The sequence below is a fragment of the Quercus robur genome, chromosome 5 (assembly GCF_932294415.1).
Source record: "Quercus robur chromosome 5, dhQueRobu3.1, whole genome shotgun sequence".
NCBI lineage: Eukaryota > Viridiplantae > Streptophyta > Magnoliopsida > Fagales > Fagaceae > Quercus > Quercus robur.
The window spans coordinates 74,094,648-74,166,736 of record NC_065538.1 but is presented as its reverse complement, the minus strand read 5'-3'; the positions used below and the strand labels follow the sequence as shown (position 1 = coordinate 74,166,736).

General features: G+C 32.5%; 4 protein-coding genes across 8 annotated transcripts in view; all 4 read right to left on the bottom strand.

Annotated features, from left to right (window-relative positions):
- The window catches only part of LOC126729175 (subtilisin-like protease SBT2.4), a 5,631-nt gene extending 385 nt beyond the window's left edge, over nt 1-5,246 (bottom strand). Inside the window, exons 1-10 of the mRNA XM_050434863.1 lie at nt 5,130-5,246; nt 3,563-3,716; nt 3,043-3,437; nt 2,525-2,620; nt 2,202-2,271; nt 1,598-1,880; nt 1,166-1,506; nt 619-886; nt 197-463; nt 1-112 (exon numbers count right to left, since the gene is read on the bottom strand). The exon at nt 1-112 is cut by the window's left edge and continues 385 nt beyond it. Coding sequence (XP_050290820.1) covers nt 1-112; nt 197-463; nt 619-886; nt 1,166-1,506; nt 1,598-1,880; nt 2,202-2,271; nt 2,525-2,620; nt 3,043-3,437; nt 3,563-3,716; nt 5,130-5,236 — 2,093 coding nt within the window. The 5' untranslated portion in view covers nt 5,237-5,246. The remainder of the gene's footprint in view (nt 113-196; nt 464-618; nt 887-1,165; nt 1,507-1,597; nt 1,881-2,201; nt 2,272-2,524; nt 2,621-3,042; nt 3,438-3,562; nt 3,717-5,129) is intronic.
- A 1,208-nt stretch (nt 5,247-6,454) lies between these two features.
- LOC126727031 (chromatin remodeling protein EBS-like) lies at nt 6,455-11,834 on the bottom strand. Its single transcript, XM_050432489.1, has 5 exons — nt 11,494-11,834; nt 11,023-11,365; nt 10,802-10,870; nt 9,569-9,707; nt 6,455-6,767 (listed from the first exon to the last, which is right to left on the bottom strand). The coding sequence occupies exons 1-5, from the start codon at nt 11,564-11,566 to the stop codon at nt 6,741-6,743; spliced, it is 651 nt and encodes a 216-aa protein (XP_050288446.1). The 5' UTR covers nt 11,567-11,834; the 3' UTR covers nt 6,455-6,740.
- A 3,114-nt stretch (nt 11,835-14,948) lies between these two features.
- On the bottom strand, nt 14,949-41,041 carry LOC126727029 (uncharacterized). Of its 2 annotated transcripts, none has more exons than XM_050432488.1 (9): nt 40,945-41,041; nt 18,578-18,742; nt 18,425-18,459; nt 18,112-18,238; nt 17,409-17,557; nt 16,815-16,922; nt 16,605-16,724; nt 16,003-16,176; nt 14,949-15,323 (listed from the first exon to the last, which is right to left on the bottom strand). In XM_050432488.1, exons 2-9 carry the CDS (start codon nt 18,684-18,686, stop codon nt 15,222-15,224), a joined length of 924 nt encoding a protein of 307 aa, XP_050288445.1. In that variant the 5' UTR covers nt 18,687-18,742; nt 40,945-41,041; the 3' UTR covers nt 14,949-15,221. The 2 variants fall into 2 exon arrangements, with proteins under 2 accessions (XP_050288445.1, XP_050288444.1); XM_050432487.1 differs by lacking the exon at nt 40,945-41,041 and adding an exon at nt 19,361-19,561.
- Nucleotides 38,245-55,510, bottom strand: LOC126727028 (homeobox protein SBH1). 4 transcript variants are annotated; one of them, XM_050432485.1, is made up of 4 exons: nt 54,174-55,479; nt 53,554-53,815; nt 50,241-50,404; nt 49,511-49,894 (listed from the first exon to the last, which is right to left on the bottom strand). In XM_050432485.1, exons 1-4 carry the CDS (start codon nt 54,561-54,563, stop codon nt 49,691-49,693), a joined length of 1,020 nt encoding a protein of 339 aa, XP_050288442.1. In that variant the 5' UTR covers nt 54,564-55,479; the 3' UTR covers nt 49,511-49,690. The 4 variants fall into 4 exon arrangements, with proteins under 4 accessions (XP_050288443.1, XP_050288442.1, XP_050288440.1 ...); XM_050432483.1 differs by having other exon boundaries at nt 50,241-50,485; nt 54,174-55,471; XM_050432484.1 differs by having other exon boundaries at nt 50,241-50,485; nt 53,554-53,800; nt 54,174-55,461.
- Nucleotides 55,511-72,089: the final 16,579 nt, after the last annotated feature.

The window sequence follows — 72,089 nt, the reverse complement described above, 5'->3', positions numbered from 1 at the left end:
AGGTTAGCTGGGTGGCTAAGAGAGTGATTGCACAACTCTCCAGTAGAGTTTTTGACTAAAGCTGGATCCATATTGGGTAGAGAGCACAAAAAACTGATGTAGTCATCATATCCTGCTTAAGGATTAAATTATAAGATATGGAAGAGGAAGAATCATCAAACAAGTTTTTTGGTGTAGTATATGGTAAATTTTTTACCTGAGGATAAGACTAGACCAGGATCCAATGCACGGGTAGGATTGACATGGCCAGCACCAAAATCAAAAGGAGTGGAGGGATACAAGTTATCTGATCCTTCTGCCATTATATGTTCTCCATTAATGTCATACTTGTTGGCTGTGGTTGAAATTGCAGAAGCTATCATTGATGGAGTCCACAAAGGATTATATTGCTTGATGAGTGCAGCTATTCCTGCAATATGAGGTGTTGCCATGCTGGTGCCAGACAGTAGTGCAAAATTGTATCCTACATTAGCAGTTAAATTTGATCAGTTCTTAATTGTAATAACATAGAAAGCAAGCATCAACATGCAACATTGTTGCTGCTTAATTAAGTAATTAACAAATAAGATACAATGAAAATAACATAAACATTAAATGTTAGCATTTATATATACTTACCCTCTAATGTGGGTTCTAAGGCACTAATGGGGCTCCAAGCTGCCCAAACTTGGTGCCCTGGAGCAAGAATATCAGGCTTAAGTATATCAGCAGGATTTTTGTCTTTGTCAATGAAATCTGGTCCCCTTGCAGAGAATCTACTAACTATAGGTGCCTGCCCCTTGAAAGAAGAAACCCTTCCATCTCCTATAGCCGCTCTAGCACCAAATTTGGTCACAAATCCTCTCCCATCCCTTTCTATTTGCTGCTTATAGTATTGTGATATAACCTACATAAAAACAATGATGTATCCCTAAGCATGATTTATTGTTCTTAAGGTAAATTTAGGTACAGTTCTTTAGGTGTTGTATCTTAAGTTCCTCAATTAAATTCAACAATGTGATTGTATTGACTAATAAGTCACATGGTTGAATTTAATTGTCATTACAAGAAAATGTGTTGCATTGATTAATATAGCAACATGTTTTCATTTTATTGGAGAATCTAAACTACAACACTTAAAGAACCGTACCTAAGTTTTGTCCTTTTTCTTAATACTAGTTAGTACCTTGGCATCAGCAACAGAGGGTATCATAATGCCAGGAACAGCGAAGGGAATGGGTTCTGCGATAAAATCACCATAGGTTGGGTTTGCAACTAGAATAAAACCCTTGATTCCTAAAGTTCTTGCAGTGTCCACGATGGCAGTGAGAGTGGAGATCCCATTGTAGAAGCCATCTGAGAAGGTGCAGATGATAACACTACCTAGCACTACATTACGGTCCAATGCTTCTGGAAATTGGCACTCTTCAATATACTGTGGAGTTCTTGGAAATGTCCCATTTATCTTAACTGCATCCTTAGCTAAAACCAGCTTATATAGAAATAACCCGTCTCCCAAAGTTGGTCCTAAGGAAATACATTAGCAATTCCATGAATTGATTTGGTTTGAGTATGAACTATATTAATTTTGCATATTTTGGAAACTGGAAATTAGTACCTGATAATCCCACACCACCAACTTTTTGTCCATTTCCCAGGAGAAGAGAACCAGGGTAGGTCCTGTCTGTGCCAGAAGCAGCTACACCAACAGCCCAAGGGCTATAAGACAGCACAGTAGAAGGCCCTGGGCCATGATTACCTGCTGCTTGCACCACAAAAACTCCAGCTCTTTGTGCAGACAACATGACAATATCAAACACATTTAAGAAGGTGAATTTATCTTCTGGTGGTTCATCTGGTCCAACAGAGAGTGTAATGATATCCACTCCATCTTTAGTTGCCTGATATAATATTATGATCAAGATTCAAGAGGACCTTTAAATTATATTCATTAATGAGAGAATGGTGTGTATATATGCTCCAAATTTTGAAACTTGATCAATAGTTGTATGCATGCATGCATGAATTTTATTCATCCACACTAGTTGCAGAAAATTTGTTGTACATATAATATATACAAATCCAATCATCATATTGGTGCATTAGTTGGTTTCTCCATAAGTGATATGATTAAGAAACCATCAAAACTAGCAATTTATTTCATTAAAAGAATGTATGGTATAATCTTTTCAGACTAAATTTTAGGTGGGAATTACTCTTACTTGATCAATTGCTGATACCACATCTGCTAAAGTTCCCACGGTTGGATAGACAGCTTTATAAACGGCAATTCTGTGGTTTAAAAAAAAAAAAAAAAATTTAAAACATAAAAATGTCAACACATACAAATTTGTCTTTCACTGCTTATTCAAAAGATTTGGTTATTATGACATACTACAACAATAATCAAGCTTTAGTTCAAAATTTTGGGCTCGGCTAGGAATCCTTAATTTTGATGTACTAATCTAAAAATAAGACAAGGATTAGGATTAGCATTATTCCCATCCTTATAAAAATCCTGCATAATACAGTAGAGATAACATACTGTGCGCGTGGTGCCATTCCACTAGCCCGTCCATACAAAAAGCCATTCACCAAAACGGAAACTCCCGTATTTCCAGCTGCTGTTGATGCCACATGACTAAAAAAGGCAAAAAGAAAAGAGTCATAAGAAAAGCATTTCATCACCCTTATAGTTCAATAGCATCTTGAACATCCTACAAGATGGAATTAATTAATGGAGCCACATGCACCGCAAGAAATGAGTTTGCTTTGTCAACACGCAATATCTCTAGCCCAAATGATTTAAGATCATAGTAATAGATAAAAGTTTAAGAAAATATTAAAATTACAAAGGATTTTGAACTAAAATGACAATAAATATGATTAGTGTTAGGTAAAACAGATAATAAATAAATTTTTGAAGTACTATTTTGTAATGTATTAGTTGACTGGTCAATTTGTAAAATTTATACGGTAAAAAGTTTGAATAACTCATTACTCACACATTCATTTATGGAAACTACGAACCTTATATCCATATAAGCATGGTGGTGACTTTACCTGCCATGTCCAACAGCATCAAAGGGTGAGAGAAAGTCCACTGATGTATTAAGAGTTACAGCCGCTTGAGCCCCAGCTGAGAAGAACCTTGCTGAAACTATCTTTCCATTGCAAGAACCAGCCGGGAATTGAGGACCAGTCTCACAAGCTCCCGAAAAGTGAGAAATATTTGAGGTGAAAAGCTTCATGGGATCATAAGCAAAGCTTGGGTGGCAAGGAATGATGCCTGTGTCTACGAAACCAATCACAATCCCTTCACCTGCACTTTTCTCTCCTCCTTCCTGTGTCCATACTTCTGGTAAGTCAAGGAATTGAGGAGTGTATGTTGTCATCAATTTGGCCCCTCTATCTCTCTCTACCAACCTCACTCCTGAAGCATCTTTGAGTCTTCTAGCCTGAAATTTTCATGGCCAACAACTTTCAAGAACCTTCTTTCTTTCGAGCTAGGAAGATATATGGGTTTGAAGTTGGAAACTAATTCACACATACAGAGACATGGATAGTTAAACAAGGAGAGGACCTGGGAAGGGGTGGTGTGGACTGCAAAGCCATTTACAATGTGTTTGAAGCTATAGAGCTTCTTGTAACTTCCACTCTCTAAAGTGTTCTGCAGAAGTTGGTCATGAGAATCCACCAAGTGCTTTGCATGAGCCTCGGAAACTTCACTGTTTATCCATGCACATGTAAAGAACTTTATGGTTCGGTTATTAATTATTGAGCTAATATTGTTCACCACAAAATAAGGTGCAAACTAGAAAGAAAGAAAGAAAAAAAAAAAAAAAAAAAGAGAATTAGACTGCTTAATTATATGACTCCATCACCTTTTTGCACGCTCTTATTTCTCTAGTCTCTACCATATAGAAAACGTTGGAACCGTCGTTATATTCACAGATCATGTTGGAGTATTTAGAAGTGGGTGTTCAAGATACTTCAACATATACCAATCAAATAAACTGAATAAATAAAAAAAACGTTGTAACAGTTGGGTTTATATGAATCAGTGTATTGAAACACGATGAACTACTATACATCTACTACTTTCTTTTCTGAGTGGAAGGCATAACTGGTGCTGAGGATTGTATATCTATGCAGTTTAGTGAAAACTAGGGAAAAAAGGGAGACACAACACAGATAACCATTGTAAAGGTAATTTACCTGATTCGCCGGCCAGTATGTCTATATCCACAAGAATAAGTGGCTAATATTTCAATATCACAAAGAGAATAGGGTTTACTAGTGATTCATAAAGTCTCATGAGATCCAAACTTTAGCTACAGTTCTAAAATACATTAAGTTCTTCAATTAAATTTAAACATATAATTACATTAAATTTTATTATTTTTGAAAAAGATATTAATATTGTTTATGCATCAATACAACTATATGTTTGGTCATAAAATATATATAACCATATGTTTAAATTTAATTGAAAACCTAAAGAACTGTAATTAAGTTTTACCTCTATATATACTAGCTTATAACCTTATGCATATACATAAATACACTTAAAAATAAACAATAAGATATAGAATATAATTCATATATATATATAATTTAAATACTATTGATAGTCATTTTTATATTTTGTTAACTCTTTAAAAATTTTGTAAGGATGTTATTAGGTATAAAATGTAAATTGTCCATATATAAAATAAAAAATAAAAAAAAAATTTGTGAAGCACTTTTTTTTTTTTTTAGGATTCATTTATTTTAGACTCTTTGATTTTGTACTTAATAACTCACACAGATGAATATTTATGATGTAATCTCACATTTGATTCTAAAATTAAAAAATACAACTTTTTAAGAACAAATAATTTAAGACATATGGCATAAAATTGAAACTCTAATTTGAAATTCTAATTTGAGTTTTTTTCAACTTCATCTATTATTATATATATAGATTTATTGCCGTAGGTAAGACCCTCCAACATATATTTACTTGCCTAGTTAAAACCCTAAGCCAACCTCTAGAGATCAGTGTCATTTTCCAACAAACAACTGGGTACTAGGCAGTGCCATTTACTAGGAAACAAGTTTTTAATCCAAACCTGTTCAGCTCAAGTCTTCTTCCATTCTCACCAGGTGAAGAACCTCTATGGAAAGCAACCGGGTCTCCTTCCATTAAAACCAAGTATATTGCTCGCTCTTCTGCAATACAAGCCGCGAAATTCACGTAAAACAGAAGCAACATGAACTGTAAAGAAGCTATTATATCAAACCCTCCTCCCATGCTTCACAGTTTTAGATATTGTTCAATTCAAAATGGTGGTGAAGAAGAGAAGCTCTTAACCCTTATAAAGGCAAGCAGAAAGCCAAATCAATGATGAACCACACTGTTAACGTGACTAAAAGCGTTTTGAGCTTTATCATAACAAAAAGATGAAACCCATTTTGCACCAACCGTTACCATTCTCTTCTGTCTAGATTCAAAGTAGGGCGGGAATGAGGATTGGTCTCTAAAGTCTAAGCGTACATTCATGCATGCCTTGCAATCTCACGCCAAACAACCTTGACTAAGTCATTTATTTATTTATTAATTAGCAAAAGAAGTTATTTAATTATTTATTTTAAGGGGTAGAAATGAATAGGGCTTAAAAAAAATTGGTTAGGATTGCTTTTATGAAATTACAATTCACTCTGACTTGTCTAAGCCTTAGACCACAATTTGTAATGGCTTTATCAAGTACTGAAATTGCCCTTAAAATATAGTATCAAAAAAGATTTTGTTACAGATTTATCCTATAACTTAACAATCTCCAGCGTGAGATGAGAATTGAGAGAGCATAAACTGCCACAGAGGATTGGCTTCATGAATCATGACATACACCGATGAGTCAGCTACGCTACCAACTAACCACCTCATGTCACCGTCAACATTGTCTAGGCGTTTTCATGCAACAGGTTGTATTGAGCTAGATAAAGCCAATAGGAAGCAATCAAATGCTATATTTGACCAGCTGCTTTCCATGTGATTGTGATTATAGCAGTCATTTGTAGCAAGATTTCCCATGGATAGAAAGCTAGGAATTATCACATTTTCAAACATTGTCCAGTGGCTACCAGACTGGAAAGCATTGCAGAAGGCATTTAGACAAAAAATCATCCCTTAGATGGTTGAAAGATATGAGGCTTCCAGAAGGCCCAGGTGTATCTCTGTGCCAACAAGGATGGTAATAGAAGCTATTGTTTTTTTCAGTAAGACAGAAACTTGACTTGCAAAACTGCCACCTTGTTCATCCCCCTCCATTCCCAAGTGCTTGTTTGGAAAAAGAAAAATGGGAAAAACACATTCTACATGTTAACAATATACAGTAGATGTGCAGGTGCATAACATGGTGATTTAAAGATGAATTGGTGAATCTAGATTATAGAAAAATTACCCAACATAACAGACGATGAGGAGGAGGTATAATGGAAATCACCAATTACTACTACTAGAAAATCAGAATCCACAGTTTCTTTTTCACTTAAGGTTTTCAGTTCAATGTGATCTTAAAAAATCACAATTTGAACTGAAATCTCTTTATGGACAAAAACAAAAACCGAAGACTAATATTCTAACCCTAGCAGAGATACATATATTAGTCAAATACTTAATAACAGTCTCCAGTCTAAGCTGTACATTCCACATAACAATAATCAAAGAGCCAAATCTGCAGCAAGAGTTGTCTCCTCACAGAAGCTCCAAATTGTGGTCATCGCTTTCTTCGCTTAGGCTCCACCTGAGAGATCAAAAACTTCATTTACAAATCATATATTACAAAAGAGAGAAGCAGAGAAAACATGCAATTGAGAACAGCTGTATAAAATCTCTACATATTCCCACTGCCCAAAATTATTTCAGCAAAACTCTCTCTGCATAGATATGAATAATTTAAAACAACAAAGGGACTACTAATAAGTTTCTAGTACATCCTGGAAGTTACAATTATTTTTATTTAACAAAAGGACTAATTATTGCTTGGCCATTCAAATCCATCAGAAGTTCATGCCAAATTTTAATCAAAGGGTAATAACTTTTTATCTGAGTGGATCATACACCATGTCATATGTTTGACTAGAAGTCTTAGCAGATACATCAATGAGTAAGATTTGTTTATAGCTGAGTTTTTTAACACCACAGAAAATTTAGATTTAATGTTTTTAAAGGTTCATGCCTCTAGATAAAATCAATTGCAGAGTATTTTTTAAGTTAATAGCTCTAAGAGCAAACTAATCAACTATGTATACTACGAGATGTTGATTTAGTTGCCATATAAACTGAATACACATATCCACTACAACTAGGAGTAGACCAACCAATATAAACATGGCAATAATACAGAATATTTTCTGGATAATCCATCAAGATTGAGCCTTTTCTTACATACACACCATTTTACTATATCAGCACACATATGGTAGATAAATCAACTAATGAAGATCTAACAAGAGAGAAAGAAACATAATGGCAGACATGAGAATAAATTTTAGGATTTTTTCCAAAAATTAAGAAGAAAGATGATAGAATATAAAAAAAGAATCTGCATCTAGCAGCTGCAATCCATAGCTCAAGTTAATCTACCATAAAAGGCACAGAAAGATGACGAAAATGACTATCACAACCTTATGAATTATATATGATAGTGTCAGAAGAAGATTAAATAAGGTTTTTCATATGAGCACTTCAACATGTAATATATGATACAGAAACTTTTACACAAGGATATTCTAGCTTGACCTATAGCACCATAAAGAACATAAAAAATTAAAATTAAAAATAAATAAAACACATATTACAAGTGCATGTGTATCATAGCCAGACTACTCAAAGACTAAAAGGAGATCAGCATTGTAAGATTAAAGGGAAAACGAAAAGAAAAAAAAAAAACCCTTCAAACAAAAAATTACTTCGAAATGATAATATGATTACAATAGGCCAAAAGTTTAGTAAAGTAAAAGAAAATTTCAAGTTTCAGGCAGGAACAGGAGAGAACAGGAAAGATTTAATTTACTGTAAATACAACCACCATTGACCTCTATAACACTGCTTTAGCAGTAGTATTTAAATCACTAAATCGGATATTCTTGTGTCTCCAACATAAACGTTGTGTTATGTAGATCCAAAATGAAATGTAGTAATAGGATGATAAAGATAAGGGAAGGATAAAAATCAAAATTGGGGATTGCCAGATGGAAGTTCTATAGAGCAGAGTGCATCAAGGGTAGCTTAATAGCATTCTGTCAATCATTTCAAATATGTACGTTGTTGCCATAGTAAAAACTTTCCTCCTAAACACTTAGTAGTTCTTACTAAATTGTATATACTAGGACAAGGTTCAAAATGAAAAGGGAATAAAAAACTCAAGACTAAACTACTCCAAAGTCCCTTCAAGTTCAAAGTTTTGCATGTTTCAACATTCTCATAATAAAATGAACAGGAGCTTTTGTCAACAAGAACCACATGATGATTGGGGAACTGTACAAAGAAAAGATGCATCTCCTATGGAAGTGGCCTAGAACAAAATTGCTAACCAACAGCTTAAACCCAGCAAGTTACAATTTTTGACAACAAAATTGAAACAAACGTATGTGTGAACAAGCAAGCATACCATCATAATGCATAACCATAAACAGAAGCAGGATAAAGTATCAATTACAGTTGACTGTCATTTAGCTCAAGCAATTTTCATATACAAAGAGAAGAAGCAAGTACTCCAATATATATCCACAAAGTGATAAAAATCACAAATTCATCTTCAGTAGTGAGAATGAGATATGAATATCTACCATGCAAAAGGAAAGCTCCCTAGGAACATAGGAAAAACAACTACACCCAACTTAGATGAGCATTAGCAGCAATCCCACTACCATCAGACAATTCAATCTAAATAGGCATTTAACCAAAAGAAATACACTAAAAGCAACATTTTAGACTAGGATTGATTGTCAACACTAGAGAAGCCAGAATTCTGAGAATTTTCATATGCATGGATAAACTGCATATCACGACAAGTTTAACTTCTATTATGGATATAATCTGTAGCCAAGCATATCCATTTAAACCTTTAAATATTCACCAATTTATCAGCAAATAAGTTAGAAGTACTTATTAACATTATAGCTCATGTGATCAGATTTTCTCATATATCTTCTTCAGGAAAATGGTGATTCTCACTATAGAGGAAACATCATATATTTTCCCTTCCTAAACAAGAAAATTCTACCACAGGATCCACTACACCAACAACAACGATATACCACAGAATGAGTTTAAGATGATATACCTCCTTCCCACCAATTTATTAAAAAAAAAAAAAAAAAAAAAAAAAAAAAAAGCCCGGTTTCATTAAAATAAAATTTCTCAAATTTTCTATGGTTTCCTTTAACCTCCATTTATGCAAACCCAGAGCCCACTATTAGCCCAAAAATAGGCACATTAGGCATCAAGCACAAGCTGAGACAAGAAAATGAACTAATGCAAACAAAGACACCAGACATGGAACTATAATTATGTGGAACTGAGAAAAAAATTTAGTCACACCTTGCCGTCGGCTGCCGGAGATGCTGAAAATGCAGTCAGGGGTTTTTTCACATCGTCATCGGATGAACATTCAGAACATACAAAGCGATCCAATTTTTTAGCTTCTTCAATAGTCATGCCCACACAAGCAGGATGATACCTTTAAAACGAAAGAGTAAGATTTACAATAAGCATTTAAGCAAGTTACAAGAAATTCAAACTCAGTATATCATGGATTTCAAGGTGCACCTAAAGCAGCATAGTCAAATGCAATAATAACATCAACAGTAATGAGTTTTCCATTTTTCTACAGAAAGAGTTATCACACACCAATACAACATGGATTTCACAAACCAATATGTTGCAATTAATAAGAAGTTACACATGAAACTAGTGGGTCTCAAAACCAACAATCTTACCCTCCACCTTGCTCTGGCAAGGAGAGAAGGTGCCATTTGAGCTAGAGCTCATTGGCAATTTGACAAACCAATATCCATGCATTGATGTTAATGGGTGAACATCTAAGCAATTAACACTGGGAAATTAAGCCTCCATACGATGCAATTTACATCAGTTAACTGAAATTACAACAAGAAGTGATAGAAAACCAGAATTATGGCACACTGCCAAAATAAGACAGAGGGACATATGCCAATCTAGCAAATTTGGTATCTAGATAGAACCTATTAATACTCAGACTTCAATTAGTAGTAATTCACCAACTTCACATGCCAAAAGATGATAAGCTCTTTTCCTTTTTTTTGCTTAATTATCTACTAATTGGCAGTATAGTAGATTGCTTCTCCCATCAATGTGCACTTCATTTATAGAGTATCGCATATATTTTTTTCTCATCAAAATTAACAGACCCTAAAGCTCTTTCCTTTTCAACAATCTCTCTTTTTGAGGCAAGGTGGACAACAGATGGATGGATTTTCCCTCTTCACTTCACCACATTAATTTTGGATTCGTTTTTCCTTTTCTTTCAAATCCAAGCTTTGACCTTTTAAGTTTTTAACACACTTAAAGCAGACTATGCAATTAGTAATCCAAGCTTTCAAACCTCTATATTAAATATAAAAACAAATAAACAATTCACATTCAACATAGAGAGAACTTTAACATTAAAAAAAAAAAAAAAAAAAAAAAAAAAAAAAAAAAACACAAACAAACTTAAAACTAGTCTTACCCGCAAACCAAGTTTCAACACACTCAAAAACAAAACAAAAAGAAGAACCCAGATCAATTTTTTACCAGTCCTTGCACCCCTCACACTGCACCATGAGGTCGTCCGGGTTGTAAGGCATCTCACATTTGCAGTACCTTCAACAACAAAAATCCCACCGAAAAGAAGAAGAAAAAAAATCAAAACCCATCAATGTACCAATCCGAAACTCAACAAAACCAATGAAAGAACACATTTTTATCAAAACCCACAAGCCAAAACCAAAATAAAAGACTAAATAAACACTCACACAGCCACACGGTCTGGTGTAAACCCCCCAGTAGCAGCCTTATACTCGAATCTACAATAGTAATCCTCAGCCCCAACATTCTCAAGCTTAGTATAGTTCTTGAAAGTGTGAACCGTGCACTTCCCTTCTATAGTGTGAGCACTCTGAACATCAAAGTGGTCAGAAAGGAACAGCTCTTTAGCTCCATGGAACTGTCTCCTCCCTCCGATCGATTCCTCAGGTCTATAGTACCACCTCACTCGAACTTTGATGTTGTTCCTATTGTCTGACTCGATCTTCTCGATGCGTGCCACGTATGGAGGCTTACCTGTGTCCGATGGTCGCATGAGCACACAATCCCCAGCTGCCCAAAACCACAAAAAACCAAAATAAAAAACAAAAACAAATTACATTTTTTTTTTTTTTTTGAAAACCCAGATGAAAAAAGACATTTTTATGAGATGGGATTGTGTTAGTTGAAAAGTTCGTTACCTCTAACAACCTTGGTAGTGCCTCTGATGGTGTAGGCATCCAAGTCCTTTTTCCCAGGTCTAGGTTTGGCCATGAGCAAAGACAGAGATTAAGGATGTTTGAAAATAAAAAATGTAGGAGTTTTTAACAAAATGAGAGAGGTTTTTGTTTTTGTTTTTGTTTTTTTTGGGTTTTGGAAGTTTCAAATTTTGAGAGAAGAAGAGAAAGGAAACCCAAGAGTCCTCTCCTTCATGGAGGTGGAAGGAGGTGGAAGGAGGAGACAGAGAGAGAGAGAGAGACAGAGAGAGAGTGACTGTGACGCTTGACTGAGTTACAGTGACTTTATTGGTACAAGAGAGAAGCGTCGTCGTTTCAACTCCCCATGTGTTAGTGTTACATAAAAAGTCGTTTACCTTCTTACTCTATAGATTTCAAATTTTATCAAACGGAGCAATTTTTTGTCCGTCTATTTTTCACTCTATAAACATTTTACTGCTTCTCTTTCTAATAACCGTTATTAACGATGTGTTAATAACTAATAGTAATGGTTAACTTACTTGGGTTATCTATGGTTTACTCTCGATCCATCCTTTTTTGAACTCTATTACAACAACATTTAACTTAGAAGAAAGGGTACTATTAAGGTGGATTAATAAATGGTCAATTTATGAGCTATAAACTATAATGCACATTTTTCAAGGAAAATATTTTCGGAGTACAAAAAGATGATGCTCTCTCTTTTCACATTCATAGTGGACCTCACCATGAATTTAATGAGTAGACTCCATCATGAATGTGAGAGGAGAGAACATCACCATCTCTTCCAAAGTAATTAAGAATTACTCATTTTTCAAATAAGAAAATTTACTTGTTAATGACTTATTGACTCATATGTACAAATTTATTGTCATTGTGTGTGTAGTTTGACTTTTTTTTTTCCAAAATGTATTAAAAATTATTTAATAAAGTATTAAACGCATCTTAATCATTGTTTTTAGAACATTTGTTGATAAAAGTAAAAAATAAAAATAAAAATTAAGCGATATTTAGATAAATTTTGTATTTGTAATTATTAAAATAAAAATAAAAATATTTATTTTAATGTGGTTGAGTTTTTTTTTTTAGAGAAATGTTGTTGAATCAATTAGTATCAACATAATATGTATATATGAATAACAAAGTTCTGAAATTTGTTATTGAATTTTCACAAGATGAAAATTCTTGTCAATACCTTACTGGATGTGGCTTTTGTTATGAAATTTAATTTATTATAGACTTTATCTAGTGTCACACTTAGTTGCCCACTTAATCTTACCTCAAATTTTTTTTACCTTGTAATGGCACTAGATTGGATAAGTTTGACAACTCTTTTTGAAAAAGTGGCAATTTTACTAATTGCTGAACAAAAATGGACGTCATGAAAAGTTTTAGAGGATTTAGCAAAAGTTGTAAGAAAGTGCAGTTTCAATAATCATAATATTTGGCTAACAAACTAGAACTTATTAAAACTTTTGTTTGAGGTTTAAATTACCAAAAGTGACAATATATATATAAAAGGAAGTCTTTTATACTTGTGGCTTTACCTTCTCAATAATAATAATAATAATAATAATAATTCTTCTAAAAAAAAAACATATATTATGACTTATTATAATAATAACAATAATAATGTTATTTAAGTTTTTTTAATTAAGGAAAGATTGTAAAAAAAAAATTATTATTATTATTATTAATGATAAAAGTAAGGGTAATTTAAGGATAAGATCCAAATTCTCAACGGACATATTTAAAGCAAATTGGTCTCTTTATTGTGTCTTCAAAATTGCAGCTTCTAGATGCCATTTGGAAAACGCGCTTAGTAAGCTAATAATTGTACTTTGGAAAACTTACCAAACATACTAGATAAGCGTTTAAATTACGTCATTGTGATTTTTGGCCCAAATATTCTTAAATAACACTAACCAAATGGGCACTTAATCTCAGCCAACACCCAACACTCACACATACTTAGAACACTCAAATAATTTATGTGAATCAAATAAACACAACCCACAATTCAAGTACATAGTAAATACGAATAAGCACACAGCTTATTGCTTTATATCAAAGTACAAAGGAAACACTAGACTTCACATCACCAAAATCTGCCCTAGTCTAAACACAACAAAAGTCAAGTTTTGGTGGGAATGGTCATAATGCATTTTGGATTTTTTTTTTTTTTTCCATGAAATTGTTACTCTCATTCCGAGCTGAATTCCTACTTCCTCATCTTGTCTCTTGTTCAATGGGAGTAAACTACAGTCTTTTCATTTATTTTAGGGGATTAGACAAGGAGACTTGCTTTCCACTAGTTTATTTTGTGCGTGGAGTTCCTTGGAGCTTTCATGACGAAGAGGTGTGGACTGGTGAGATGTAGTGGACTATACTCTAAGCCTTTTGAATGGGCCTGAGGTTTTCTTGAATCTTTATTGATGATCTAATATTATTTTCCAAAGCCAACTCAATAAATAAATATAAATAATGGTGGACCTATTGCCGAAGTGCTTGATTCCTTTAAGGGGAGATATCAGAAGGTACCTCTCTCTCTCTCTCTCTCTCTCTCTACATATACAATTTTTCTTTTTCTTTTTCTTTTTTAACTTGAGATTGCAAATTTATGATTAATGAAACACCTCTCTTACATAATCCACCTCTTACACTATTTTCATAATACACAAATGACAATATACCAACTCGATATTCTGCAAAGAGTTATAAAAAGTTTTGTATAGCCAGACCTATTATTGAATATACCAATCACAAATTTATTTATGATTAATGATTAATGAAACATTACTCTTACATAGTCCGCCACATGCATGCTATATTCATATTATACACAAATCACCAAATACCAACTCAATATTGTGCAAAAGTTTTGTACCGCATAACTTATTGAATTTAAATGGAATACTGTCGAATTTCCAAAAGTCAGAGATACCATATCACCTATGGCCACAGAAAATTACAAAGGTATTTCTGGAAAAAGGGATGTGTTTTCATTGAATGCAACGAACTCACAGGACGTGGGCCCCACAGGCCATGAGTGTCTGGCTGCATGCATCCAAAAACACAGGATACCCACCTCGTATTTCAAACCGTTCAGACTTAAAAGACCATTTCAGACAAGTTTGAATATGAAATCATTCACCACGCGGTGTAGGTGTGACATCAAAACAATGTTTTCTCACACTGAAGGCTGATGACAAAGCTATTAACATTTATTTATCATATAAACTGACCTAAAAGTCTAAAACATAACATCATGATAAAAGAAAAAAAAAGCCTTAGGTTTTATCAGCCATTGTAAAAGACGACCATTGTCTAGTAATTGTCAATACTAATTGGATATGTTTCAAAAAGCACAGGATACACTGAACCTTAAGAACTTCAGCACACCAAATTCTTTGTAATGTGAGTTAGTTGCACATCAAGAAGAAAGTAACTAGCCACTGTATAGAAACCACGTTTCCCGGCCATTCTAATTGAAACTAGCCAAAATTCAACAAAAAGGATTATAGTTAAAGATAAAAGATCAAAACAAAATAAATAAAAATAAAAATAAATCAACATGTCCAGACATGCATCTGCATATTTGGGCAGGAAAAAGCATACAATTATTGTTTGGGCTTTTCCTTTTTCTTCTACAAAGAGATTTGATACCTATTCTCAGCTAAAATTGGAGTAGAATTTATGGAATGGATGATGCTTTAACGGTTAATTGGAGTGTGCATCCTCTCAACAATTTTGTTTACAGCATTACGGGACATCACCAAAGTGTCATGGAGCAGGATACTATAGACATTCAAGCCCTGCAAAACATGACCAACAAGTGTCAGCTGTGATATGCAAGTTGGATTAGGATCCGGTGCCATACCCTGGGTGCAATTCACCTCATTTGTCTCACAAATTTTTTTTAATTTTTACTTTTCATAAAGTTTTTAACTTTTTTTAATCAATGGTTGAGATTGAAAGTTATTTTTTTCAACTATCAATCTCAGCCATTAAAAGCAATTGCATCAAGTGCAATAATACCCTAGGTATTGCACTTGATCTCAATCCCTTTGCTAATGATGAACACAGTGAAATTTTTGGTTTTTTTAAGAAACTGTTTAATACCAAAAACCATTCAGTCAATTATTTGAGAGAGAGAGAGAGAGAGATCTAGAGTCATGAGGATATAAAATTCAGATACAAGTAGTATGATTTTTCATGTATGATACTCTTTCTTTTTTTGCAAATTTACTCATGAACCCAGGGTGAATTGAATCCCCAAACCACACTGACCACCCCATATGGGGAGGATGATAATCTAACATTTCTGGGAATCTGAGAATTTTCATCAACCTGTTGTAATCCTGATTTCATTGGCCAAAGAAAATGAATCCTATTACTTCTAGGAACACGTTTGACCTTATCTTGACTTAGACCTACAAATTAATTAATTTGCTTCCAACTGATAAACAGCAAGGATCAGAAGAAACAACTTACAATAGATGGCAGTACATTGACATAATGTAGATTTTGTGTGGCCAACTTCAGCTTTTCATTTATGGAGTCACCATCCACCAGAAGAAGTTTTTTTGCGTTCTCCATTTGCGTGACATAGTTCACAATATTCTTTGTTTTATGGTTAGGAACCTCCAAATCATCAAAAACCAAAAGCTGTACATTTGACCAACTTTCTCTAGTTAAGTTTCATAAATCAGATAGGAGAAAAAATCAGTGTTCAATACATGAAAGCAAATGTAAAAAAATGTGATAGCAGGCACTATAGCCAACTAAATTAGAATACAAAAAGAGTGTTCATAGGTGCAAAGAAGAATTCATGATTGATATTCTAGAATAATCATGATATGCTAATTTAGTTAAACAGGGGACATCCCGAGAAACCCAAATAGAGCAATATAAGGCTTCTTGGTTGTACATTCACAACAATGATGATGAAAATGCAAAAAAAAAAAAGGCTCAGAAGAACTCCCCTAAAATAACAATAAAAGAAATTTTGCATTACATCATATTGCATGAATAAATTCTCAACAACCCTAATCAGTGTAAACCACAAATGGAAAATATGGGGGAGAGAGACTTGCCTTTCCTTCAGCTGCACGAGCTGTCAAAGCAATCTTCAGGCCTAGACGCCGAACCTTCTTGTTAAGCTTGATAGCATGACTTCTTGGCTTAGGGCCATGCATAACACAACCGCCCCTAAACTATAACACATTCCATTGATTAAAGTCAACCAAGCATCTTAATGTTAGAGCAACACTGAGAACCTTAAAATACATAAGAAGAGTAATTACCTGGGGCCCACGCAATGTTCCATGCCTTGCTCGACCAGTACCCTTCTGTCGCCATGGCTTTTTCCCAGTGCCACTAACCTCACTAATGGTTTTTGTAGAATGTGTTCCCTGCAGACCACTCAATCAGCAATAAGTCTTACAGACATCCAAATCTAATACATCCCCAAGAGTCACATTAGAGAATTAATAACCCTTTTATTTTCCCTTTTTGGCTATTTAGGCAGACTAACCATATATAATATGAAGGTTGAAAAAACTTTAATGGACCTGAACATTCTAAATAAAAAATGACAGGTAGCCATGCAGAAACAAAACAAAATGATCAGTAAACTTCCTTTAATGCAAGAACCCAAAGGCTTGATATCAATTAAGAACAGATTTGCCCTCCCTCACCATCCTAATCCTAGCAAAATGAAAGAACCTATGACACTTCAAAAAATGAGCTACTAATTGGAAGTGACAGATTGCAGCCACACTCCCAGCACTATACATAAGTGTATTAAATTATTAATTATAGGATATTAATACCATTATTGGCATTATAGCCACATATGCTTTAGGCACCAAAACTTAAAAATACTGATCAATAACTACCTGTTGTCGTTTTGCAAGCTGCCATAGTACAACACGATGCACAATATCCTTTCTAATAGGCACATCAAAAACATCACCAGCTAAAACCATGAAGCCCTTGTCTTCATTGTGAAAATTTGTCACTGGAATTATCAAGTCCTGACAAAGTCCTTCACCACAATACTTTACATCATTATATATACAAAGTTTGAAAATAGTAGCAACAGTTAAATTACTCTGCAAATTTCATCATAGGCAACAGGATAAAATTTAGGAAAATAGAAAAATGAGAGAAAGAAGTCAAAATTGAAAATGAATAAGAAGTATATAAATATGAAACATTTGCTAAACTGTCACATAAGATTGATAAAAAATATACCTACCAAGAAAAACAATAAGGTTGATCTATAAAACATAAAGTCAATTTCAACAATCTCTGGAACTTCCAAAGAGAACATAGTTATTAGTATATTTATTAAAGGTGAGCATTCACGCGCGCGCGCGCGTGCGCACACACACACACACACTCTCAATAACTATTATATTTCTCCCAAGCAGCAAGATACCTGTAAATTTAAGCATTAAATGTTTTTACTTTTTCCCCATACCTATACAAAGGTGAGCACACAGGCACACACACACATTCTCAACAACTACTATACTTCACCCAAACAACATGATAATTGTAAATTCATGATGAAATGTTTTTAGTTTTTTCCCATACCTATACTACGTTCTGCTGTTACCATAGGCTTGGTGGATAATAAATCTGTGGGAAATGCTCCTTCCCCTGAATCAGGAGTTAGAATGGAAGTTGACAGCCATCGATTAGCAAGGACAGATGGCCCGCCCTACAATAATACATACAATATAGGCTTGTAACTGAAACTCCAAATGTATAGAGAGCAAACAAGTTGGTTTACTGAAAATGATTGTTCTATAAATTTCCTTAAAAATTCTAATAGTATATCTTTTGACATCCCTTTAAAAAAATCATACTTTAGAAATGGAGGGAAGAAAATATAATGAGAATGTACCTTGAAAAGACCTGAATATCCCAATGTGGACAAATCTGTTATAAGCAAGATAAATAAAGATTTAGAAAAGTCACAAAAGCAACCAAGTTTGCACTCTAGAGCAATAATTATTGATCTCCAATGAAAAAAAAATTAGATACAAATACCCCTTACCATGAGAACCATGAAACGATTGACACGTAATACTTGGAGAATCACAGCGGCCGAACGTATATAAGGAACCAAAGGAACGTAAAAGCCTTCTGGACATCGACGCCGCCATACTCTCCCCCGAATTTTATTTTATATAAATTAAGGCAAAAGAGACACAAATTTTCCCTGTTCATATACACTCCAAATATTAGTTTCCTCAAACCTTGGTAGAAAACACACATCTTTAAACCTTGACAAACAGATAACAACAAAGCCTTAGTCCCAAAACTACAGGAATTTATATAGATTCATTCATGAAAAGTGACTAAATTTTACGCGGGCCATCAACCTATTGCAGCCATCCTGCTTTGCTCGGGCTTAAAAACATGAATTCATAAAGATCCACAAACTCAAAAGCTATAAAGTGTGTGCCCAAGTTATATTCACATTTTCAAATACTGTGTTTTAAGGCAAACTGATTGGAATTACAAAATGTTATCATTTGGTGTTAATTAGGGAACTAAAAATTATATTTTTCTGCTAAACTTGAGCATTAAGAAGCAGTATACAGCTCTTTACCAATGACAATGTGAGTGTCTACTAAGTGTTCGACAAAATTCCCATACCCAAAAAAAAAAAAGTATAAAACAAAAATAGCGGAGAAGCTATTTGGATTGCAAAGAAAGAGATATGATACAGTTTCAGTTTATCTAAATTTCTTAAGCGGTTTCGATAAGAAAGTAATAAAATGAAAATCGTGGCTGGCAACCAAACGAAGCAGAAGCTAGAGAGTAAAAGTGGTACCGTAGTCAACGTTGGAGTTACAATCTGGCCATCGAAATGAGTCCGGAGATTGATCGCCGTTGATGCTGTAGCCGCCGGAGATTGTGTTTGGTTGGAGGAGGTGGAGGCAGCTGAGAGAGTGAGGGGTTTTGAAAATGAAAACCAGTGAACGAGATACGGGTTTTTGGTGAGGCAACAAAACGCAGAGTTTTGTTGAAGGACAAAGTGGAATGTGCAAAAAATGGCATGTGCTGCACATGATTAAGTTAAAACAACAAGTCCTAATTAATGGCACTTTGCGATGCAATTTACCTAATACCATAACTACATTGTACTTTATTTTTGCGGTCACATATGTAGTGCAATTTAGAGTTCAGCTAAAATCATAACCACACCACACCTCATTTTTAGGGACATATGTGCAATGCGGTGTATAAGATACGGTTTGAACGGCTTGAAATTGGTATATTTTTCAAATTTTGGGATTTTCCAACCCAGCCCTAAAACTAAATTTTCCCTTTATTTTGGGCCAAGTTTTAAACTATTGAGCTAATTGTTTTTTGGGCTAGCTTTCTTAGTTAACACTTAATAGGGTTATCAAACTATTATTTTTTATTTTTTTGAAAACTAGGGCTATTGAACTATTAATAATATATTAAATATTAAAAATAAATAAATATATTAATATATAGAGAGGATGCGGTGCAATGTGATGTGGTTTTCTTATTATAAAATCGCAAACTGCACCATGTGATGCGGTGCACTATTACTTGCTGTGCGGTGCGGTGCAGTTATGCCATTTTGCGGGCAGTTTTGATGCGATTTTTGCGATTTGTGAGGTTTGATGAACACCCCTACATACACATGCCATTTTTTACTTAAGTAATTATGCGCAGTGCAACTGCCACTTTTTACACATGTCACTTTGTTTATTAGAGCAATTTGTAACCTTAAGTTATAACTGGTTTTGTAACTAAATTTTGTTCTTTAATGAACTAGGGTTTTTTTTTTTTTTTTTTCCTCTACTAAGTCTCCATCAGGGGTGTGCAATAAATCCACCAAAGACCACCAAACTCAACCCAATGTCTTTAGTTGATTTTTGTGGATTGGTAAGCTGGGTTGGAATTTTCAACCAATCTAATGATATGCTTGAATCATGTTAGGGGCGAATTAATAGTTTTTTCAATTCATTTGAATTTGATTTTCTATGAATTAAAAATTTTGATTTTTGCTTCCTAAGGTACCAAAGGCAATAACTGAATTTCAATTTTTAAATTTTAATTTTTAACTATTAAATTATTCACCAGACGCTTTCTTAGCAACCAAGGTTTGGGTTATTAACTAGGGCTTGAGGATAATCACATATTCCCATCCAACATAGTAGTGAATGGCCTGTCTCATAAAGATTTTGGTCATGTATTGGGCTTTGATCTTTATTTTTAAGTCACTTGAACCTTAAACCTTATCCTTTAATCTTCACAACATTTTATTTATCTATTTTATTCTTATTAATTATGGCCTTTTAAGTACTTCAATTGAGGAGAAGTTTCTTGTTGTTGAATAAGAGAACATACAATAAATAGCAATCATCATGAAACAAATCAAAACTCTATAATATCAATCTCATACTATCATGTCTATCTCAATTATATGCCAATGCCAGCTTCCTAAATACCAAAAAAAAAAAAAAATGTCAATTTGGGAATAGCTTAATTAGCTGAAATTGAAAACTTTTTTTTTAAATTAAAAAAAAAAAAAAAAAAAAAAAAAAGAGTTAAAAGCTAGCTTAATAGTATAATAAGACTCATGAATAGTATCAAAAAGTGCAATGAGACCTATAAATAGTACTAAAATGAAGTTAAAAATTCAAATAAACTGAAACTTACATCACATTCCAAACAAGCTCTAAAGTTCAAGGCAAGCTCATTTTTACTTAAAAGTCCCTCATCAAGTAGTTGAGTATATGCTAGAAAATTTGACTATTCTACCAACACATTGGAAATCCCCCATATATTTTACATCATTGTTTACCATATCCGAAAGGATCATTACTGGGTTGAGATAGACCATTTTAGAACACTTGGGAGTGTTACTTGCTATTGACAACTTGCAATAAAATGTTTATTGACAGGATTCAATTGAATTGTGGAACCCAAATTCTGATCCATTTCATTGCCAACTCTCTCACAGTTTTCCACCATATTTCTCTTCACCCTCATTTTCACAAACATCGGGTAAAACTATAATCCATATTCCATCATTTTTCTTCCTTCTTTTTAAATACTGTTTTCAATTCTAAATATTTTGTATTTCTTTCTAAGCTTTAAATGTTTTTTTTTAATGCATAAGCATATCAATGTTTGTGAAAGTTCCCAAATGGTTTTTTCTTATATACATTTTTGTTCTTGGTTCATAATTTCTCTAGAACTTGGATATTTTACCTTTGCTTGGTTATTTAATAGGTTATAATGAATTTTTATTTATTTATTTTTTTATGTGTTTGGATTTAGTTAGCTTCTTGCCACGGTAATAGCTATACTCAGCCATGCTTGGCCAATCCTTGCATTTTTAGGATAATGTCTAGATTCTGTTCTTTTCGTTTCTTTTGTTAGATAAAAGAAGGGTTTAGGCCCTTTAGGGTGACTTGGTCGAATTGGTCCTAATGCATTACTGAAATGTTTTAGGTTCCCACTATTTTTGTTAGGTTCTAAATATTTAGTATTAAATGTATAGTTTCCAAATATTTGTATGTTGGCAAACCAAGAACAAAAACATGTCTAGATTAGGTGTTAGACATTGCTTAAGTTTGTTCAAGTCAAGTTTCAAGAACTGTCATGTTGTAGAAAGAAGAAGCAAGCCTCTATGAAGCTTGACCGATTGAAGGTTAGGTTCGACCGATCGAAAATCGTATTCTGCAGGTTTTATATCAGGCTCAAAGCCTATGAATATGTTTAGGGTTTTAGTGCAACGCTGCCTGGTATAAAAGGAAAACCCTAATCACTTTTTAAAAGCCCATGGAAGTCTTGTGAGTTACTACCGTGAGATTTGTGAGGTTTCTGTACCTTCTAACTCAACAAACATCTACCAGAATGAGATCTACAATCAAGAACTGGAGGAAACAAGCTGCTACATAAAGATCTACTACTGATAGTGATCTGAAATCTTTGAGCGGGATCTCAAAGTCACAAACAAGGAGTTTGTGTTTAGCAAACTCAAGATAGAAGAGTTCGTGGAGTTAGAGGTAGTCGTGTTAGTAAGTTCTATATGAGGTAGCTTTAGATTTAGGATTTAAATCTATTGTAATCTTCAATTCTATCATAGTGGATTTGTCTCATAATTAACCTAAGTAAATACTTGGCTAATTCATTAGGTTAAACTAATTTGTTTTTAAAGGGTCTAAACAAATCTTCCAAAAAAAAAAGGGTCTAAACAAACAAACACTTTTATTCTTCCATATTCTGTGGCAATAGTTGTTGTTAATGATACAAAATGCTTGTTTTGTTTTGTTCTCTAATAGTCTCATTATGTTTTGTTTATGTTTATTTATCTAAGAGTCATCTATATCTAAAATGGAATTTTTTTTTTTTTTTTTTTTTTTTTTTAAGTACATGTTGATGATAGGTGGAGTAGTTACTGGAGTTGCGAAAGGGGACATGGTTACATGGCCAGTAGTATTGGCCTGCTTCTTAAGGCTTGTGGACTCCGTGTTACATCCATCAAAATTGGTCTCTGCTTTTGGATTTTTTTTTTAACATAATCTTCAACAAGTCAGTTATTCTTTTTTTTTTTTTTTTTGGTTAGCTGATTTCTTCTCTTGTATATTTCTTTTTTTCTTGACAAAAGTAGCTCTATATATATCTTTTTCTAGGTCCCTAATAAGTTTTATGGCCACATTATTACCTTTTTGGAATAAGCTCAACCCCTTTCCTCAAAACTCAGATTCTAATTTTTAAGTTTAAGAGAAGAGATAAATTTCTAAATGTATACATATTATTTGTACAAATGTTTATAATAAACTGGGTAAAGTTTCATTTAGTTTTCCTCATTTAATTTTTTTAACTAATCATTTTTTTGTTTTTCTGGGCTTCTCTAATTGAGCAGAAATTGGCAATATCATAGAACTATACATCTGTTTTAAGTTTCAATACTGGGTATCTTTTCTTCTTTAAACTCTTGATATGATTGCCTTGTCTTGTTCTTATTTTCCTCTTTTTCAACCTTTCGACATATGATTTGGCTCCATTTTATCTTTTGTAATTCAAATCCTTACTTGAACACAAATCCTGGAACAATGTCCCTTTTGACTGAAACAGTAACAGATTCTATAGAGAGAATTGAGAGAATCCAAGAAATGGAAAATTGTATAATCAACACTAATGAAAGTTTAGTGATTTAGATATATATACAATGTGTAGCTAACATCCTCTAACTAACCTGGGGGATTTAAGCCAAAACTAACTAACTTCCTAATGAACTAATCACAGCTGTACACATGGCCACTAATCAGAATTAACTCAGCCACTAATGCTATATACTGAGCTACAAGTAGTTTTACAGAACTTATACTAAACTACATGCCGTTTTCTGCTGTTTGTGCTGCTCTTCCTTCTGCTCTGTACCTTCTGCCTTTACATTGACCACAGGGAAGTTTATGTGTTAGGTGATTGCGGTGAGGTATAAAACTTCATTCTCTAATTTCCTTGTTTTGTTAGTTTTATTGTATAAATGTATGTCGATGTTATTTTCCTACTTACTTTAACACACTTTGATGAGGTTTATAAATTCTTGGAAGATTGGTCCCCTTTATGGTCTAAATGGATTCTATGGACTATGATGACAAAAAAGTTGTCAAAATTGCTTAAGAAAACATGTTGGTTGGTGTCGATGCCTTATGGCGGTCGACCACCCATCGTGGGGATGCTCATAGGCGCACCAAAGTGCATGGCTCAAGAGCTTGGGTGCTGTAAAAAAGGATAGACCTCTAGTGTGTGACTTGAAATGAGTCAATTTTAACCTATTATTACCAAAGGTAAGTGAAGTCGTCATCAATCATTAGGTTTTTTCTAAGGTGCGATTGGTCCCTTGACTCTAATTGATTTTATTATTGATCCTAGGTTAAGAAAAATGTCATTTTTCCTAATCTAACATGGAAGGGTAAAAAATCTTGATTCTTGAGTTCGGAAGTCTAGTTACATGCAGGGAAGGTGTTAGGCACCCCTTAACACCTGTCTGGAGACAGTTCTTTTTTGGTAAAATCTTAATTTTTGTACTTTGGCAGTTAAAAGCAAGCTATTGGCGTTTGCTTTTGGGGCTTTAAGAGAATTGGGCTTTGAGGTTTGATTTTGGAGGGGGTGTGATTTTGATCAATACTTTGCTAGCATATTTGGAATTGTTGTCCAATTTCTACGACGAAAATCAGGCAGCATTTTGCCTTTAGTGAATCATAGCACACAAAACACTATTCTCACCAAGCTTTTGCTGTGAGAATACGGCAAACAAAGGTGCCCCATTTTCACAATGAAAATCCGCTAGAGTTTCGCATTTGGTGCGTTATAACGCATCGGCAGGGTTTTGCGCTTGTGTATATTGTGTGCATCAACATGTTGATGCATGTCGCATACACGGAGAAACCAATATCACTAGCTGACATGGATTGAGACAATCATACTACGATGATCATGCATACAATATGACATGAATATGCACCTACAACAGTCGCCTTGAATGCATACCCACACCACAAGGTCAAAAGCACCCACAATTATGAGAGATTTACTCTTCTAACCATGGGAATCCATCATACAAAGTGCACAATCATCCATAAACAAGCGCGCGCACACACACACACACATACATCATGCACAATGCAAACACACAAAGCAGAAAAGCAAAGTAGACATCATTAACGTTGCAAGGGTATAGCCCAGTAAGGTATGGGAAAAGTAAATTAGACATTGCCATATCTAAGAAACGCAACCCAAGCAAGGTACAGGAAAGATAAAGGATACATGCCTACATCTATAGGGTATGGCCTGACAAGGTATAGGAAACGTAAATCAGGCATTGCTATACCTCATGAATGTGGCTTAAAGCTAGACATAAGGAAAAGAAAGCCTAATACATGATCCTAAAGAAGAGGCTAAGAGAAAGAAAGAGATGACCACATGGGGAGGGGGCTAAGCCCCCTAAATTACAAAACATTGCCCTTTTTAGGCTTGCTTCTTCTTGCTTGCATATTGAAAGTTGTGTCCTTGCTCCAAGCGTGTACATGCAACAACAAAAGAAACACAAAGCCATCAAACAAGTCACAAAAAAGACAAAAGAAAACAAAAGAAAGCACACAAAGGTGCAAATGAAGGAAAGCACCCAGAAGGGCAAACAAGCATGTAATAGCACACAAAAGCGACAAACAAGCATATTATCAAACAAACATGTTATCAAACAAAAAAGCAAGAAAAGTTGTCCTAGAAGGACAAATGTGGGTTTGGATTGAGGTCCTTAGTTCCATTATATTGGAGTATGAACGACACTCGTGTGCTATTAAGCAAAGTTTCTAAAAGGGACTCGAGATCTCGTGTACAAAATATAGGTATGAACCCGCCTGAGATTATATGTAGGAACTAAGCTTGATGACACAAACAAGCACACAAAGATACATGAATGAACATGTAGGCAAAGATGCAAGGATGCAAACAAAACAAAGAAAGCCAAACAAGATGGCATAAAGGAAGCAAAACGGACACAAAGGAAGCAAAGCACGTTATCACACAAAGGGGAAGGGTAAACATGTTGTAAGGCAAATAGAGAGTCTAACAAGAGAAACCCTAACATGCAAAGCTAGTAAAGGAGAAAAAGGTAAGCGGCAAGCAAACCAACATCATAAAGATTTACTCTCACAAACATGGTTGCATTCAAACAAACCACCAAAAGGGTATGCATGCAACCAAACAAGCAAATGGCCCAAAGACATACAAGCAACAAACCCACAAAGGGAAAACAAACAAGAAACATGGCAAGGATGCAAGAAATGAGATCTAAGCATACGAGCATGAATCTAAAGCAAAAACACATGGAAAAGCATGGACAAGGGCAAAACAAGCATAAACATGCATAGAGGCAATAATCCAAACCCTTTGTTGTAGGCTTTGGTTTATGGATATAGTCCTAAACTACAAGATCTAGATCCATATCCTACTCACTAGCCAACGCACAAGAAAAAGGCATAGGCAAGAGACATAAAGACATAGCCAAACACTAGGCACAACATCCAAACATGTAGATCTAAACTTAAACATGGAAAAAAAAACACACACACACACACATAGACATGTAGATCTAAGCACAAACAAGAAAAAAGGCATATCCTAACCCAAGACGGCTAGGCCAACATCGTCAAAAAAATAAAACATGTTATAAAACAAGTAGACATGCTAGGAAAGCAATAAAACATGCTAGGAAGTAAGATTAAGCAAGATAAATATTAGGAAAAGCTATAAAGCATGTTAGATACTAGGAAAACTAAATAGGTGTAGATAGTAGCTAAAAAGCTACATCTACACCCTTAAACCTCAAATCCAAGGTTCTAAAACCAAGGAGAGGAAGATGAGAACAAGAACACTACCTCTTGATTGTTGGAAAAAAGCAAAGAATCAAAGGTTTTTGTGTGTTTTTGGAGAGAGAGAGAGAGAGAGAGAGAGAGTCTGCACAGAACAGCTCCAAGAATTGCCCAAATTCCTTTTTTTTTTTGGTCTTGGGGGGTCAGGCGGTATTTATCTTGAAAATTTGACCTTTCAACTATCGACGATCCCAAAGGGTATTTATCTTGAAAATTTGACCTTTCAACTATCGACGATCCCAAAGGGTGCGCCGGGGCTGATACTGACATTAGCAATTGACTTTTTCCTGGTTCAAATTTGGTTGCATATTTGAATGTCTTCTCAAACTCCAACTGAGCTGACCTCGATGTCCCTAGAAAGGTCTAGATGTCTAGTTTCCATAACACTAAAGAAAAGGAAATTCCAATGGTCGGATCAAAAGTTATGGTCTTAGGAAGTGAGCTAACATGCCTGGCACAATTTTCAAGATATGTCAACCGTTTTAACTCCAATTTCAACCAATGAATAGTCATTGAAAATGAAATTAAATAATCTTCACAATGGCACTAGTTTCAACCCGTTCTGACGGTCATATCAAAATTAGGGTTCCTGGAGCCTCTAAAAGTCAACTTTGGATCAAACTTGGTCAAATGTGACAAAAATCTCCAAATAACTCGGGTTTGACATAAAAATATGAAAAAAGTGGTTTTGGAGTGATTGTGACCAATTTTGACTTTCGGTCAATCCAAGGTTGACTAGGAGCATTTTGGTCATTTCGACTTGAAAATGTATTTTGAGGGCTCCGATGCCCGAATGGGTTATGCAACGTCAATTAAAATGTTTTCGCAGTCCCATGGTGAAAATTTAATATCTTTAGAATTTTCAGGGTTCAACATGAAAATCGAGGGCAGATAATATATAGTATGAGCAAGACTTAGGTACAACACTTAAGTGTTGTTTCTTAAGTTCCTCTCTTAAGATTCTACCATGTGGCTTTTTTTTCATGGTAGAAGTGTATTTTTAAAATTAAGTAGCCACATGTTAGAATCTTAAAAATGGAATCTAAGAAACAGCACCTAAGGTATTGTACATAAGTTTTGTCCATACAGTATATACAATTGGCAATTTGGCTGTCTATGTAGATTGGAGTACAACTCATTAGATTAATCTCACGTAGTTTTTTGAGAGAAATACATATTAATTTATCACTATCAAATGTGTACAATATCCTATTTCTTTTGTATAGATAATAATTTAAAGTTTTGGTTAAATATGATATTTGAACATAAATTAATTGAGACTAAATTGTGAAGGCTTTGAAAATTATGGAAGATTGGTCAAGACTAGCAGTAACAGCATGAAAAAAGACCTGTGTTGTGTTCAAAGGTGAACATGGGCTTTGGAAATAATATCACTACTAGAAATATTTAACAAGCAAGTTAATTAAACTACACATCTCCATACCTATATTAAATATTTGCTTCTTGAGATGTTTAATATTATTATACTTCCAACTAAAACCCAATTACTAAAACTATCAGTTATCTTTTTTTCTTGTATGGTAGTCTGATATTGATAAGTAGTGAAAGGGAGATTATCTGGGGAAATTTATGTTGGATATTTTTTGCTTGTTTTCTATGAATAAATCCGTTTTTATTTTCTTGTTTCATTTGTAAACTTGCTATAAATTTACGGTCCCCAAGTTTGTTTATTCTTTGGTGATAAATATATGTTTATGTATATGTATATGTTTATGTTTATGTTTACTGATATGACATCTACCAAAACTCTACATCTCCATCAACACGTTTATCTGAAATATATATAAAATTCAACATTTTCATTTACAACCACTCTCATTTAGGAAATGGATTTTATAGATTACTATAGAAGTATATGTTATGGATTGTTTACAATTATTTCTTTTATTCTTAATAAATATAATGCATACATAATTTCATAAGAAAATATATATAAAATTTAAAATATAGGAGGTTCTTTTACGGATTTTTAGAATTTTAACCTAATTAAAAATTAAACCTAATATATATATATATATGTATGTATATGTATATATATTAGAATAATAATGTTAAAAATTTTGTGACCTCAAATGCTTATGTAGAAAATTTTAATAGATTAACTAATAGTTAAAAACTTCTTCGATTTATTATTTATAATATATATGTATTAGATACTCACTAGAACTTTCTAGTTGGAAGGTCGCATTCTCATATTTTGGTTATCATTATACATTACGACCAACTCTGTTACTATATTTCAATATCATCTATCCTTAGTAATTTCCTTGCGTAGAAAAAGTAAGCCAATGTTATCATTGTGTTTTCCTATGTCTATCGTAAGCAAGCTAAGATTTTTTATTTTAATGTAAAATATCATTTTGAAAAAAACTACAATGTTATTATCTACTATTATATATCTTAATTTGTAAATTAAAACTTTTCAAAAAATCATGGAAAAAATGAAATTATGATTGAATTCATTATCAATATTATGATTTTAGATTAATTAAATCCAATTAATGTGCAAATAAAAAGAATAAATATAACAATATTATAAGATATAGATAAGTATTATGCTCAAAAATAGAGCCTAATAATAATGTAAGCACCCATTATCTTTTCCCTTCTTTCTTTTTACATTTATGTCTTGTTTCATGGTTCACTAACCTTGTTTTTAGACTTAAGAGATCCCTACTCTCCAATAAATTTATCATAGACACTCCGGTTAGTTCTACTTCGACCAGTGTATTTTCATTTATCTCTACTGGCCAATTAAAATGGTCTAGTGGGAATTATTAATTACCTGTCTGCTCCAATTACTCATGTTGTCTCCGATACAAACACTAAACAGAACTTTGAAGCTTTAAGTTCCTTGCTTTTTCATCACATTCAGGAAAAGGATGTAAACAAATGGATAATGCTCAGCAGATTTTTTAAAAGCATCAATACCACAGTTTCCCAGCTCTCTCAAGCCAAGGCAACTTCGGAGCAAGCAGAAAAGCAACTTGTGGATCATAAGGTAAAGCTTGCAGGTCATGATAAGTATTAGTCTCAACTTAATTTTGCTAACTTTAGACTGGGTGAAGCGTCAAAGCTGAAAAACAGAAAGACCAAGTATTGAGAGATCTTCAAAAATAATTTGAGATCACGAGAAAAAAAAAATAGATAAGGGTGATGATTATATTCAACAACTCTTGCTCCAAAAAAAGTGTTAATGATGCTTCTAAGACCTTGTCCAAATCTTAAGTAGAAATTTCAACTCTTTAGGATGAAGTTGCTTCTATTTTATTAAATTAAATGTTTGTTTATGTTTATAGTTACATTTACATTTACATTTATATTGAGATTCATATTTATTTATGTTTATGTTTATATTTATATTTAGATTTAAATTTGTATATTTCTCAATCATATTGTTTCATACTCTTATATATATAACCATACACGGTTATAAACATAAACATGATGGTTTAATTTTTCATACAATAAGTTGATTGCGTCCAACTAGTTGAGGATTTGTCAATTATCAAAAAGTGGGACACTCCTGTCAAATCTACTTTAGCTAGTTTCTCTTCAAGTTTGATATTTGTCTGTGATTTTACGATTTTGCTTAACTCCACATCAATGACCTACCCTCTTCAGTCTTCACCACTTAGAGAGAGCAATTTTTTTTTTGATTGATCAGAGAGACCAAATTAAAATTTTTCTTTTCCATTTACCCCATTTTCCTTACCAAGTTATTGTTTTGTAGTGTACATATCTACCATAAACTGAATGTAAAGTAAGGACACCATGGCCAACCACTTTCTAGTGAGTCAGACTGACCCAAACAAATTGCCCAAGCAATCATGTCGGAAAAAAGTCTTTGTTATTTTTTTATGTATATACATGTTGACATCTCATTTTGCAACCTGCATTTAACCTCACATAGAAGGTAAAATGGTAATTTCACCTTAGAAATAGGCATTTTAATTGTGGCCATTAGATCCTTAATTTCATTTCATCAAAATGATCTTGATGTTGTAATGATCAAATCGATTGGTCATAAACCCTAATCAGACCATCAGATTGAAAGTTATCATAAATCAAGTTTTAATGGCTAAGATGCACTATCACAAATTGAGTCCGACTATATGTGATTATGAACAATTGATTCCAATTGGTTATAATTATAATCAATTTGAAATTAATGATGTGTCATAATTTCATTGGTTAGGACTACATCTTATAATAAGGTTGCATACACTTGATTAATTAGATAATCAAATTAAACATTAATTATTCAATGAGTAATTTGTGTAATTATCTTTTAATTAGGGTAAATTTGGAACTATTTAACTCACCATTTTGTTGATATCTCTCAGAATATTTTGAATCTGTGAATGATTTTTATTTTTCCCAAAAACTCGACATCTAGGATTTCAATTTGAGCACAAGAACAAGACAATTCTGATCAGAATTGAGTAAGATATGATTTTTGGAATTTGGCTCTGCAGACTATTACAGTAGCAACAAGAAAATCGAATTTTGCTTGATAACATATTGGATGATGTGATATGAATGTTGGCCACCATAGTTTAGAAGACCGGTTTCACCAGGCAAGGTGAGTGCATAACACCTTCCCATCTCATAACATAGCCTCCAAGCTTAGATCAAGGGTTGATAGATCAATGTTTATCCTTGTAATTTTAAATTTCTAGATTGTAACTAGGAAATAAAACCATGCACTTTCTCTTAGATTGTATCTAAGACCAAAACCATGTAATTTCCTATGATCAATGTAAATTCAATTTCAAATTAATAAAATGATGAATTTTTCAATTATGGTTTTCTTATTTATTCCAACAATTAAATAAGTGGCGACTCCATCGTAAAACCATTAATCTAAAGAGGAAAAATATAATCAGTCGAACCTCTATTTTAAGAGACAATAATACGACTCCACCCATTCACGTGAGTTTGGCCCAACACAAAAAAAGGGACCGGGGGTGCGGTCTCTCACAATACATAGTAGAATTCTGTTTAACAAAAGAAAGTTGAATATTTATCATTCACTTTTAACCAAGTGTTTGTTTAGCATGAGCTTATAAAAGCTCAATTTTTTAGCATTTTATTTGCAACCTTTCTAAACTATACTGTTTTTTTTTTTTTTTTTTTTTCACGTTCAATTCAAAATCATGGAAAATATGCATATTTTGCAAAAAAATTGCCATTTGTATCGTATTTGCAATTTCTGGTGTGATTTTTGGTATTGATGCTCTTACATATGTAACTATACATGGTTATAAACATAAGCATAGTGATTGAAACAATATTACGACTGAATCCAATAATTGATATTGTAATTTTAGATTAATTGAATCCAATAACTCTAATCCAAAAAACAATATTGTGATTGTATCCAATATTGATACTGTAATTTTAGATTAATTGAATTCAATTACTATAATCAAAAGAGAATAAATATAATAATATTATAAGATATAGATAAGTATTTTGCTCCCATAAAGCCTAATAATAATTGTAAGCACCCAATTTATTTTCCCTTCTTCTTTTTACATCTATGTTTTGTTTTGTGGTTTACTAACCTTGTTTTTAAGTTCTTTACAACTTCAAGCTCTCTCAAGCCAAGACAACCTCAGAGTTAGCAAAAATGCTACTTGCAGATCATAAGGTGAAGCTTGCAACTCACGATAATTTTAAGTCTCACTTAATTTTGCAAATTATTTTAGCTGGGTGAAGCATCTAAAGCTAAAAATGGAGAGATCTTCAAAAACAACTTGAGGTCAAGAGATAGAACATAGTTAAAGCTCATAATTATGTTCAACAACATTAGCTCCAAAAAGATTGTGTTGATGGAACTTCTAAGCCCTTGTCCAATTCTCAAGTAGAAATTTCAACTCTCTAGGAAGATTTTACTTCCTTTTTATTAAATTATATATTTGTTAATGTTAATGTTTATGTTTATGTTTATGTTTATGTATATGTTTATATTTTCATTTTCATTGAAATTTATATTTATATATTTCTCAATCATATTGTTTGGTATTCTTATATATGTAACCATACATGGTTATAAGCATAGTGATTAAAACAATATTATGATTGAATCCAATAATTGATATTGTAATTTTAGATTAATTGAATCCAATTATTTTTGTAATACCCAAATTTCATTTTATGATCATCACCATCATCATCATTATTATTATAGAGTTAAGGTGCTATACGTGTGTGCACAGTAAAATGCAAGTAGACGATTTTGTGGTGCTATAAAATAGGTGAGAAAATTAAAGTTTTAGTGCATACAATTTAGTGCGGTAGTTAAAATAATAAATAAATAAAATTGGAAGATGTAACGTGGAGCGTTACTTTGTGGGTTATTCATATAAAACTTTTGGTCCCCTTATCAGTTAAGGAAAAGGATTAGAGAATTAAAACCTATTTGGACTAGAAGTTTAAGAGTTATTGGGATCCTTTGGAATTCCGGCTTATCTAAACAAATAAATCTTAATTTGAGGTCAATTGAGAATTAAAGTCTTGGAAGTATATTTAAGTTTTATGGGCTTCTTGGAGACTAAGGAGATAAGTTCTAGTGGATCTTAAACTCCAGTCCACTACCCAACCAAACCCACATCTCTGATGCATTAAATTCAAGGTAGAGGAAGAGATAAATTAGGGTTTTCATATGAAGGGTTTTATCACTAAGGAGTTTAGGAGGTGTATTTTTCCTGGGAGTTTAGAAGAAATACAATTGAAGAAACAACTAAATTGTTCAATGTATGATTTCTAATTTGATAGAAACAAAGAATTAAAAGGTTATGATTTTATCATGGAATCAGTTAGTGATGTTAGATTGTTCAAAAGGTTAGTTTCGGTCCTAAAATTTTATTTATACTTTTATGTTAGATCTGCCCACTGTGTGTTTCCATGAACAAAGACATGGATCAAATCTTAACTCATGTATGCCTGTTACGTTTTCCTTGGGATATATATATATATATATATTTATATGTATGTATATATTATCCTAGATTTGGCCACCAAGTGTATCCAGGAAAAAAATCATGGATCAAATCATTATTCATGAATATGGCTTTCACGTTTTCATTGGGGTTATATAATTAAATCCTAGGTTGCCTACTATGTGTCTCTAGAACAAGTCATGGATTACAAATCTCTATTCAGGTATATGGCTCTTACATTTTCATCGGGTTTTATATTAAATCCTAGGTCAATGATATTTTGGCTACTGCCTTCCTCATGGCAATATGAGTTTCGATTAATGCAAGGGAATATTATTGGTTAGAACATCATTGGTTAGAGAAACTTTAATTTAGTGTTAAAAGTGCTATTAGTTCAGCAAAGTTTAATCCTAGTGAGTCAATTTGTATAATGCAATAAGATTTATATTTTGTAGAGGATATTAAGTAATTTTCATGGTTGATTATAGGTCCTATTTAAGAGTTTTTTAAGACTATTTGGAGGGTGTTTCGGCTAGACTTTCAGAGTGATTAAAATGCAGTAAGTAATTATGCATAATATGCACAATTTTGTTCACTAGGTTCCTCGAAGTCAAAGGTTTTCAAAAGTTATGTCTTTAAGCATACATTTTCTAAAGCTTATCAAAAGCATTTTTACATCATTGAAAGAGAAACTTTGGCTTTTAAATAATGTTTTAAAGAGAAACTTCAAGTTGTAAATAACGTTTTGAATGTCCGAATCTCATTTAAAAGATGATTTCTAAACTAAACTATTTTAAAAAATAATTGAGTTTCAAAGTAAGTTTTCTAAAAAGGTTCTTGATCTTTAAATTTGTTTAAAACCAAGTGATTTCAAATTCATATTCCTATTTTCCAAATGTATTTAAAACATTTCTTTTAGCAAATTGAGTTTTCTGTCTTATTCAAAAATTGTAAAATACTTACATAAACTCCTCAATTCCTATTTATTCTTTAAGAGAGTCAAGCATCCTTTAATTTATGTTTCAATTCAATATTGTGATATTCGATATGCCTCTATATTTGGAATAATTGTTAATATTAAAAAAATTATTCTATTTTGTATAAGCTTTGCTTTTGTGATATGCGACTCAAAATAAGTGTTTTTTAGATTTGATCAGATATATGTGTAAGCACACTCATAGGGGTTAGATGTTGGTATCCACTCACATGATTGTATGTGAGAATATGTGATATATGTATATGTGACATTGTACTTTGATAAATTATTTATATGTATTTTTGAATGATTTTAAGATTTGATTACATATGTATTAAGTGGTTCATTATATGTTTTGGAAAAAAAATTATATTTGATGTCAATGAGTTTGTGAAATCAAAATACTTGTGCTCTGCTTGACTCTATGTTGTTGTGTATTGTATATAATTGCTTACTAGATGTGTGGCTCACCCCCATCAATTACAATTTTCAGATTAAAATTTAGTTGGGAAACAGAACCTTTGGATCACTTTGTAAGGTGCAAGGTAGAGCGTGGGAGATTTTAGGCGACGTCAATAATGCTTGAAGCCTTAAAGGATTTTTAGTTATTTTTATTTTGCTTAAGATTTTACAATATTTGGAGATTTTTACTAAATTGTGGATTTTAGATATTGTAAGAGGTTTATTAAGAGCATTGTTTATTTGGAGTTTAAATTAATTTTGGAATTAATTACGTTTATTAAGTTATGCAATATCAGCAAATTAGTCATGCATCTAAATCCATGTTCCATGGATTTGGGTCGTGACAATTTTAATCTAAAAACAATTATAGAAAAAAAAAAAAAAAAAACTATTTTGTGATTGTATCCAATATTGATACTGTAATTTTAGATTAATTGAATTCAATTACTATAATCTAAAGAGAATAAATAATATTATAAGATATAGATAAGTATTATACTCCCCATAAAGTCTAATTGAAGCAGTCTCTTGGAAGCTTAAAGAAATATTTGTCTGTTCCGATTACTCACTTCATCCTTATTACAAACACCAAACTAAATTTTGAAGTTTTAAATTACTTACTACTTCAAGCTCTCTCAAGCTACTTGCAGATCACAAGGTGAAGCTTGCAACTCATGATAAGTATAAGTCTCAACTTAATTTTGCTAATTTTCTAATTTTTAGCTAGGTGAAGCATCTAAAGCTAAAAAACAGAGCGACCAAGAATGGAGAGAACTTCAAAAACAACTTGAGGTAAGGAGATAGAGCATAGTTAAGGCTCATGATTATGTTCAACAACTCTTGCCCCAAAAAGATAGTGTTGATGAAAATTAAATCCTTGTCCAAATCTCAAGCAAAAATTTCAACTCTCTAGGAAGAAGTTACATCCTTTTTATTAAATTATATATTTGTTAATGTTAATGTTTATATGTATGTTTACAGTTGTATTTATATATAGATTTATATTTATAATTGATATTGTAATTTTAGTTTAATTGAAACCAATTACTGTAATCTAAAAAACATTTATAGAAAAAAAATATATATTGTGATTGAATCCAATAACTATAATCTAAAGTGAATAAATATAACATTATTATAAAATATAGATAAGTATTATGCTCCACATAAAGTCTAATAGTAATTGTAAGCACCTATTCTCTTTTCCCTTCTTTCTTTTTACATCTATATTTTGTTTCATGGTTCACTAACCTTGTTTTTAAATATAAGAGATCTTTACTCTCCAACAAGTTGATCATGACCAATTAGTTGAGAATGTGCACAATTATCAAAAAGTGAGACACTCCTTTCAAATCTACTTCTATAACTGGCTGTACAAGTATCTCTTCTGACCAATTGAATCAGTTTCTTGGGTGCTTAAAGAATACCTGTCTATTTAGATTACTCAGGTCATGCTCAATACAAACACCAAACCGAATTTTGAAGCTTTAAGTTCTTTGCTATCTTATCACATTGAAAAAAAAATGATATAAACAAAAGGATGATGCTCAACAAATTTTTGAAAAGTATTAATACCATAGTTTCCCTGCTCTCTTAAGCTAATACAACCTCAGAGCAAGTAGAAAAGCTACTTGCGGATCATTAAGTGAAGCTTGCAGCTCACAATAATTACAAGCCTCAACTTAATTTTGCTAATTTTTAGCTGGGTGAAGCATCTAAAGCTGAAAAACAAAGAGACCAAGAATGGAGAGATCTTCAAAAACAACTTGAGGTTGCGAGATAGAACATAGTAATTAAGGCTCATGATTATGTTCAACAACTCTTGCTCCAATAAGATAGTGTTGATGAAGTTTCTAAGACCTTGTCCAAATCTTGAGCAGAAATTTCAACTCTTTAAGAAGAAGTTACTTCAATTTTATTAAATTATATATTTGTTAATATTTATATTTACATTTTCATTTATATATTTCTCAATTATATTGTTTGGTACTTTTATACATGTAACCATACATGCTTATAAACATAAACAAAAGAAGATTTTGAGTTCATTGAATTCATTACCTTAGGTTTAGTTATTAGGATATTGAATATAGATAAACTGTCAAAGGTGACGGAAAGACATTTGACAATATAGGAAACCTAGAATCTTCGCTATTTATAGAAAGGAGAATGAGTTGTTGGGATCGACTTAGTGCCTTAAGTAGATTTGAATATTCATTTCAATGGAAGACCTAAAATCTCTTCTTCTTCTTCTTCTTTTATTTATTTATTTTTTTTTTATTGTAAACTTAATGGTTAGTTTCCTTTTTGTTGTTGTTTTTATGAATTTGTTTATGTTTAGGTTAATATTTACATTTACATTTATATTTTTTACAATTATATTTATTAGTACCTTATATATATACACGTAAACACAGAAGGGTACAACAGTTATGAACATGAGTCATTCTCATAGTTACCTATACAGTTATGTTGTGTATTTTATGATACAATCATTGAGTATAGAAATAAAAATAAATACGTATTAATTATCTCTTTTTTTTTTCTTTGAAATATTTTTAAATTGGACTAAATTTTAATATTAAAATTGTTTATTTTGCCAAGCTGGGTTATTTTATGAAATGATAAAATTATCAAAATAATTTTTTAATTTCCATATTTTATTGTTTATTAAAAAATAACATTTCATATTTTTAATTTCCATTTTTATTGTCTTTTAATTTTCTTGAAAATAAAGCTAAAATACTTAATTAGTTCAATTTTGATAACATCTTATGAAATTATACTATGTTATTAACGTATAAAAATAAAGAAATAATTTCAAATATACATGAGGTTGCACCAAACAAATGATGAACCAATCCCATATTTAAAAGCATTAGACTAAATGATTAAGTTCAACATTTCCTTACTTAAGCTTATGGGACAAATAATAATTTATCATGATATTGGCAAGGGAAACAGTTTGAACCACGCTACCTCTCTTTTAAAAAGTCACAAATCCCACTCTGTTGGACTTCCCTCATCAAGGGAGAGTCTAACAAGTGGTTTTGTTTTGTTTTTTTTTTTGAAACAAAACAGTTCTCTACAGACAAATTAATCTTTTTTGATTAAACTTATGCACAACAACATTAATGGGCATTAACAAAGTCGTACGGTTATAGGTACCGATGGGTAAGGCCATTTGTAATGCCTGCTCCACCAATCCAGCAACTGTTGCCTGGCTTCTTTAGGCAGTTTCCCTTTCTTCCTTTTCTTCATGAAGTCCTGCTTCAGACTGCCTAAATATCCACTGTACTTGCACAAAAGCTGACCTTTTAATTCTCGGTCCTCTGCTTGGGGATCAATGAAGTTGTTATTCACATCAACCTCTTCTTCAGAAGAAACATTCCTATCCACAGCCTCGACACGGGCTTATGACAGCAACAACTTGTAAGCACATCAACAAGAAAATAGGTTTTCATGACAAGTTGTGATCAGTAGTAATACATGCTTGGATAGCAGTTCTATAATCTGCTTTTGATCTAGCAGTTTTAAATATAAAATAGTCCTAGAAGTTTTGGAAAGAATCCATAAATTCCATTCTAATGAACGAGCATATGAGTACCATGTGTGTATTTGCTTCCATCATGCACAAATCAAAGTGCTTAGAAATTCAAATGAAAAAAAAGGAAAATATTAGACTGAGACTATTCGTAATTATATCTTAACTATTACAAACTGATATAATAAATTTGTGCACCTAAATGAAATTAGAGGGAAACAATGCTACTTAATTCATGTCTTTAGTAGTCATACATGAAAGCCCTTTTCTACAATCACAACAAAGTAAAGGAAAACTATATATATTATACTTGATTCATGTAGGCCTACTTTAGCATACATTTACATAGAGCTAGTTAAACCAATTACAAACTTTAGCATCCATAATAAGGTACCAACAGAATCAGTTCATACTATCCAAATTACAAGAATTTGTCTCTGCAAAAGTAAATATGGCCTTTATAGGTTATGTCATCAACTCAAAGGAGCCATCATATGAAAGTAATTAAAAACAAAAATAAGAGTATGCAAAATGCATTCAAGATGCAAAGACTTCTGGACAGGCGATGATACCTTAGAATTAATAACCCTTTTATTTTCCCTTTTTGGCTATGTAGGCAGACTAACCATATATAATATGAAGGTTGAAAAAACTTTAATGGACCTGAACATTCTGAATAAAAAATTATAGGTAGCCATGCAAAAACAAAACAAAAAGATCAGTAAACTTCCTTTAATGCGAGAACCCAAAGGCTTGATATCAATTAACAACAGTTTTGCTCTCCCTAACCATCCTAATCCTAGCAAAATGAAAGAACCTATGACACTTCAAAAAATGAGACTACTAATTGGAATTCAATATTGCAAGTTCGAACAGTTTCAGGACAGATTGCAGCCACACTCTCAGCAATATACATAAGGGTATTAAACTATTAATTATAGGATATTAATACCATTATTGGCATTATAGCCACATACGCTTTAGGCACCAAAACTTAAAAACACTGATCAATAACTACCTGTTGTCGTTTTGCAAGCTGCCATAGTACAACATGATGCACAATATCCTTTCTAATAGGCACATCAAAAACATCACCAGCTAAAACCATGAAGCCCTTGTCTTCATTGTGAAAATTTGTCACTGGAATTATCAAGTCCTGACAAAGTCCTTCACCAAAATACTTTACATCGTTATATATACAAAGTTTGAAAATAGTAGCAACACTTAAATTACTCTGCAAATTTCATCATCGGCAACAAGATAAAACATAGGATGATAGATAAGTTCAGAGAAAGAAGTCAATATTGAAAATGAACAAGAAGAAGTATATAAATATGAAACATTTGCTAAACTGTCACATAAGATTGATAAAAAATATACCTACCAAGAAAAAAAAAAGGTTTATCTATAAAATATAAATGTCAATTTCAACAAACTCTGGAACTTCCAAAGAGAACATAGTTATTAGTATATTTATTAAAGGTGAACATGCACGCACGTGCACACACACACACTCAATAACTATTATATTTCCAAAACTACAGGGATTTATATAGATTCATTCATGAAAAGTGACTAAATTTTATGCGGGCCATCAACCTATGAACACTAGGCAATGCGTGAATTCATAAAGATCCACAAACTCAAAAGCTATAAAGTGTGTGCCCAAGTTATATTCACATTTTCAAATACTGTGTTTTAAGGCAAATTGATTGGAATTACAAAATGTTATCATTTGGTGTTAGTTAGGGAACTAAAAATTATATTTTTCTGCTAAACTTGAGCATTAAGAAGCAGTATACAGCTATCTACCAATGACAATGTGAGTGTATACGAAGTGTTAGACAAAATTCCCATACCAAAAAAAAAAAAAAAAGTAAAAAACAAAAATTGCGGAGAAGCTGTTTGGATTGCAAAGCAAGAGATATGATACAGTTTCAGCTTATCTAAATTTCTTAAGCAGTTTCGATAAGAAAGTAATAAAATGAAAATCGTGGCTGGCTACCAAACGAAACAGAAGCTAGAGAGTAAAAGTGGTACCGTAGTCAACGTCGGGATTACAATCTGGCCGTCGAAATGAGTCCGGAGATTGATCGCCGTTTATGCTGTAGCCGCCGGAGATTGTGTTTGGTTGCGCGCACACACGTATCTCTGTGTGTGTGCGTAGTAGATACGTGGTTTTTGGCGAGGCAAAACGCAGTGTTTTGTTGAAGGACAGTGTGACATGTGCAAAAAATGGTACCGCACATGATTAAGTTGACCCAACAAATCCAAGTTTTTTTTTTTTTTTTTTGAGAAGGGACAAATCCAAGTTAACCACACCACCTATTAAAAAAATAAAAAATAAACCTACACGTACACATGCCATTTTTACTTAAGTAATTATGCACAGTGCAAATGTTATTTTTTACATATGTCACTTTGTTTATTAAAGCAGTTTGTAATCTTAAGTTATAATTGGTTTTGTAACTAAATTTTGCTCTTTAATGAACTAATTTTTTTTTTTTTCTGTTCTACTGAAGTATCCATTAGGGGTGCGCAATAAACCTACCAAAGACCACCAAACTCAACCCAAGGGCTTTAGTTTATTTTTGTAGATTGGTAAGTTGGGTTGGAATTTTCAAACAATCTAATGATATGCTTGAATCAAGTTAGGTTTGGATTAATAGTTTTTTTTTTTTTATTCATTTGACTTTGATTTTCTAAGAAATAAAAATTTTGATTTTTGCTTCCTAAGGTACCAAAGGCAATAACTGAATTCCAATTTTTAATTTTTAACTATTAAATTATTCACTAGATGCTTTCTTAGCAACCGAGGTTTGGGTTATTAACTAGGGCTTGAGGCTAATTACATATTCCCATCCAACATAGTAGTGAATGGCCTATCTCATAAAGATTGTGGTCACGTATTGGGCTTTGATCTTTATTTTTAAGTCACTTGAACCTTGAACCTTATAATTTGATCTTAACAACATTTTATTTATCTATTTTATTCTTATTAATTGTGGCTTTTTAAGTACTTCAATTGAGGTGAAGTTTCTTGTTGTTGAATAAGAAAACATACAATAAATAGCAATCATCATTAAACAAATCAAAAGTCTATAATATCAATCTCATACTATCATGTCTATCTCAATTATATGCCAATGCCAGCTTCCTAAATACCAAAAAAAAAAATTGCCAATTTGGTGCTGAAAGTGTATAAAAAAATTAAAAAAAAAAAAAGTTAAAAGATGGCTGAATAATACAATAAGATTTATATATAGTACCAAAAATTACAATGGGACTCATAAATAATATCAAAATGAAGTTAAAAATTCAAATAAGCTGAAACTTACATCATATTCAAAAGCCTCTAAAGTTCAAGGCAAGCTCATTTTTACTTAAAAGTCCCTCATCAAGTAGTTGAGGATATGCTTGAAAATTTGACTATTCTACCAACACATTGGAAATCCCACACATATTTTATATCATTGTTCACCATATCCGAAAGGATCATTACTGGGTTGAGATAGACCATTAGAACACTTGGGAGCATTACTTGCTATTGACAACTTGCAATAAAATGTTTATTGATGGGATTCAATTGAATTATGGAACCCAAATTCTGATCCATTTCATTGCCAACTCTCTCACAGTTTTCCATCATATTTCTCTTCACCCTCATTTTCACAAACATTGGGTAAAACTATAATCCATATTCCATCATTTTTCTCCCCTCTTTTTTAAATATTGTTTTCAATTCTAAATATTTTGTATTTCTTTCTAAGCTTTAAATGTTTTTTTAAAATGCATAAGCATATCAATTTTTGTGAAAGTGCCCAAATGGTTTTTTCTTATATACATTTTTGTTCTTGGTTCATAATTTCTCTAGGACTTGGATATTTTACCTTTGCTTGGTTATTTAATAGGTTATAATGATTTTTTTTTTTTTTTTATGTGTTTGGATTTATTTAGCTTCTTGCCATGGCAATAGCTATACTCAGCCATGCTTGGCCAATCCTTGCATTTTTAGGATAATGTCTAGATTATGTTCTTTTCTTTTCTTTTTTAAATGAAAAAAAAAAGGGTTTAGGCCCTTTAGGGTGACTTGGTCGAATTGGTTTTGATGCATTACTAAAATGTTTTAGGTTCCCATTGTTTTTGTTAGATTCTAAATATTTAGGATTAACATTTTAGTTTCCAAATATTTGTCTGTTGGCAAACAAAGAACAAAAACATGTCTAGATTAGGTGTTAGACATTGCTTAAGTTTGTTCAAGTCAAGTTTCAAGAACTGTCATGCTGTAGAAAGAAGAAGCAAGCCTCTGTGAAGCTCGACCGATCGAAAGTTAGGTTTGATCGATTGAAAATTATATTCTGCAACTTTTATATCAAGCCCAAAACTTGCGAAAACGTCTAGGGTTTCAATCCAACACTACCTAGTATAAAAGGAAAACTCTAATCACGTTTTAGAAGCCCTTGGAAGTTTTGTGAGTTACTTTTGTGAGATTTATTAGGTTTCTGTACCTTTTAACTCAACAAGATCTACAGTCAAGAGCTGGAGGAAACAAGTTGCTACACAAGGATCTACTACTGATGGTGATCTGAAGCCTTTGAGTAGAATCTCAAAGTCATAAACGAGGAGTTTGTGTTAAGCAAATTCAAGATAGAAGATCTACAATCAAGAGCTAGAGTAAACAAGTTGCTACACAAGGATCACTACTGATGGTGATCTGAAGCCTTTGAATGGGATCTTAAAGTCACAAATGAGGAGTTTGTGTTAAATCTATTGTAATCTTTCATTCTATCATAGTGGATTTGTTTACCTTGAGGATAGTTAGGTTAAATCCTCCCCAGGTTTTTACCTTGAAACAGTTGGTTTTATTAGTTTTCCTAGATCATCATATTACTGTCTTCTTTACTTTTCCACACCAAGTAATATGTTTGCATGTGTTTAACCTACATCTCATAATTAACCTAAGTAAATACTTGACTAATTCATTAGGTTAAACTAATTTGTTTTTAAAGGGTCTAAACAAACAAACATTTTTATTCTTCATATTCTGTGGCAATAGTTGTTGTTAATGATACAAAATGCGTGTTCTATTTTGTTCTCTCATTCAATGTTATGAATTTCATTCCGTTCCGCCCGGAATAGACGGAATTTCTTGTACCGATATACAATCCAGAACCAGAATGCCCTTTGTTCCTCCTCGGGTCAAAATCCGACTAGTTTCAGGGCATTTCGGTCGTTCTAGTGTGTTTTGGCAAATACCGGCCGAAACTAAAGATTTGACCGGTATGTGTTTTGGGTTTGCTTCACACTTCACATTTCATAGAGATCGAAGAAGAAGACAAAAAACAAAAAAAAAAAACAAAAATTCAAGTCATGGACAAAGCTCAAGTGCTGCCATTAAAACTCACTTCTTCAAGCTTGTGTCTCTGCCACTTCCAGAGAGAGAAAGTGAGTGTGTGAGACTCTTATGAGGCTTTGAATAAAAAAGCTTTGGAGTGTGAATATTTATGAGTCCAATGCATGTGGGTAGTTGGTACTTGGTGGGAGTGGAGCTTCCTAGAGGCTTCATGATTCTAATTTCAAAGTATCCCAACACATTCACTTATTCACAAAAAGAAACCCAAATTTGAATGTTTTTTAAAATAACCAATTTAATTCCCTTTATTATGAATTTCTTTTTAAACCACTATATTAAATGCATTCATTTTTTTTATGGCACTTGGCTCTATAATAGTGTGGGGCCCAATAATTTATGGGCCAGGCCCACTTGCCGATGGGGAGTCCAAAGGCCTAAGCCGAAAAAGGTTATGGCCCGAGCTCAAGAATAATAAGGCCCAATTGGCCCGGAGAAGCAGCCGAGGACAATGCAGTCCTCGGCTGACCCAAAGATCCATCAAGAAGAGGGGCAAAAACGGTAAAGGGACAAACTTGAAAGTAAATCTAAAATATCTAGGAAAGGTTGCCCTCACCACCTTCCCCATGCATAGCTCTGCACCTAACAAAACCGTATTCTTTAGCTTTATCAACCACTCCCAACAACTTTGGTCTGGGACTGACGGGACAAGTATCAGTCTTGGAAAGGTCGACCCTACACGTGGACGAAGGAAAGTGAACGCAGGCTAGTATAAAAGAAAAAATAAGTAATCTGGAAGGGGGGCGGGGAAGACTGGCCAAAAAGGAAGGGCCTCCAGTCCACCTCCAGGAGAAAGACTCCAAGGGTAAAGACACCTAAATCACATATGAGTACCACAAAAACCCACCGTTGGGTAACCAACGCCTAGCCTTTCGAACCCACTCTCTACAAATGATATTGTCTGGGCCCATTCACGTGCGAACCCAACACTATTGCGGTTCGCTGCGGAACGTGTCCCTACAAATGGCAATTAGTAAATATTTATTTTATTAATGACTAGATAATAATACTAATATATATATATATATATATATTAGTAATACTGAAACGGTAATTTAAACCATTTCCGCTATTCCACAGTCACCTCCACGTACATTAACATCTAGGTTTGTTTGTTGTGTGTGTGTGTGTGTGTTTTTTCATATTATTACTCTTATTATATTCTATAAATAATTGAACTGATATTTGGACTTAAAAATTACATATTAGTTGAAATATGTACTTATAAGTTATAACTTTAAAACTCTTTCTACCAACAAAGAAAAAACCTTTAAAGCCCTTAATAATTCATATGGTTTTTTTATTATCAATAATACATACACACACATATATATAAATAGCTATAACCCGAAACAGTATGTAACGATATATTGAAATAGGCCGGTACCGAAACATTCCATTCCAATGGATAAACCAAAATGAATCCTACCAAACCCTATTATCAATCATAAGCGGTTACAAGTATAAGGAATCCTACCAAACCCTTTGGCCTATTCGAAAATACCAACCTACAGTTGATCCCTTACCCCAATACCCAATTAGACTTGTATTGTAGTAGCAATATTTCCGTTTAATGCACAAATCCCAATACATGACTAATTAATGATACACGGATTCCAGTACGTGACTATCTCACCAACTTGAAGGAGATGTTCGCTGCAAAGTTCTTCACTTTATCAACAATGAAGATTAGGAAGCTCCTTGGTTACAAAACTCTTGGCATAAAAACGAAATAGCTTCTTCAAGGAGAACAATGATCTAGGGCACTTTTTGCATGTATTATTTTTGCATCATCTTATGACAACCCTTAAAATAATCCTTATATATGTTTAGGGTTGTGAGAAAAGAAACCCTACACAAATACATAGGAATATGCGTGTAATCTGAAAAGTCTAATTTCGTAATTCTCGATAGATGTAGCTTGTGTCAAGAATCTATCGAGCTTTAATAAGCAGCACTTCCTTCACTTGGTTCTTGGTCAGATTTGCATGGTTTCAATACTTAACTTGAACACTTGTTTCTTGTAATATTAAACACATCCTAGATCTATCCAATTACAAGTAAAGTGCATTTTGTAAATGGATAAGCAATTACATAAAAAATTGCCCCTAACAAACATGTTGATGTATATCGCATACACGGGGAAACCAATGTCACTAGCTGACATGGATTGAGATAATCATACGGTGATAATCACACACACACAATATTACATGAATATGCACCTACGGCAGTTTCCTTGAGTGCATATCCACACCATAAGGTCAAAAGCACCCACAATTATGAGAGAGATACTCTCCTAACCATAGGAGTCCATCATACAAAGTGCACCATCATCCATAAACAAGCGTGCATGCACACACACACATATATATAGACACATATACATCATGCACAATGCAAACACACAAAGCAGAAAATCAAAGCAGACATCGCCAACGTTCCAAGGGTATGGCCTAATAAGGTACAAGAAAAGTAAATCAGATATTGCCATACCCAAGGAATGCGACCCAAGCAAGGTACTGGAAAGATAAAGGATACATACCTACAACCATAGGGTATGGCCCAACCAGTGGCGGCTCCAGGATTATTTTTCTAGGAGGGTCATTAATGTCTTAAGCTAGGATTTTGTTGTGGATCAGTAAAATATAAAATGATTAATTTTATTTATTTTTTATATAAAGTTTTCATATAACATACAATAATCTAACATAATATTCTAAATAGAATACAATGCAACTATACTATACAATAGTCTAAAAAAATTATTAATAGTTTAAAGATCGGTACGTAAAACAACAACAATTAAATGCATAAATAAATATAATTAAATAAATAATCATAAAATTTGTCAAATTAATAATAATTCATTATAATCGTATGCAATACCAATTAAATAAAAATATATGATAAAGAAGAATAGTAACACATACAAGAGTAGGTATGGGAGTAAATGTGAAACTAAGAAAAAAAAATATTAACTGATATAAGATTTTATTTTTGAAGTGTATGGATTTTTAACCACACAAGTGGTCATTCTCTTGGAATTGGAGCAAGTACTAAAAGACTTTTTGGATTCCAAAAATTGTAGAACACTTATCAAACTATTTGATTAGACAGAAAGAAAATATAGAAATGAAAAAGAGAAAATGAGAAAAGAATCATACATTTGAATACAAAATAGTTGATATGGTGTAATTTTTTGCTGATAAAGAAGAAAAGTGCAAGAAAAAACAGTTTTATTTTACCATAAAAGGTAAAGTAAGCTAGAGTCCAGAAAGAAGGTTTATTTATTAACAAATGAGCAATATTAATAATAGTGCTATTGACACAACATTTATGCAGTAAAATCTAGGTGTCAAGTTGTTAAAGGTATGTAAAAAAGTGACATCAATTATGAGTTCAGATAAAAAGCCAATTACAACTTGTCACTTAACCTTTATTGTAAAAATATTATAAAAATAGCACTAAAATGATCATATTTCAAGTTTATTTCAATTGGGTATAACAAAATTTAGAGTCAGAATATTCAAAATTTTATTTTAGGAGACAAAATAAATTTTAAAACTTTATATATAATTTTTTTTTTGGCTAGGCCAAGGGGTTCATTTGAACCCCCTAGGCTGGCTGTAGAGCCACCCCTAGGCCCAACAAGGCACAGGAAATGTAAATCAAGCATTATCATACCCCATGATTGTAGCTTGAAGCTAGACACAAGGAAAAGAAAGCCGAATACATGGTCCTAAAAAAGAGGCTAAGTGAGAGAAAGAGATAACCACATGGGGAGGGGGCTAAGCCCCCTAAATCTACAGAACATTGCCCTTTTTGGGCTTGCTTCTTCTCGCTTGCATTTGCCCTTTTAGCTTGCATCTTGAAAGTTGTGTCCATCGCTGTAAGCGTGTACATGCAAGAACAAATGAAACACAAAGCCAGCAGACAAGCCACAAAAAAGACAAAAAACCAAAAGAAAGCACACTAAGGGGCAAACAAAGGAAAGCACCCAGAGAAGCTAACAAGCATGTTATAGCGCACAAAAGCGACAAACAAGCATATTATCAAACATACATGTTATTAAATAAAAAAGCAAGAAAGGATGTTCTAGAAGGACAAATGTTAGTTTGGATTGAGGTCCATAGTTCCATTATACTGGAGTATGGAGTATGAACATAAGTCATTCCCATAGTTACTTATACAATTACTGTGGGTGTATAATGTATACCATTTTAATTGTATGTGTAGAAATAAAAATAAATAAGTATTAATTATCTCTCTTTTTTCTTTGAAATATTTTAAAATTTGACTAAATTTTAATATTAAAATTTGTTTATTTTGCCAAGCTGGGTTATTTTATGCAATGATAAAAGTATCAAGATAATTTTTTTAATTTCCATATTTTATTGCTTTTTAATTTTCTTGAAAATAAAGCCATAATACTTAATTAGCTCAATTTTGATAACATCTTATGAAATTACAATAAGTTATTAACGTATAAAAATAAAGAAATAATTTCACGTATACAATTGTTCTTTATTCGCAATTTGTTTAAAGTTTATTTTATGGATTTGTTTTGTATATTCCCCATCTTTTTGGTTTTTTATATATAAAGAATCAAACCTCAAATATTTTTTTAAACTTCTGTATAAAATTTTAGTGCAATTATTTACTACTATAAAAAAAATCAGAGTCCAATTTAATTTTTCATAATTTTTAATGCTAAATGAATTATTAAGTGAGAAAAACATAAAATAAAAAATTATAAATCTTAAAACATCACATCTATTAACCCATTATTATTATTATTATTATTATTATTATACAAAGAGCGGTTAAATAAACTTAAATTGAGAATTTCATAAATAATAATTTAAATGATTTTTTTCTTTTGTTTCTAATAAATTTAAATTTATTTTATCAGTAATTATTTATATTTTCAGGTATACAAAATTATAATTATATATCATATATAAACATAATTAAACTTTTGTACACATTTAGTTCTACTTATTTGTAAATGAAAATTTGTAAATAAATTCATGCAAATAGATGAAGTTACAAAATAGTTCTTATTATAGATATTAAGAGAAAATTTTGATAATTTTGATTGCTATGTTTCTATATATGATAAGAAAAAAAGTTATAAAAAATATCCTAAACTGTCTTGAAAGTTCAATATCGTGTCTATCAATCACAAAAACAGCAGTTTAAATCCCACTTTTTAAATGAAAATATCTGATTTAAATAGCCTCTACATACATATTAGTGCATACATATATATGACAACATTATATAAACCAATGTCAGAGGATGCGGTTGAGAGTGCAACAATATTTAATAATACATGATCTGCATCATATTATGCATGCATAATTATCAACTTCACAGAAGTGTAGGGGAGATATCCATGGGAAAGGGATTGCCCAAGACATTGTCCATGTAATAGTGGGGATGGGTAGCATCCATCACCACAAACTGCATATCTTCTGAAGGCTTCCAGTGACGTTTTCTTTGATTTATGAACCAGTTGTTTATTTGCTTCTGATCCAAGCCTGTGGATTCTGCAAGAGCCAGCTTCTGCGATTCCTGTTAGTCACATGAGGTTGCACCAAATAAGATGATGAACCATCCCATATTTAAAAGCATTAGACTAAATGATTAAGTTAAACATTTCCTAACTTAAGCGTATGGGACAAATAATAATTTATCATGTATGGTAAGGGAAACAGTTTGAACCACGCCACCTCTCATTCTAAAAGTCACAAATCCCACTCTGTTGGACTTCACTCATCAAGGGAGAGTCTAATAACTGGTTATTATTATTTTTTTTTTGGGAAACAAAACAGTTCTCCACAGACAAATTAATCTTGTTGATTAAACTTATGCACAACAACATTAATGGGCATTAACAAAGTCGTAGGGTTATAGATACCGATGGGTAAGGCCATTTGTAATGCCTGCTCCACCAATCCAGCAACTGTTGCCTGGCTTCTTTAGGCAGTTTCCCTTTCTTCCTTTTCTTCATGAATTCCTGCTTCAGGCTGCCTAAATATCCACTGTACTTGCGCAAAAGCTGACCTTTTAATTCTCGGTCCTCTGCTTGGGGATCAATGAAGTTGTTATTCACATCAACCTCTTCTTCAGAAGATACATTCCTATCCACAGCCTCGACACAGGCTATCAACATGAAAACAGGTTTTCATGACAAGTTGCGATCAGTAGTAATACATGCTTGGGTAGCAGTTCTATATCTGCTTTTGATCTAGCAGTTGTAAATTGACAATAAAATAGTCCTAGAAGTCTTGGAAAGAATCCATAAATTACATGCTAATGAATGAGCATATGAGTACCATGTGCGTATTTGCTTCCATCATGCACAAATCAAAGTGCTTAGAAATTCAAATGAAATAAACAGAAAATATTAGACTAAGACTATTTGTAATTATATCTAACTATTACAAACAGATATAATAAATTTGTGCACCTAAATGAAATTAGAGGGAAACAGTGCTACTTAATCCATGTCTGTAGTAGTCATACATGAAAGCCCTTTTTATCTACAATCACAACAAAGCCAGGGAAAAACCATACATATTATACTTGATTCATGTAGGCCTACTTTAGCATACATTTACATAGAGCTAATTAACCAAGTTACAAACTTTAGCATCCATAATAAGGTAACAACAGAATCAGTTCATACTATCCAGATTACAAGAATTTGTCCCTGCACAAGTAAATATGGCCTTTATAGGTTATATCATCAACTCAAAGGAGACATCTTGTGAAAGTAATTAAAAACAAAAAATAAGAGTATACAAAATGCATTCAAGCTGCAAAGACTTCCAGACAGGAGATGATATTTTAATAAAAATAAGAGTATACAAAGTGCAATAATCTAAGCACTAGAAAGATGCTCCAAGCAAGATTCATATGGCAACTGGCGCTAATTAGCTGAATAACTTTGGCGGATTAGAAAGTGGAGGTATCAATGGTCTAAGAAAGAATCTTCAATCAACTATTTTTCAAAAGAAAGAAAGAAAGAAAAAGTCACTTTATTCGATCTGATGGGGGAAATTTACCTCCATGGATTGTTTCTTAATCATAATTTAAAAGACTATCAGCAATAAATTCAGCAAAATACGGAGGGAAAAAAGGAGCCGTGCCCCCATTCTAATTTATTACATTAGTAGCTTAAGAAGTCAATAATGTTTGTGATACGGACTCCTGGATATAATCTGAAGCACATATACAGCTTCCAAGTGAATAGCTCAAGGCCATCTCCTACACAGAAGAAGTTGACTTAATGATACCACCATATACTCCCCAAAATTAGAGTTGCTGATATTAAAAACCAAATATTTTCTATCAGCCTACACACACAATACGTGCACACATGCACATGCACAAAAGCTATTGTGGAAGTAGCGTTCCCTTCAACAAACCTTTGTCCATATATGTTTGCAAATAGCCTCTTGATATTCTCCCTATAACACAACTATTGATATCCTCCACCGTATTGGAGGCCCTTCATTGATTTGCACCAAAATTACATATGCATGGTTTTGATCATTTTTAATTAAGTCCAATGAAAGCTAGCAACATGCCTTTTCCAAGCCAGCATGCATCACAAAATTATAGACCCAACATGCGAGTTAGAACAATGATTAAATTTGCCATTTCCTATATCAATTTAAACTTTTGGTACAAGTGGAAATTAGTCCCGAGTTCAAACCCTATATTCACTTTACTTCTCATTTAAATTATAAAATAAAAAGACCATACGTTGGGTCCCACTTATTGAAGAGGAGCCAGGGCTCACAACAGGGTCAGTGTTAGAATGATGATTATATCATCATTTCCTGTCAGTTTTAACTTTTGAGACAACTTGTAATTTATTAATGAGAACCTCATAAATTTCTGTAGAAAAGAAAAATAAAATATTTAAAACTTAGAATATTATTTCATGCTCGCTAAATTATTCATAACCAGACTCTACTGGCATCAGAAAATGGAATAAAGCATTTTAAGTATACGGTGTGAACAAAGGTAGCAGATCACTGGTACATCTCCGCAAAATTGGAAGATCATTTGTGTTGTAATAGCATCGACCTAAGAATTTTTATCACTCCATGGTAAGTCCATTAGACGCTAGTGGACTTGTTTCCTCAATTGATGTTTTGAAACAAATGAAAAACTTATTTATTCCAATGGAATGATTGATTGGTATGCATACACACATCATAAGTATATGCATGTGTATTGGGGGGTGGGGGGGCTGTTGCTGTCACTACCAAACCTCATCAACTAGTGTTCCAAGTGGCTTTAATTTCCAAAACTAGTATGTCGGTATTTGCATACACTAAAGCATAATTGAAAATCTAGTCCCTAATCATGGTGCTTCACATTCAAGGCAATAAGGTCAACAGAAACCCTAATTTCTAAAAATTATTTTAAGTTATACCGTATAAATATGGCTAAATGGCATGTTGTTCAAACTTTCAAGTATCCAAGCATATACAACAATGAATAACCAAATTACACATTTCTTAGTCAGAATGTCAAACGGGATTGGACAGGATGCATTTTATTCAAACTGCCATAGACATCCATTATCCAAACTCCAAAGGCTTTCCATTCTTACATATTTCTGTCTAAAGTTTCTCACGCCAGCTATAAAATAAACCGGGGGGGAAAAAAACTGGACAAACTAGTCTACAACATTTCTGACAGTACCTGAAAATATTTCAATATCGATCAACAGAGGAGCTCAAGAATTCATCAAAAACCAACCAACGGAACTCAATGCACATAATCCAAGAAGAGAATCTAAGCAAAGAATATGTACCACTTCATCCCTATGCATATGCTGCTAGAAACATAGGTCATATGGATACCCTAGCTAGTATCTCAAAGAGTCCAAACATACAAAAGAGAAGCGAAAAAATAGAGAGGAAGAAGGGGGGGGGGGGGGGGGGGATATAGAAACAATCACTAAAAACAAGACATTGAGAAAGGGAAAAATCAAAGTACCCATTTTGTCAACAAGCTCTCTTCCATATTGTTACAAGTAGCTAACACTAAATAATTGAACCTACATGTTCTTGGAAACAAACACATGCATGGCTAGTTATTTACAAAAAGAGAAATCCAAGAAATAAACAGAAAATATGTCAACAAAAGATCTAAGACGGTTGCTAGATGTAGTAGTATATAGAATAATCAAGGGAAATAGGGGTAATCACCAGAATCTGAAGAAGAAACTGCGAGTGCTTTGAATTGGCACTCGATCCTTTGGAGGAAAAGCATGGCTTCCTTGAAGGGTTTTGAGAGTTCTTGCTCATACTTGGTCAGCATCTCACAGTAGGCCTCCATGAACTGATCTAACGCCGGATCTTCACCAATACAGCCTGTGGAAGCTGAGTGGCCCATATTAGCCGCTGTTGAACAAGCTTGTTCTAGTCTTGCCACCACTTCAGGCGGTGCTCCAACCTGTTTGTTCAAAACCTCTCATAAAGAAATATTATAGGAATTAGAAAAAAGGCAAACACTTAAGACTGTCTCTATCATTTTGGTTGAAAGGGTTTTGACTTCACCTTTTCTTTTCTTTTTTCCCCTTGGGACATAATTACTCTAAAACATGAAAGTAAAAGGAAATGAAGTAAGATATATTATGTGTATGAAGATGATAGCTTTCAGATTCAAATTTGTCAAGAAAAAGAAGCAGCATGCAAAAATAGATTATCAATCATTTTCACACACTAGGTAGCTCAATCTGTCTATTTTCCACAAAGAGCGCGCCAAAGATGGTTTTTGGGTTAAAGGGTAATGGAAATTTGAGCTTCTTTTTCTTTTTCTTTTTCACCTTTTGACAATTGGCATAGGCAGCCAGGAGACGATGGTAGTGAGGATGAGCCATGATCTTAGCCTTCACAGAAGAACTGCTGCCCTCGTTGTTGTTACTCTCCATGAAAAACAAGCCGGTGTTGCTGTTAGCGTTGTGATCATCAAGAATGAAAGAGGAGCTATTGTTAATAGTAGTAGTAGGAGTGGGAGTATTGCGGTTTTGATTTTGGTGGTCGTGATTGTTGTTGGGGGGTAAAGGCAGGAATAGACTATTTGTGTCTGCATTAGGATGATGATGACTATGATGAGAAGTCATTAGAGGCATCATCATCATCATTGGACATAGGCCATTACTACTGTTTTCTCCAAAAGCCATCATACAAGAGGTGCCATTAGAACCACTCTCCATTATCTCTCTCTCTCTCTCTGTCTCTTTCTTACTCGCTCACGGTCTTATCCTTACCTAGTTCTCTCACTTGGGCTTTGCTATATGTAAACACAAATAAGTCACAAACCCTCTTCTCTCTCTCTTTCACTTTCTCACTATCTCTCTCTCTCCTACGCAATCTTTTTGCTCTAAAGAAGGGTTAAAACTCTCGCCAGGGTTCTCCCGGGTTTTATGCTACAACTTTCAGGCTTTTTACAGGAAATCCTAAAATAGTGATAGTAGTAGTACTTAGTAGTAGTAGTAGTAGTCAGTCATTGAAGTATAGAGAGTTTTTAGTTTTGGGTTTTGCTCTCTTGGTTAGTCTGGTAAAGCCTGCTCAGATTTCCTTGGGAAAAAAGGTTGTTTATCTTTCTGTTCTTTAACAGCATTAACTCACTCTCTCTCTCTCTCCCCCCTGTCTAACACAAACACACGAACACACTCACTCCTCCGTTCGTAGCATTTCTATGAACGGAGTAATAAGAGAGAGAGAGAGAGGGACTCATAAGCAGAGCGCACGCGGGTAGTCACAGAGAAACAGTAGAGAGAGAGAGAGAGAGGTTATAGAAGAAGGAGAGGGGTGGCTAGTAATGACTGTTAAAAACTGTGGTAAAAAGAGGAGGTAGGCACAAGGAAGGAAGGGGTACTGGTGCAAGGCTTTACCTTCCCAATGAAAACTCTCCCCCTCTTTTCTTGCACTGGCACTGATGCACTGCCATTACTGGCAAAAGAATTAAAAGAGAGAGAGAGAGAGAAAATATTTTGGTAGAGAGAGAAAGAGGAACGATCAAATCGAGGAAGAGCCAATAGAGGTGACCTATACTAGATAGATGGGTTGGAAGGAAGGAAGAGAAAGATTTTTGGGGCACGGAATCACTACTCTCTCTCACACACACAAACACAAACGCTCTTTTTTTTCTTTTTTTTTTCTCTTTCTTTTTCTTTGTGTACTGTTACCTACCTTTCTTGTAACTACTGGTACTGGGGCTTGATAGCAATCTGTCCACTCATTTAATATTCGCACTTTGGTTGTCCTTTCCACTCTTTCTCTTCCTCCAAACCCCGAAATGCCTATTCACACTCTCTCTCTCTCTTGTCAGCAACACGACGTCGTACTCTCTGTTTACAGTTTACAGTTTAAACGTCTACGGAAACCAACCCTTTTTTTTTATTTTTTATTTTTTTCATTCTTTCATCTTTTTAGGTTTCTTAGCAAGTATTTTATCGATAATTATGTGTTTAGTTAGTATTTAATAAATGGTTTCAGTTAGTATGTGTTTAGTATATGCCTCATTACACAAATCTTTCATTTGTGGATGTGGCGGATCAAATTATACAAAAGGAAAATGACTTAGAGATTACAATATTTTTTATAACTAACTGGATGATTTAGAATAAGCGGAATGAGGCTTATGGTACTCCACGTCCTAACTCCTCTTTTCTAGATAGGTCTGCTACAACCCATGCTATAAAATATCCTAACTCCTCTTTTCTAGATAGGTCTGCTACAACCCATGCTATAAAATATTTAAGAGCTAATTATGGAAGATTGTCTTGAGTTTGTAAGATAGTCTTGTTTTTTTTTGGCTTTCCTTGATGTAACCTTGCATATAGCTACTGCGTTTGATAGGTGATGGGAAAGCTTTGTAGCTTGTGCAGTTTTCTTTGGCTCTCCTTGATGTTGCATTGTTCTTGTATAATTTATTCTTTCTTTGAATAAAATTCTGCCATTTATTCTCAAAAAAAAAGTATATGTTAGTATGTGTTTAAGAAATATTTTATAAAAAATTGAAAAATTTATCAAAATGTTAAGTACTTTTCATTTTATAAAATATGATGAAGTACTTAACGTTTTGATCATTCGTAGGAAACAGGATCTGTTTGGGATGAAGTACTTAACGTTTTGATAATTCGGGTTCACAAGATCTGTTTGGATACCGGTTACTGCTGAAAATTGAAAACTGAAAATAATGTAATAAAATAATTTTTAAATGCGTAAATAATACCATAAGACCCGGTTTTAAAGTTTTTTTTTTTTTTAAAAAAAAAAAAACCTTGCGGGTTCCGTAAATAGTGCACAAAATCCGCTAAAAAATGCTTGAATGCGCAACGATGACACTAGACGCGTTATCCAAACGTTCACTAAATCCAATCTTAAGAGAAGTAAATGTAGGTCATTAAAAAAAATTTCCCCTTAGGTTAAGAATTTAGATTCAAGTTTCACATATGATATACACATATTATTTAAAATGATTATTATAAAATAGAAACAAAATTCAAACCAAATCCGACTGTATCTAACCCAACAAAAAGGTATTCTTACCTTCAAATGGTGAAATGTTAAAGAATATTCTTATAAACTAAAACACAATATAATTTTTTTTATTATAATTTGACAGTTACAATTATGGGAATGGAAAATTTGAATAATTTCTATGAAAAATACAAAGATGTGTATGATGTGCCAAATGAGTTTGTGGTATAAAAAAAAATCGCCTTTGCCGTTGCAAATTGGTCCCTTTTCCCTAGTTTTATTCTTTCTCTCTCTTATTATTTGACTCTGTGATGATGGCATCTAATGCGTAATTATTTACATAGAAAAAAGTGGATTTGCAGCCTAAGAAAAGCTGGTAAAGTTGGTGGGACAGTCCGAATGTCTCTTCCATTCTCTCTCTAGTCTCTACCTCTATAAATCTCTCTCTCTCTCTCTCTCTCTCTCTCTCATATTTATATGTAGTAGCTCTCACTAGATGAGTACATAGAAGAGCTCCACACCTGTGAAAACTCGTGGGAAACAGCTGCAATCACTGGTGCACACATTGCCCCTTCTCCATTGTCCCCCTACGCTATCTGTACCTAATCTTTCTAACATTTAGCTAATTTAAATATAATATATCTTATATATACTTCTAATTCCTATACGCTTAGCACATACATATGAAGAAGAAGAAAGAATAATAATTTGACAGTAGAAAAAGGAAGCAGAAGCAACGTGATTTGATTTATGATTTTTAATAAAAATTACAGTAAACTTACTAGAAATGTATATATTTTTAGTATGATAATCCTTATATATTCTAAAAAATTTAAATTTTTTGCAGGGCAGATAATACCACCACCTTGTACCTGTATTTGCACTCATACTACGAGGTTTATTTAAGTCGAGGAATCTCCCAAGTACTACGTATCAGATACATGGCACTGTGAACTTGCTGTTATTACATGTTTGTCCTTTTCTTTTGAATTGTATGCATAATCCACTCATTGATATGATCCTCGTGTATGTATTTTACAAGGTACATGCTGGTATATAAACTCCTGGGCTAAAGCAGTAAAAATCTGAAAGCTCGAGCCTCTTCATTTACCTTCTCATCTTAGCTAGGCTTGCTTTTCACGTAGGGAATCATATATATTTTTTACCTTGAATTGTCAATCAATAGAATATAGGGTATATATAATCTGGGGCAAGTTGTTGGACTTCCTTGCACTTAACACGTGACAAAATCAACCTCATTAATTATTGTGACATTATGTTCTATGAGGCATCTTGTTAGATATTGATTGAAGTGTTGCCTTGATTGATTCTGCGAAAAAAGAAAAGAAAAAAGAAGTGTTGCCTTGATTGAATTGCTTATTATGGATAAGCCTAGTGTGTTCATTTTGGGAGAATCAATATTGCCACGATTATTGGTCGCTTTCTTTCTTTTTAGGAGTTTAAAACGTTTCCATCTACTTTGACTAATAGGTGATCATCCTAAAAAATTAAAATATTGTTCCCCATCTGATAATGGACACGATTTTACTTCAAATCAATTTAAATTTAAAATTCTTCCAACTCACTGCATGCTAATACCATAGGCATGTACTCTTATCACGAGTGGTGCTGGAGTAAAAATACAATAAAGTTTACTATATAAATTTTACAAATTGATATACCACTCATCACAAAAAAATAAATCAAATATTCATTTATTGGGTTAATGAAATAATGACACATCAATTCATAATGTTTTTTATAATAAATTTTGTAATAGCTTTAGCATCACTTTTTAATCACGTGACCTAATTAATGTTGAGGAATACAAGAAAAAACAACTAAAAAAAAAAAAAACAGGAGGTTTAGTGTGTGATTGGATTTGGATGAAAATTATAAATTATTTTACTATTCAACTTATTTTTGCTACTCATGGGTCCCACTGTAGCTTTTGGTACTATTCATGAGCCTCACTATACTATTTCAATTAACTTTTACCTTTATCTATAGTACTTTCAGCAATAAGTTTTCAGTTTCAACAAATTAAGTAATATCCAAATAGGCCATCAGAAGAATATAGTACCTAATCTCTAGCTTTGAGCCAAATAACCCATTTCCATGTTCTATCCAAAAAATAACTTTCCATTTCATGTGACATGCACGTGAGAGTGGTAAATTGGCCCAAAAAAAAAAAAAAAAGTTGGGTTGTTGGACCATATTAAAAATAGATAAGGTGGTTTGGAGAGAAACCCTTCAAACCTCTCCTATAGTATTTTATCGGAGTGTTCTTGTGAGATTCTAAGGTTGTTGTCCTTTAAGAGATCCAGGCAACAATTCACCAAAGTTGTCACCTCTAACCTGCTAAGGCTATCTTAACTCCCTTCTAGCACCTCGTGGAGTCGCTCCACCCCATCCATCCTTTCCTTTATGTCCTTCGCATGTGCTAGCTCCAATGCCACCTCTGTTTTTGTGCTTGAATCTATTGCATTGATTTGGATTAAGGATTGGTGTAGTGTTTTAATTAGGGTGATAGTGTTTTAGTTAGGGTTTTGGTTTTGAATTTACTAGAATGGTTGCACTCTAGACTTTTGGGGCTTCATATTATTTGGTTTTGTTGTTTAATTTTGTGTCAAATTGGAGATTAAGGCTATAGTTAGGGTTTTAATGATTTTGGTTCAATTAGTTAAGCATATTTGGTATTGTACTTGGTTGAATTGTGATTTAATTACAAATTGTTGTTTTGTGCGAGTGAAATTAGGTCACACATGCTTGTGTGGAGTCATTTGGCTGAATATTACTAAATTCGGAGTTTATTTGCGTTATAGGCACTGTTTCAACTTATTAAAGGAAATGAGAAAAGAGAGTGAATTTCGACAACGGTGTTGTTGAAATTCAACAAAAGTATGAGAGAGAAAGAGAAAAAGTGGGAGAGAGAAAATTTTGAATTTCGGTAATGTGATTACCAAAATTCCTACTGCCCAAACCAACTGCCCGAGTGTGTGCTGTGTGCTTGAAGTGTAAAGTGCTCAAAAAAGAAATCAATTGTAGCAATGCCATTGCCGAAATAGGGAAATAAAATTTTGTGGCAATTGTGGCAATGCCATTGTCGAAAATGGGAGGGGAAAAAAAAATAGTGGTTGCTGAAATCTGGGGAGGAATTAAAAAAAAAAAAAAAGTGCTACGTTGACAATATTTTTACAACATTTTCACAATAAATCACAGGTAATTATTTATTATTAGTTCAAATTTGAATTTAAAACTGAGATTACTTTTTTAATCCAACAATAACAACCTACCACTTAAAATTTGTTGCAAAAATATTGTAAAAATTGTGTTCACATATCATTTCTTAAAAAAAAAAAGTGGAATGGAATTGTGACAATGGCATTGCCGAAATAGGAGGGAAAAAAAATTTTGCAATTGGTTTGTGGCAATGCCATTGCCGAAATAGGGGGTTAAAAAAAAAAAGTGGCAATGTCATTGCCGAAAATGGGAGGGAAAAAAAATAGTGGTTGCCGAAATCTGGGGAGGAACTAAAAAAAAAAGTGCTACGTTGATAATATTTTTACAACATTTTCACAACAAATCACAGGTAATTATTTATTATTAGTTCAAATTTGAATTTAAAACTGAGATTACTTTTTTAATCCAACAATAACAACCTGCCACTTAAAATTTGTTTTAAAAATATTGTAAAAATTGTGTTCACATATCATTTCTTAAAAAAAAAAAAAAAAAAAGAAAGAAAAAAGTGGAATGGAATGATATGTGAACACAATTCCATTCCACAATTCCACTTTTTTTTTTTTTTTTAAGAAATGATATGTGAACACAATTTTTACAACAAATTTAAAGTGGCAGGTTGTTATTGTTGGATTAAAAAAGTAATCTCAGTTTTAAATTTAAATTTGAACTAATAATAAATAATTACCTGTGATTTGTTGTGAAAATGTTATAAAAATATTGTCAACGTAGCACTTTTTTTTTTTGTTCCTCCCCAGATTTCGACAACCACTATTTTTTTTTCCCTCCCATTTTTCGGCAATGGCATTGCCACAATTGCCACAATTGTTTTTTTACCCCCTATTTCGGCAATGGCATTGCCATAAACCAATTGCAAATTTTTTTTCCCTCCTATTTCGGCAATGCCATTGCCACAATTCCATTCCACTTTTTTTTTTTTTTTTTTTTTTTTTTTTTTTTAAGAAATGATATGTGAACACAATTTTTACAATATTTTTACAACAAATTTTAAGTGGCAAGTTGTTATTGTTGGATTAAAAAAGTAATCTCAGTTTTAAATTCAAATTTGAACTAATAATAAATAATTACTTGTGATTTTATTGTGAAAATGTTGTAAAAATATTGTCAACGTAGCACTTTTTTTTTTTTAATTCCTCCCCAGATTTCGGCAACCACTATTTTTTTTCCCTCCCATTTTCGGCAATGGCATTGCCACAATTTTTTTTCCCTATTTCTGCAATGGCATTGCCACAATTGGTTTCTTTTTTGAGCACTTGACACTTCGAGCACACAGCACACACTCGGGCAACTGGTTTGGGTAGCAGGAATTTCGGTAATCACATTACCGAAATTCAAAATATTCTCTCTCCCATTTTTTCTCTTTCTCTCTCGTATTTTTGTTGAATTTCGGCAACACCGTTGCCGAAATTCACTCTCTTTCCTCATTTCCCTAAATAAGTTGAAACAATGCCTATAATGCAAATAAACTCCGAATTTAGCAATATTCAGCCAAAAGACTCTGCTTGTGTGTGTGAATAAGGTTTTGAAGAGTTTAGGGAGAATATCCAGTTAGGGCGGAGCTTATGTCTAGTGTATTGCTGCACTGGACACAAGTTGTGTCCATCTAGTTAAAACCTAACTTTTTTTGGCAAATTTAACAATTAATCCACATGTGTGTCGCATGCTAGGACATTACTCTTTGTAGACAAAATGGACGGAATGGACTATTTTGCATAGAACTAAAGTTTAGGTACTAAATTGATTAAATTAAAAGTACAAGAGGTCTAAGTGCAATAACTCCAAAATTCAGGGTCTAAGGTTGAAGTACATTTTACCCTTTATTTATTTATTTATATTGTTTCCGAAAATACAAGGGTGTATTAAAATTCAAAATCTAAAAGATCACATAATTGCATAATTAACCAAATTCTCACCCGCGAGTAGGACACAACAAATTAGGTGACAGTTTTTTTTTTTAGGCCCTGATTATTTTTCTCCCCCTAAATAATAGTTTACTTTGGCGTATATGTGCACTAGATTTTTTTAGATGATCTTTCTAGTCAGTAGGTACGAAATCTTCTCATAGATTTTCCGTATGCAATTTATCAAACCCATTTGAACTACGGAGATTGACATGCGCAACTTTTTAAGAACCCAAAGACAAAAAAATGAACTATCGTCCAAAAAAAAAAAAAAAAACCCAGTAGTAGCTTGGAATTGATTGAGTGATTGGGTCCCTCTTTTATATTTATATATTTAACGAAAATTAGAGACCCTTTTGTTTTTTCGCACAAAATTTGGCTACGAATCCTACGATTTAAGAAATGGAACAATATTGCAAGACTTGGGTCAATAATATAGTCTTGTGTGTCTGCGACTTGTGCTAAAGGACTTTTTGCTATGGCCAGGGTTTAGAGAAAGAGAGAGAGAGAAAGAAGGGTATAGTAGCTGCGAATCCATCGCAACTGCATGACAAAAAAAAAAAAAAAAAAAGAGAGGAAAAGGAAGCAAAGCAAAGAGAGAAAGTTGAGACGTCACTGGTATAAAATGTGAACTGTGAGAACTGTGAACGGTGGGGCTTAGAAAAGAGTATAATATATAGAGGTGACAGAAACCCTAGGCCCTTGCAAGCAATGCTTTTTAATTTTTCTGATTCACTTTAGGTCATTCCATAAACAGTAGATGATAGAATACAAAGGGATTTTTTTTTTTTTTTTTTTTAAAAGAGATGCTAGCTGCATGGACACTTTCATTATCTAATAGTAATAATTATAGTATATGCATGGTAATAATTAATACTTAATTAACTGAACACTTTTCAAAGTTATAAAATTGTTTAACTTTATCAATGTTATTAGAATATATAGTAAATCCACTTTTAATGTAAATCATTTGTTTTCTATGACTGGCCCCACCTAATTTATTCTTCAACTAAACAAAAAAAAATTTTGAATTATTTTTCAAACAAAGATATTACCTAAAGGGGTTTGCTATTAGACAATTCCAATTCCCATATAGATTGATTAGGTTACATACTTTCATGCCGTCACATATATAGCATCTATAATAGCCAGTTCAGTGTAAGATATAGGCATGCATATCCGAATAGGATCATCATAGATATATAGGTTGTCTGGTGTCCATTGCCTTAACTCCAAGTTAGAATTCTCGTATTATTTTGTACGATATTTTGTAAAAATTGAGTGATTTAGAGTAATGGTACTGTAAGGAATATATTGTATCTATGATAATAATTTTTTTAAGGTTTCAGTAATACATATGATATTATTTATTGCTGTCATGTGAAGTATGGTCAATGAATCCATACTAAAAAACATCTTTTATGTTTCTCAAAAAAAAAAAAAAACATCTTTTATAATCAGGAGAAAAAAAAGCCTTTTGGGCCAAATTGCAATAGTCTTTATTTATCTTTTTTTTTTTAAAAAAAAAAAATTCTCTAGTCAGCAATATATACTGTTTTCTTATTACCAAGAGTGTACATTTCTTCTTTATATATTCCATTAAAAAAAAAGAAAAAGAAAAAGAAGAGTGTACATTTCTTCAGTATTTGTATTATCAGTAATAGTTTCCCAACTCGTCAACAAAATAAAGACCTCTCTCTCTCTCTCTCTCAACTGAAAAGTTATTCATTCCTTAAACAAAAAAACAAAGGGAAACTCCTTCTTACTTTAGGAGATAAAAGAAGAGAGGGACAAAAAAATTAGGTCATCAACCATGGTTGGTCCGCACCTTTTGTTAAATATATAATTTTGATTGAATGCGTTAGTTGAGAGGATTTAGGAATAGAGTAAATGGTCAACAAGGGAATAACCTTTAGATACTACAAGAACTTTGTAATAAAGAGGGGTGGATTGGAGAGAGAGAGAGAGAGATGAGTCTTTTCAATTTTTTTTTCGAGATATTTTTGTCTGAAAATATTATTTATAGTTTCAGTTTTTCTAGAAACATACCGTTTGATACAACTTTTGTTATAGCAAAGTGGTCGACACTTACTATTATTTGGCATATGGAAATTAGGAATGTAAATGATCTTGGGTGTGTTTGGCCTGTTTGGATTCAGCCATTAAGGTTTAAAAAAAAAAAATTGTTTATTTTGCAAACAAACCAAGTTCTAGTCCAAGTTAAAACTTAAAACTCAAATATTAAACAAGTTAAGTTTAAACGTAATCTTATGTCTGTGAACGATTCATGAATATGAGACTTAATATAAGTCTATATAATAATATATATGTATACATGTACATAAAAAAATATAATTATATAGATTTGATATTTGATATTTGATTATGTAATTTTATGAATAAGTTGAAAAAAATGTAAAGTTATTATTTTTAATTTATTAGGCGCCATACAAATAGTCGATTTCATTTGAAATAATTATATATAAGTCATAAGTGGTAATCATTCTATCTATTTAGCTCATATAATATAAGTTCAACTATAAGTTATTAATTAATTATTGCTATATATTTGTGAAGGGTTAACAAAATTTAGTTATAGTTTTTATTATATATGTGAAAAGATTAAGTCAATTAAGTAACTTGTTCACAAGCTTAAGCTTTTTTTTTTTAGAAGCGCAAGCTTAAGCTTGTTTGACAAGGAAATAAATCAAGTTAGAACATATAGTTAAGTTAGTTTACTTATAAGCTCATGCTAAACTCGTGTTTGAAATAAAATTAAATGAATAATCATAAAATTTTAATACCCTGATTGTTTATATCCCTAGTCATTAAATTAATGGGTCTCAATCACATCTTCCTTTTTTTTACATTCTGTTTTTAATATATATATATATATATATATTAATTATTTTTTCGCATAAGTTTTTTGTACAAAGAATGTTGCATTTGGGTATTTTGCAATTACGAGTTAACAATTACTATGTAGTATGTATAGTTAGTAATTTATTGGACATAATATATATGGTAAGAAATACAAACATATTTCATTGGGTTCAAGGTTTGAAAAATATTTTAAATATTATTTATATCTATATATAAATGTACTACATTTATGTAAATATTTAATGAATCATTTTTTTCCCCACTTATTATCATATGTAACTAAGGAAGTCAATATAGTACTGGCCATAAAACCGATTAATTAGGGTCAACGACATATATTCTTTTTCCTCTATTTTATTTTATCTAAAGTCATATTCTCTTAATTGACATGTTATATATTTATTACTTCTATTAATGTAATTTTTGGTTTTCCTCTTCCTTTCATTATTCTCTTTACTTGGATTAGCTCACTCCTATTAGTCGTTCTACTTTGAACATGACCAAATCATCTCAAGTAGCTTTCTCACATTTTTCATAAATAGGAGATACGCCTATTTAAGTAGATTTTCTCATATCAAATCCTATATTTTTGTGTATTTTTATTATATTTGATTAAAATATATATTTATATATATTCTTTGGATTAATTCTTTTTATACATTTAACTTAATCCTCTTAAAATAAAATAAAAATATAACTCCATCATTGCATAACACAAAATAGTCATCATCAGACTCATAATATTCATATGCAATGCAGTGATACCCGGAACGTGTTATGGGATAAATTTCATGCATTATTGTTTGATCTCATAAATGTTGCAATTTGGCAATACGTCAAATTTGCATAAAATTTAGATGGGTTTAGTTAATGTGTGTCCTTATAGTATATATTAATCATCCATTTTAAGAAATTTTTTTATGAAAAATTGAAAAAGTTGTAAAAAAAAGTTAATCACTTTTCCATTTTCTTATAAAACATTTCCAAAAAGGGTTTTGGACGGAAAATATCCACCATCAGGCCCCAAAATAAAAGTAAAATGACTCCATTAATAATACAAGTTCATGGCCTTCCAATATTAAAATAAAATAAAATTCATTTGTTCTTTTTCAAGAATACTGTTAATAAAAAAATTATAGATAATTTAATTGGTAAATTCTATTATTATCAAATAAATGATTTGAGGTAATTCAGTATTATAAAAAATTAATTGATATCTTAATACTAATAAAAATAATTATCAAACCATTAACAAGAGAAGCTTTAAACACAAGTGTTTTACTTTGCTTAAGAGATGACAGACATTTAAGATTTAATGACTCACTTCTAGGAATGATGGAAACATGTTTACATAATGGACCAGTATATTTTAATTGTTATCCTAATTTTGCTTTAAGTCTATCTGACAGAAATATTATGGATGCTTTAACTTTGAATGTAAAAATAGATTGATGGTTATTATATGAAAGAAGGCTCAGAACCTTTATCTATTATTTATAGGATTCATCATAAACTTATGAAAACCACTCTTGACCCTCAATCCATGGTAGAACCATCCCCTAAAGGACATACTCTCCTTCTTCAAGCCTCAACCCCAAATAGTAGACTTCGTGTACCCCAACAGATACAATGGAAAGACATAAATCTTCCTGGACGATGGCAACTATAAGCCATTGCTCCCACACCAAAGAAGAAACACAGAGCCAGATTTCATAGCCCAAAAGACAGATGGTACAACTATTATTTCTTTCAATAATATTGATAGAAAAATTGACAACCTTATTAGACCCAGTAGTTCTTCAGGCAGAAAGACCCCAAGGACGTTTACCCCTAGAAGTTCATTTTCCTCTAGGACACCTTTTTCTGATTCCAGACCTTTACCTCCTCAGAATCTTCCTCTAGTTATACACCTTCCTCCTATAAACATCAAAAGAACCTTGCTAGTGTAAGTCCGGATCTGGTAGCAAAAAGGCAGGTGTGATGGCGCAACAATAAGCACCTGTGACACATCTTGGGTGCATGAAGACATGTGACTTTGATAGGTACCTTGCTACTCCCTTTAAAAGGTGGTGGAAGGTCATTTGCCTCCCACTACACCTGACGAGGTGGGGCGTGAATCTCCATTGGGTATGGTATGGTATCAGAGCCATGGATGGTAGATGTATGAGTTTTATTTCTTTGCAATTAAGAAGTTACTAGGAACATATATTACTGTATAGCCACTACTTGCTCCTTGTTAGCATTGGTCAACCTCAAGACTCGTTGGCAAACCATAGTTTCGCGTTGGTCAGCTTGTTTTTTGTTAGTCGATGGACAGGCGTGTGTTTGGGTGGTCTTGCAATGGATTTTCCCGAGGAGGTGGTCCCGATAGCAAGGATACCAGTGGTTAGTAATAGTTTTGCTAGTAATTATTAATTGCTTGGAAATAGAATGAATATGTTTAGTCGCTCATCATCTGTTGCTAAGTCACACTTAGGTTAGGCACACACTGATAAGAACATGGATAATGATAGAATAGTTAATTCTGAGGAATATAGCATGAAAGATATAGATAGGAATTTGTTAGAATGGAATAAATGGAATATACCAACAGAAAAAACTAATAAAATCTACCGACATACTTCATTTTCTAAATTATCATTATTGACAGACTACAGTATAAAAACTATTGAAATAAAAAAAAGTTCTAGTTAATTTAATTGGTAAATTCTATTATTATCAAATAAATGATTTGAGGTAATTCAGTCTTATAAAAAATTAATTGAAATCTTAATACTAAGAAAAATAATTATCACAAAGTAGATGTTATAAGTTTAAATTTTATATTATTTATGTATAAAAGAAATAAATAGATATAAGGCCATCATTCAATGAAAAAGGAACAAAGGATAGGATACATGAGCCCCACAAAATCTACGGATGATGTTACATAATGGAAGTATTTGCCAATTAGACCTTATTTTATTATTATTATGGAAGTACAATTCTTTCTATCATCAAGTTAAATTACATCCTTCGGTTTTCTTCCACTTCTTTTTTATTTTGTAACTTTCCTCTCAATCAAAAAAAAAAAAAAAAATCTGGGGCTTCGAAGTCCTGCTAGGCTTTGTCAAAGCTATTGTTGGATGATTGTTCGAGGCATGTATAAAATGTACTTGGGTGTGAGATAATTGATGTTTCCAAATGGTTGTTGAGTCACAATTTGGCATTAAAAATAAGGTTTTAATTAATGTTGCTTTGCCTTATCTTTTATTCTACTAGTGGCTTTTGTATCTTATTCCATGACGTGACCTATGACCCTTTATACTCTTTATACTTTATAGAACCTTTTCCCCCTTAATTTCCATTGGATATTTTTAACACTATTTTTATTTGTCATTTTTTAGAGGAGCAATGTTTAAAAAAAGAAAAATTAAATTAAATAATAAGTTATGATCGAAACAACAAGACTTTTAGGCAAGTCTATCACTAACACAAATTGAATTTTATATCACTCATCATGTCTCTATTATTATTAGAGAGGGGTTGGTGTTTAGTGGTTTACTACTCTTAGTAATAACTGACTTAATTATTATGGCAAGGGTCTAATCATGTGGTGCGTGGCTAGCACATGAGCATTAATAAGGGCCCCAAGTGGATCAAACCCTGATGGAAAAATCAAAAATATCTTCAAGATGGTGGTAGAATTAATAGTTGATTTGGCCGACAGCACATCGCTTTTGGTGTCCAATCCATGCCACTATGAATGGAGGTAAAACTATTACGCTGAGTGAGATGCCTCACTCACCATACTTTCCTTTTCCATGTAAGCAGAGATTGATTAATGGAGCCATTAGCTAGCTATGGAAGCATGATGATCATCATGATTTATGCTCCCATTTTAGTGTCAAATTTGGTGGGGGAGATGAATAGGATTAAAGAACAGAGAGGAAACAAATAAAGGTCCAGTTAACATATATTCTTAGGGTTTATATTAATTATCTATTTTTAAATTATTTTTTATAAAAAATTGTAAAAACAAGTTTACGATTTTTTTTTTATTTTCTCATAAAAAATTTCTTAAAATAATTTAAGGTCTGAAGGAATGGATTTTTTAACAAGTGACCAAAATATATCCTCTCCAAAGTAGGAATAAGATATAAGTGAAAATATATCAGATTTGAAATTATTAGTCTATTCATTATAATGTTTAATTTTTTAATTTAATATAAATGTATTTTCTCTCTAAATATTTTTCTGTTGGAATATCAAGTCGATGTCTATTCTTGGGCCTATTTCTTATATTATATTTTTGTACATGTACTGTTGTATTATTGTGCTTCAATAAGAGTACATATTTATTTGCACTTGTACTGCTAGATGGTGATGGATTGGAGTTGTTGAAAGGAGTAAAGATGTCTGAACTCTGAAGATGAGAAGCTTATCTTAGAGCACTCTCACATCAGTGTGTGACTTTGTGTATAATATAATTAAAAATGGAGGCCTTCAAAAAAAAAGTTTCCTAAAATAATTTAAGGTGTGAAGGAATGGATTTTTTTGACACGTTGACCAAAATATATTCTCTCCAACGTAGGAAGAAGATATAAGAGAAAATATATCAGATTTGAAATTATTAGTCTATTCATTATAATGTTTAATTTTTTATTTAATATTAATATATTTTCTCCCTAAATATTTTTCTGTTGGAATATCAAGTCGATGTCTATTCTTGGGCCTATTTCTTATATTATATTTTGGATTTTATTAATGTGTGTCTTAAGAGCATATAATATTATACAATTTTTTTTATAAAAAAAAAAGCTTTATTGGGAATTGAAAAAATTTTGACAGATAATAAAATTTTCCCAATAATAGATTTGTTAATATATGTGGCATACATTAATCGGACCCTTATATTTTTGTACATATAATATTGTATTATTGTGCTTCAATAAGAGTACATATTTATTTGCACTTGTACTGCTAGATGGTGATGGATTGGAGTTGTTGAAAGGAGTAAAGATATATGAACTCTGAAGATGAGAAGCTTATCTTAGACCACTCTCACATCAGTGTGTGACTTTGTGTATGATCTAATTAAAAAGGGAGGCCTTCAAAAAAAAAAATTTATCACATCAGTGTGTGACTTTGTGTATGATATAAAATGGGAGGCCTTCCCAAAAAAAAAAAAAAAAAAAAAAAAGTATAATATGTAAAGTAACGATTAAGAGCATATATTAATCGTTCATTTCAAAAAACTTTTATGAAAAATCGAAAAACGGTCAAAAAGATTGATAATTTTTTATAAAATGTTTCCTAAAATGGGTTTATTATATGAGTTTACTAATATATGCCATAAGGGCACATGTTAGTAAAACCCATATAAAAAATGTTAAATTTACATATTTAAGTCCAAAAACTATCTATATTAGTTAATTTACAAATGTGTATATTTACATTATTGTTACAGTAATCATGTAAATATACATAATTATCATTCACATGCAAATATATATTTTAATTCTTTACTCATATATATATATATAGAGAGAGAGAGAGTAATAAAGATTGATAAATAAATAATTTGATGTTGGTGTTTTTGAAAAATAATTGTATAAAATAAAAAATGTAAGTTATTGTTCTAAAATAGACAAAAACATTTGCACGAACTTGATGTGAATGTTCTTAGAACATTCGCGCAAGGCTGAATGCAAGTTTAGTTAATTTGGTTTAAAAATTTTTATTTTTCTTACTTTAGTCAATGTACTTTTCACAAACAACTACATTGTCTCAATATTCTACCGCTATTTAAATTGTCAAACACAAAAAGAGATGTAAGAAAAAAGAATACACATATATACATACATACATATATATATATATATATATATATATTTTGATGTATCTATTGAGTGAACAATGCTCAATAAGTGCACTGAGCTACAATGAATTGTTAATTTTTTTCTTTTGACAATTTATTGATCTGTTGCATGAGGCTTTTTGGGCTAGTTTTAATTGGCTAAATATAGTTTTGAAGAGCTTGATGCTAATGCTCCTCTTAAACATATTCTTAAGGAATACACATATATAGAGGGGAAAAAAAACGAAGGTACACTAAATTATGACTATGGGTCCTATGGGATAAATAATTTTAGACTAACTTTTTGTAGACAATCAAAAAAAAAAAAAAAAGGCTAACTTTTTTATTTCTTCTCGGTTTTACAATGACCAACTTTCTAGAACTCCATCTATAAATTATAAATAAAAGATAAAAATACTAGTACACCGTGATATGTTTATAAAGAAAACATTATTGGGCTTGGGTCTTTCCAGATCTGGATAATGATTAGGACCTAAGGGCTCGTCAAGCCAACCCAAATTCCTGTAGGTAATGAATTACGGTCAATTAGCAAAAGCCCAAATCTAATATCATGCCAGCTCAGCTGGAAATTCTGAAGGGGAATAGAAGTCATTAACTCCCAATTGTTCATTCACGATTCTAGATGGAACTCACTAGTCTTTAGTCTTTACATAATCCAAGCCGGCAAAAATGGCCCATTACCATCAATTTTCAAAATAATTTGTCCAGAAACACTGTTTTCAAACTATATAGCAATGTACCACTTTTTTGGGTACTCGAGCTTGGTGAGCTCGAGTACCATGTTTTTTTAATCCACTGTTGCCCCATATTCAAGGAGCCCTATAGTGGCGTTTTTAAGCCCTATAGTGACGTTTCCGGGCCCTATAGCGGCGTTTTTAAGCCCCCATACCAGGTAAGGGGCCCTATAGTGACGTTTTCGGGCCCTATAGCGGCGTTTTCCTGCAAAATTTTTTTTACAAGTCCCCATAACAGGTTCAAGGGGCCCTATAGTGGCGTTTTTTTAATCCCTATAGTGACGTTTTTGGGCCCTATAGCAGCGTTTTCCTGCAAAATTTTTTTAAAAGTCCCCATAACAGGTTAAGGGGCCCTATAGTGGCGTTTTTTGGCCCGAAAACGTCACTATAGGGCTTAAAAACGCCACTATAGGGCTCATTGAATATGGGGCGATAGTGTATTAAAAAAACATGGTACTCGAGCTTGGCAAGCTCGAGTACCTAAAAAAGTGGTATATTGCTATATAGTTTGGAAACAGTGTTTCTGGGCAAATTATTTTGAAAATTGATGGTAATGGGCCATTTTTGCCATCCAAGCCAGTATATAATTTCTTAAGCTTTCACTCATCTTTT

Coding starts and splice junctions, on each gene's coding strand:
- LOC126727031 (XM_050432489.1), bottom strand. CDS start 11,566: ATGGCCAAACCTAGACCTGGGAAAAAGGACTTGGATGCCTACACCATC. Junction 11,366..11,493: donor CACTACCAAGGTTGTTAGAG/GTAACGAACTTT, acceptor GGTTTTGGGCAG/CTGGGGATTGTGTGCTCATG. Junction 10,871..11,022: donor ACACCAGACCGTGTGGCTGT/GTGAGTGTTTAT, acceptor TTGTTGTTGAAG/GTACTGCAAATGTGAGATGC.
- LOC126727029 (XM_050432488.1), bottom strand. CDS start 18,686: ATGGCGGCGTCGATGTCCAGAAGGCTTTTACGTTCCTTTGGTTCCTTA. Junction 18,460..18,577: donor ATCGTTTCATGGTTCTCATG/GTAAGGGGTATT, acceptor TGCTTATAACAG/ATTTGTCCACATTGGGATAT. Junction 15,324..16,002: donor TCAATGTACTGCCATCTATT/GTAAGTTGTTTC, acceptor CATGTTTTGCAG/GGCTTGAATGTCTATAGTAT.
- LOC126727028 (XM_050432483.1), bottom strand. CDS start 54,563: ATGGAGAGTGGTTCTAATGGCACCTCTTGTATGATGGCTTTTGGAGAA. Junction 53,816..54,173: donor CCTATGCCAATTGTCAAAAG/GTGAAAAAGAAA, acceptor TCTTTATGAGAG/GTTTTGAACAAACAGGTTGG. Junction 49,895..50,240: donor ACAAATGGCCTTACCCATCG/GTATCTATAACC, acceptor TGTGACTAACAG/GAATCGCAGAAGCTGGCTCT.